The 60,801-nt window shown below is 35.1% G+C and overlaps 6 protein-coding genes across 10 annotated transcripts; 5 read left to right on the forward strand and 1 right to left on the reverse strand.

The window, feature by feature from the left end:
• Positions 1 to 11,774: 11,774 nt before the first annotated feature.
• Positions 11,775 to 18,414, forward strand: LOC108808016 (putative 1-phosphatidylinositol-3-phosphate 5-kinase FAB1D). 3 transcript variants are annotated; one of them, XM_018580223.2, is made up of 13 exons: positions 11,775 to 11,917; positions 12,564 to 12,708; positions 12,784 to 12,817; positions 12,909 to 13,481; positions 13,632 to 13,776; positions 13,870 to 14,211; positions 14,417 to 15,148; positions 15,277 to 15,611; positions 15,740 to 15,866; positions 16,014 to 16,169; positions 16,259 to 17,515; positions 17,598 to 17,867; positions 17,952 to 18,414. In XM_018580223.2, exons 2-13 carry the CDS (start codon positions 12,663 to 12,665, stop codon positions 18,219 to 18,221), a joined length of 4,287 nt encoding a protein of 1,428 aa, XP_018435725.1. In that variant the 5' UTR covers positions 11,775 to 11,917; positions 12,564 to 12,662; the 3' UTR covers positions 18,222 to 18,414. The 3 variants fall into 3 exon arrangements, with proteins under 3 accessions (XP_018435725.1, XP_018435735.1, XP_018435730.1); XM_018580233.2 differs by having other exon boundaries at positions 11,790 to 11,917; positions 12,561 to 12,708; XM_018580228.2 differs by having other exon boundaries at positions 11,794 to 11,982.
• A 2,080-nt stretch (positions 18,415 to 20,494) lies between these two features.
• Positions 20,495 to 22,431, reverse strand: LOC108815329 (probable arabinosyltransferase ARAD2). Its single transcript, XM_018587968.2, has 3 exons — positions 21,676 to 22,431; positions 21,261 to 21,529; positions 20,495 to 21,186 (listed from the first exon to the last, which is right to left on the reverse strand). Exons 1-3 carry the CDS (start codon positions 22,313 to 22,315, stop codon positions 20,635 to 20,637), a joined length of 1,461 nt encoding a protein of 486 aa, XP_018443470.1. The 5' UTR covers positions 22,316 to 22,431; the 3' UTR covers positions 20,495 to 20,634.
• A 4,247-nt stretch (positions 22,432 to 26,678) lies between these two features.
• Positions 26,679 to 28,366, forward strand: LOC108846736 (uncharacterized). The gene is made up of 3 exons (XM_018619941.2): positions 26,679 to 27,140; positions 27,425 to 28,081; positions 28,139 to 28,366. Exons 1-3 carry the CDS (start codon positions 26,679 to 26,681, stop codon positions 28,364 to 28,366), a joined length of 1,347 nt encoding a protein of 448 aa, XP_018475443.2.
• Positions 28,367 to 36,725: 8,359 nt separating this feature from the next.
• LOC108846745 (G-type lectin S-receptor-like serine/threonine-protein kinase At1g34300) lies at positions 36,726 to 38,623 on the forward strand. Its single transcript, XM_056990059.1, is given in 2 exon segments — positions 36,726 to 37,973; positions 37,975 to 38,623. Coding segments are annotated over 2 exon segments (1,515 nt in total). The 3' UTR covers positions 38,242 to 38,623.
• Positions 38,624 to 47,113: 8,490 nt separating this feature from the next.
• On the forward strand, positions 47,114 to 50,995 carry LOC108811164 (protein PSK SIMULATOR 1). Of its 2 annotated transcripts, none has more exons than XM_018583210.2 (13): positions 47,114 to 47,355; positions 47,445 to 47,936; positions 48,007 to 48,332; positions 48,413 to 48,505; positions 48,607 to 48,697; positions 48,782 to 48,875; positions 48,946 to 49,049; positions 49,124 to 49,193; positions 49,328 to 49,431; positions 49,551 to 49,667; positions 49,789 to 49,865; positions 50,046 to 50,090; positions 50,202 to 50,995. In XM_018583210.2, exons 2-13 carry the CDS (start codon positions 47,625 to 47,627, stop codon positions 50,731 to 50,733), a joined length of 1,965 nt encoding a protein of 654 aa, XP_018438712.1. In that variant the 5' UTR covers positions 47,114 to 47,355; positions 47,445 to 47,624; the 3' UTR covers positions 50,734 to 50,995. The 2 variants fall into 2 exon arrangements, with proteins under 2 accessions (XP_018438712.1, XP_018438715.1); XM_018583213.2 differs by having other exon boundaries at positions 47,449 to 47,936.
• Positions 50,996 to 51,556: 561 nt separating this feature from the next.
• Positions 51,557 to 60,080, forward strand: LOC108810632 (uncharacterized). 2 transcript variants are annotated; one of them, XM_056986806.1, is made up of 15 exons: positions 51,557 to 51,923; positions 52,024 to 52,113; positions 52,195 to 52,256; positions 52,357 to 52,436; positions 52,559 to 52,648; positions 52,720 to 52,842; positions 53,089 to 53,166; positions 53,329 to 53,414; positions 53,505 to 53,553; positions 53,671 to 53,727; positions 53,878 to 54,008; positions 54,095 to 54,178; positions 54,269 to 54,335; positions 54,402 to 54,760; positions 59,816 to 60,080. In XM_056986806.1, exons 1-14 carry the CDS (start codon positions 51,679 to 51,681, stop codon positions 54,729 to 54,731), a joined length of 1,572 nt encoding a protein of 523 aa, XP_056842786.1. In that variant the 5' UTR covers positions 51,557 to 51,678; the 3' UTR covers positions 54,732 to 54,760; positions 59,816 to 60,080. The 2 variants fall into 2 exon arrangements, with proteins under 2 accessions (XP_056842786.1, XP_018438557.1); XM_018583055.2 differs by having other exon boundaries at positions 54,402 to 59,906.
• The last annotated feature ends 721 nt before the right edge of the window (positions 60,081 to 60,801 follow it).

Raw genomic sequence — 60,801 nt, forward strand, 5'->3', positions numbered from 1 at the left:
TAGCCTACGCTTCATTAATCTCTTATGCCATTAAAGTTTCTTAAATGATTTCGTACCACTTCCCCTCTTTTTGTCCTTCTATATAAAGCGCTCAATCTGATCTTCAATCAACCCTAATCGAAAACATTAGGTGTTAGATTACTGTATCCAAGATCTCCTCCTTATTGATGAAGAGGTACTGCTTATATTTCCCAATATTTTTATGCGAGGTCCTTTATTCAATCGTAATGTATAAACATTCATTCATGCGATACAAAGAACTGTTTTTGTGTTGTTTCTTATAAACTACTTTGAAGCAGAACTCTGACACAGTAAAATGTTTTGTATTGTCTTCATCTGAGGCAATAGTTTTAATGAGAGGAAAAAGAAAGAAAGATTAACCTACTTAGGAGGTTTGAGAATCCTCAAGCTTTTTTAAGAAATATCGGGACGGTTGAGCTACGCTCTTCGGGTGATCACATCATTGCTTTCACTGCTTGGCTATCCGCCTTCTCTCTCTTTGAATCTGTGAAAAAGCTGCAATCAAAGCAATGATCAGTATCCCCTATTCTCAACTTAACCGATGAGCAGTACTGCATACTTAATCCATCTATTGCAAAAGTCTATGTCCTTGCCAACATAGATATTGTGTGTGATCAGCCTGTGCTTCCTAAAAGTTGACCATTCTTTTTTTTGTGTGTGTGTTTTAGTGTTTGTATGTTCAGGTTGACGCTAGAAGTGCTTGGTCTCAGTTCACCAGTATTGGAAGGATAGTAGGTAAATCTAAGCTTCCATTATCTATGTCTTTATTTCATTGTTTTGAAACATGAAATACTGACTCTTCTTTTGTTTTCTTTCAGACAAATCTTCTACTCTATTACAGATCAGTCAAAACTCCATTTTTGTGGTCAGAAGTTAGGTAGGTTAGATAAAGAAAGATGCTTTACAACGTGGTAATATTCCTACATGTTTTAGTTTCCCCCACACATTTTTGGTTCTGTCCTCCGTTTGGCGTACTTTTGTATGTGGTTGGTCATATACCTTTTGTAACTTTGTTTATTTACTGTTCCATATACTAATTCATGGTCGGTGCTTTGTCTTGGACATGTATGGTTTAAACTGACTGGGGCATAGGTTTCATAGGCGTTCCACTAGACTGATCGACCATGGGGTCAGGTTAAATATTTTTCTCGAAATAGTTTCGTAAATTTGGGGTTTTGGTCGAACCTCTCTGTGAAGAATTTGAGATTTCTATGGCGTATTGATTGAAAATCTCTACTGTTATTTCAAATCGTGAAAAGAGATTAACTTTCTTATCCAATTACAACTCTTTTGACGCAGAGATTTAAAAACCCTCCAAGCTATAAGTATCATACTTCAGTTTCTATATCAGGTATGAATCTCACCTCAATGTAGTAAAGTAATTTCAGGTTTGAGTCTTTCGTAAGTGACACACACACATTTGTTTTTTTGATAGATTGAGTTTCGAGAGAGACAGCAATGGCTGGAGTATTGGGTGGGGAATGTTCATACAACGAGAGTGGTGTTTCATCACATTCCAGAAATGCCAATGAGAACCAGGAAGAGGTTTCCCAATAGTATATGCAGGGGGCTCTCTATTGTAAACAATGGCTAGATTTTGACCTTTGTGGAACTTGAACCTGACCAGATGAAAGGAGGCGAGCTTTCCATCTTAAGATGTTTAATATAACTTATGAGTCTAGATAATAGTGGAAATGAGTTTTTACTATAACATACACACAATATTGCAAAGTTATATATTTTCTATACAATACCAGACTAATATCTGCATATGTCTAATGCACATAAACTATCCAAAGTAGTATCAAAACATGGACTCAATTCATATTGAAACCTCTTACAGATATCACTTTTTTAATAATACTGTAATACTTACAAATAATAATTACAAAAAAGTAATTCTGAATAGAAATTATAGCTTCAAAATTTAAATAATATTGATTCATCTTTATTGATCATCAAAATTTAGGATTTAAATATTCAAAATGATTACATATTTATGAAAAAATATATATGTATATGAAAAATGAAGGTTATTTACCTATTATTTTAAAATTAAATCAGATGATGTATTAAAAATATATGACATACTAAAAATAACAAAATATTAAAATTTAAAAATTATAGAGTATTTTAAATTATAATAAAGATTTAAACATGATTACTTAAATATTTAATAGAAACTTTAACTGTGTTTACATATAAAATATATAATAGGATATAAATTAATGATACTCCAAACAAAAAGTTATAATCTTTCAAAACATGTCACTCTAACTTTTCAAGTATTATATTAGATAAATGATATAAGTATCAACACAAAAGAAGATTAATTTTCAAATATTATATTAAAGATAAATGATATTATTTTTTTGTAATTTAATATTTTTCATAATTTTTAACCTATAAAAAATAAATAAACATAATCAAATTTTTTAAGTTGACAATTTACTATTAAAACCTAATAAGAGTTCATTGACAATGAAAAAAATATTTTGAAACCTTTTTTTCTAAAATATAGAACATTTTAAAAACAGATGAAATGTTTAACATTAAAATCATAAATTAGCAGAAAACAAACCGCGCGTAGCCCGGTAAAACCTCTAGTATATGTAATAGTTACTTGCTTCTTAATTATTCAGTATATATTTATTATTATTTTATATTATAATATGATAAATAAGAAAAATAAATAATAGTATATATTAAAAAATTTGTAAACCGAATGTTCGTCCCGCGCAAGGTGCTGATATTAACCTAGTATTTTTAGTAAATAAATGGTTATCTAGAAGAGGCTGTGAAAAGAGTTGTGGTGTTGACTCCTCAGTATTATACTCAAGTAGATATGTCAGATGGGTCAATCCGCGTCCAAGTAGTCCACTCCATAGCGGGTTCAACTTTTTTCCCAACCCGCGTGGGTTCGCCCACCACAAGTTACAATATATATATATATATATATATATATATATATATATATGTCTAAGCCGCCCCGCATAGCTAAGCAGTTTTGCGGGCTGCGGTTCTTCACTCATGATGGTTAAAATATTATACGTAGTTTTTATGTTATGAATCTCAACTTTTTATTTTGTAAATAATATGCATTAGATTAAAAAACTTTCATTTTCGAAAAACAATAAAATAATCATAGAAAAATGAGAGAACATAAGAAAATGTACATTACATTATTCTTATCGCTAGGTACCTCTATCCACATATTCGCACAGATTAGTTTTATAATCAATTATAAATTTGTAATGTACTATTGTTACTCAATTTGTAATTGTAAATTCCTTGCAAAATTAAATTTAAACATACAATGGCTTTTTAGGTTGGAATCTGTCTAAGCTTTGATGTTAGAACATTAGATTGTTATAATTATAAAAATAGGCACATGGATCGAGCATGATTCACCATTTTGATGTTCAATTGTTTTCATCTCATAGTTCTTCTTAATTTTGTTAGTCATTACTTGGGAGTGAGTCACCCCTCACCAGCGACGTAGTCAACACTATTAGGCAACCATTCTACAGTTGTGCGAGAGTCAGCGAAACACTACTCAGTTACATAACTAAAATGTTCAGTCATGAAAGATCAGTAGTAATTGAAACATTTTTGGATATTTGGTATTTGTTACTTTCCATTTTTTTATTTTTAGTTTAAATTCATGTCCTCTTATTACTTTGGTGACTTCTTGACTACAGTTGTGCCGTAAGATCTAAGTTGTGACATTTCTAAAGTCGGTTGTATATCCTTCCTCTCTTATGAAGAAGCTAACATGTTGATAACAACAAGTCAAAATCTGTTTGCTCTTTTGGGTGTATAATTTTAATTAGCCGATAGATAAAACATGTAACTTTGGTTTGTGTTAGCGTTGGCCTGGAACATGTTAAAAACGTACATGCTACAGCTTTATATGAGAATTATGTTAGCTTATGAACTAGTTAATCAACAAGAGTGATCCTGATTAGAACGAACCTGATAACAAATATTTTCTTCACATAGCTGAAGGTGAGACTATACGACTTTCTGCTTTTACAACATATTTGAACTTAATGCCCTTCTATAGTTCAGTTTAGTGCCTTATATCTGTCTCTTTTTTCAATTAAAATAGCAAATAGTCTAATATCTCAGAAAGAGCAGTTCAAAAAATGCGATACATGAGAGATCTTGTGGAACTGTATGCAATGACTTTTATGTTCTTTATGAAGATCAAATATATATAATATCAATTTCAGTGAATTGATTATAGACTAATATTCAGTCATCAAAGAACAATTCCCTCACAGTAAAGGAAGACTATTGAAAAATAAATGTTCTTTAACTTATTGTGTCTTAAAAATGATTTATGATATTTTTCTTGTTTTATTTTCTCGCAACTTGAGATATCATTGGTACGTAAGAGTAGGTATCTTCATTTTTCATTATAATTTTTAAATAATATAATCCTCAAATCTCTTTGCATTTTCTTAAAAAATACAAGAGTTATAAGTTTATGATAAAGAGAGATATCAGAGAATCATCTTTAGTGAGTAATATACATTTGAATTATATTTATGTTTGCTTAGTCACTATAGATAGAAATTGGGACTGACCGTCATTTCAAATTTTCCCTCACCAAATTATACATACAAAATAGATTTAAATAGTTTTACTTATTGTATCTTGATATTACAAAAATAATTAAATTAGATTTATGTTTGTTTAGTCACTATAGATAGAAACTGGGACTGACCATCATTTCAAATTGTCCCTCACCAAATTATACGTACAAAATAGAGTAAATGAATTCAAAGGAGGAACCTTAGAATACAATAGGCGTAGTGCGGCTGAGATTAATATAAGAAAGAAGAGTATAGAAGCTATGTAATGTATTGCATGCTATTTTTGTTTGATGGCTTTATGTCACTTAAGAAGAACTATAAGATGAAAACAATTGAACATCAAAATGGTGAATCATGCTAGATCTATGTGCCTATTTTTATAATTATAACAATCTAATATTCTAACACCAAAGTTTAGACAGATTCCAACCTAAAAAGCCATTGTATGTTTAAATTTAATTTTGCAAGGAATTTACAATTACAAATTGAGTAACAATAGTACATTACAAATTTATAATTGATTATGTTATGAATGTCACTTTAAAATGAGTTATGAACACAAAATTGGAATTTATTTCTACTATAGATAAACACAAACTGTTAGGAACTAAGTTAGTATACATAAAAAGTCGTGATGTTTACCTATTCATGTGGCATAAATTACAATCATGTGTTTTGCTGAATCATATCTAGTTTCCTTGTCTTCAATTCAGCTCCAAAGCAACAACACAAATAAATCCATCACAGATTTTAGCTATAAGAAATCTAAACTAAGAAAAAATTATAATAGATAGCAAATGTAGAAGTATTTATTGTCAAATAAAAAATTGTAGAAGCGTCTCGATTTGTTAGACATGAGTCTTGTGCAATTCAGATCCCACTTTAACTGCTGCCAACATCTGCTCTATTTGGATTTTACTTTTTGAATATGTACTCTAAAGCTTTAAAAGTTAATCAAAACCAATACAATAGTAAACCACTATATCTCCTCTCCAATTTCAAAACAGTTATCTATCTTTCACTTTGGCACTGATCCACATATGTCCTTCTTTTTTCTTCATGCTCAAATGACCCGAGAAAAAACATTGTAACATTGTAACAAAAACCTAATTCTCAATCTCTAGCAAAAAATACACAAAAGAACAAAAATTAGAAGCTCATACATCTAACTATTCAGTTTATATCCTAAATTTTTGTATACACAATGTATTGTTAAGGGAGAAGATCTTTATATTGTAGAAGTGGAAGAGGCCGAAGATGTTTCGGAAATGTAAGAGTCTTGAAAAGATCACTTAAGGCTGCCGACATGGTTGTCCAAAAATAATGCTGCTAACATGGTGAGAGTTGGAAAAAAATTATGGGATAGAAGGATTACATTATTGTTGAGCTCATAAGAGTAATCTGATGACGTGGACCCTCTCAATGGAGAGAAAAGTCCCTCATTATATATATGATTTGAATTATTTACATATAATATATATTTGTTTTAATTATCATTCAGCACTTGTGTTCAAGATAATGAATTGAGATACAAAAGCCAAAGACCATCGACAAACCTACTATATCAGCTGATACAAAGCAAGTGAAGATTAAAGTGTTGAGATAGTTGATTACAATATTCACTTCTTTGTGTTTGATATAATAGTTAGATTTTATAGTTGCTAAAAGAAACATAAACCTAATTTATATTTATAAATATTAAATGCATTTCTTAGATGTCTTGTTTGTTCTTGCCTTTTCTATTAATTTATATTCATTTGTATTTTAAATATATCAAAGTTTTTTTTATAAATAATAAAATATTTAGGAAATTATACGTGTCTCAAGTTATTCATAATCTTTATAGTCCATCAAAAGTCTTAGTTTTAGAAATGTTATGTGGCTAACAAACGTTCAAGTAGTCCAACCCATAGTGAACTCGATATTATTTTTGTATGTGCGTGTTGACCCACTGTGCATCATGGTTATATATATATATATATATATATGTCTAGATCCATCCCCCTACTGGGCTATTTGGATATAACACGCGAGTTGCGGTCTAGTTTGACATCTCTATACTCAAGGTTCATTTAAAAAAAGCTTCTCAATTAATATATGTGGGATAAATGGTAATTTTGCGGTTTAAAAACTTGTCCAAAACACGGATAACGCTATAAGGGATTTGAAAGTAAAAAGGAAGAAAGGAAAATTATTTATATGACTCACATTTCAAGATGACACAATGAAAGATAAAGAAGGATATGCCAAAGATTTTGAAGAGATTATCTTCATCTTGGGGATGTTTATTGTCTTTCATTTAATTCAATTACAACCCTTAAAACTAAGGACCAAGTTAAATGACAGTAGAAGGATGGAGTTAAAAGCTGAAATATTAATATTATATGATAATGATTGATTTATTTGAAAATATTCACAATGAATAATTTAGATATGATTGGATTAAAAGAAAGATTAGAAGAATGAACAATGCATTGGGATAATTACTTGTTTTATTTTTTTTTCAAAAGCGGTTCATTTGTGGGATGTGGAATTTTTTTTAAGAAATGAAGACTTGTTTCAAAACATGAGAAAATATGTCTAGGAGAGAAGAATTGGATAATGAAGAGATGAGAAGTTTAGTGAAACCGAAGAAAGCATACCCAAGAGAAGTGTGAGGAGAAGAGGAAGCAAAATCTAATTAATGTTATAAAAATATGGCCAATCGAAGGAGTGAGGTTGCGGTGATATTTATAATAAAGAAAAGAAAGGAAAACACCGTAACTTACTATTTTGATAAGTTAACTGAGAATAAATATATTTGGAGTAGTCTAAGTTATAAGTTACAAGGTGAAAAATTATTATTGACGGCAAGAGAAGTATAATTTTTCTACTTGCAACTTTAAAGTAATTAGTGTGGTGACATATTGGAGATTTTTTATGTTTTTATTGAAGAAAAGTACAAGTTCCTATCAGCCGTAAGAGTCTTCGGTACTCACAAGGCAAGTTGAATTGATTGAAAATCATAGCCATTCAAAAATAACGTATATATTATATAAACTGACATACATGTTATGTATGTTAACGTTTCTTTTCACGTGAACTTCTGACTAGTTTTGACTAATTTTTGTCTTTCTTAAAAACGTTTTCCATCATCATGTAGTAAGTGTTTTTGGACACTTTTAGTTTTTGTTCTTTATGTTTTCAGAATTATTTATTAATTTCCAAATAATTTTTAAGGAATAAATAATAATAATAAATTTCTTACAGTAATTTAATATTTGTATATTTTGTTAAATTATTGATTAATATAACAACTAAAAAACCTAAATATTAATAGCTGATTAAAAAGCTTATAAAATCAATAATTACAAAATGAAAAATGATTACTAACTACATGAACGATAGTACGTCATTACATAACTACATGAACGCTAATACGTCACTACATGACCACACATGTAGATAACAATAATATATTTAAAACTACAAAAACTATACGAATAACATAAATCATTCATGAATAGTGCTATGTTCTTAAGACCATTTAAATAATTTTGATAACAATAAAAGTGTATTGGATTTGTAACCAGTGATTTCCCATGATGTTTAATATATTTTAGCATGTTTAGCATGTTATTTAATGTTCAATATTGCATTTTAAATGATTGATATATGTTTGTTATTTTCTTATCACTGGATATGTATTATGTTCCTTTTTTCAAAGTAATTTTCATTGGATGATACCAAATTCCCAACCCGACACATTTTAAGAAAACTTAAAATTATATTTATGTTGACCAAAAGAAAATTATATTTTCGATGTTAACAAAATACACATATTAGTTCATCAACATAACACATATCATAGCATATTAGTTTATGGATGTTGTCATGTGATTATAATAGTTTTGATGTTTTTAATGCATTATTTTTATCTAGATGTGTGACTATTTCGTGGTGTATTGTTAATGTAGATGACTATCATTTTTCTATTACAAACTAAGTTATGTCGACTAAAAATAAATAAATAAATAAACATATAGAACTTAATTAATATATCTAACATTTTTAATATATATAAACATTATTTGTTAATTATTTGTAGTTTTAATATATATACTTACATTTTTAGAAACTATTTCAAATATATAGAATACTAGTTTAAGACTTGGATGAACATTATTATACAAATTATTTTTACGTACTATTATTTACGTTTTTACATAATAATATATGATAAAATAATAAATATAGATTAATTATTAACAAACCATTATTACATATACAATCAAATTGGTGAAATTACATAAATTAAAACAATCATTCTTGTTTATTTACTTACAATTATTTTAAGGTAAGAAATCTAAAAAATCGTTTTTATCTATTTTGTATGGTATATATGACTATCAATTAAGACTTCCTAATAATATATTTTATGATCATTTGTATCTTTTATAATAATTTTTTAAAATTATTATTTTTATAATTAGTTTAATGAGAAGTATAATATATGTTTAGATAGACTTTGGAAAACATTCTGGTGATAAAATATGTCATAGCAAAAATATTATAATGCTTTTCAAATAATATATAAGAGATATCAGTTCATGATATGAATATATATTATTTTATTAAATTTGATATCTAGAATGCTGACAGAAAAAGATATCTACCATAAACAATAGTAAGTATGGTGAAATTATCAGTAGATTTCCACGTGGGGACAATTAACCCCCGTCCATGGGGTTTCTCTCTCTTCTCCGTTCTCTCACATCTATCTTTTACGGAGAGAGATATGAGAAAACCCTTATTTTGATTTCTGATCAATGGATCAGATCTTTGTTTGTAAAATACCTTTCGATCTTCTGATCGATTTTCGGTTTCGCTTTGGCGATCTTTCATTTTCGCATAGGCGACTTTTCACTTTCGCATAGGCGATTTTGATGTGTAAAGTCCAATCAAATCAGAGATGCGTGTGACTCTTATGTTTCTCTGATATAGTTTGGGCATAAATAAACGTCTCCGAGTCAAAATCGGAGTTTTAATCTGCCCTCTTTCTCTTCTAGTTATTTTCATATCCCGTTTGAATTTATGGTTTCTTCCCTTTGCCGGTTATTCTTGATTCTCTATTCAGATTGGTGTCAATCTTTGCTTCCTTAATGGGTTTATGCAAAGTAACCTTGATGAATGTTTGAATTAAGTTTATCGAGATAACTTGGTTGATTACGAACAGGTTCAGTAGAGATGGAACTTTCCAGTTGTGAAAGTGTTCCAACAAAGGATCTGTTTTTAATTATCTCAAGTTCTTCGCTGTGCTTTCACCTCTGGCGATGTGGTTTGGAGTCCATTAGATTCAGCGGTTGAAGGAGAAAGAAGATTATAAGTGAAATTAAGAGAGACCTAATTTTCTACGACGGTGGTGACAGACGGAGGCGGAAATAATCCGGGAAGACTACGACAGTGAAATCCGTCGGACGAAGGAGATGTGCATGAAGGACACGTGGAACGGCGCACAAGTACTTAATGTCTCTGGAAATTAGGCACGTGGAGACACGCAAACTGCAAACATCTCTTTTCTGGGCTTAGTTTAATATTTTAGTATTTACTTGGGTCATGTTTGTAAAAACTGGTTTCACTTGTATCTATTGGGCCTCAGTTATGGATTTAATAAAATCCAAAGTTGACAAAAAAAAAGTATGGTGAAATTAAAAGGAAAAGCGTCAATTTATCAATACAAATATAACTTTATAAATATAAATAACATATAACTGGAAAAAACAATTAAATAGTTGAATAAAAACTAACAAATCATCCACTCTTATTATTTGTATGCCATGTGTGTTTTCCATAGAACGCAAAATACTTATACAAAATATGTTGCAAACTCAAATCCGACTAAACATCCCATATTTTATGTTAATTAAATTAACCATATGTTTGAAAAATGGAAAACAAAATTAGGATTTAACAAACTTATGTTTTATGTATAACTAGAGAATTATTTATACTCCTTTGCAGTTTAAACACCAAATAAATATAGTGAACCTATATAATACACTAGAAATTTAAAATTATGATCACATTCAAAACTCATTTAATTCTAAAACATATAATATGATTACAATCGATATATATATATAATATGATTACAATCGATATATATATATATATATATATATATATATATATATATATATATATATGTAATGTATATGTTATATTTTTGCACGTGAGCTTCTCACAAACTTTTTGTGTTATATAAACCATTTATTTTCTTCAATTATAATTATTTTGTATCGTTTTGAATTTTGTTTACTTTTTTGAATATTAATAATCAATTTCCGATACATTCATAAAATTTCGGTGTTTATTTGTTATTTGTATGACTTATAAAATATTTTTCCCTATCTATTATCTTGTAAATAGCTGTATATACTTTCAGAATTATAACTTATTTCACATAATATGTCATATGATTTGATTACACGCTGGAAATATAAATTATTTTAATATATTAGATATCCACAGAAAAATTAAAATTCATCTGAAAAATTAAATGTTCGTTTGAAACTATATTTTATTAATAATGATATACCACTGACTAAAGTCAGTCAATCAATTAATAAAAAGGAAAAATTGTGCACGCTTGTTGATTTTCATTATTATTAGTAGCAATAAAATTAATTTGTTGTATTCTTACATGTCACATGTTTTTAGTTATAGAATGCAAAATATTCAGAAAATAAAAATGTATAACTTCAAACTCAAAAATCAAATCCGAGTGTTTTGCATTCTATAAAATTGTAGAGTTCACAAGTAATTTAAATAACCATATTAGGATATAATAAGCATGTAATTGATTTAATACGAGTTCTAGATAAAAATAACCGAAAATATCACAAATAATTGCAACCCTCTGAAATTAAAATTATGATTATAATATATGTTTACGGTTCAATATTTTTCTAAATTTGAAGTGTTATGTATATGGAAACAGATTTAAGTGGTGAGACCAGAAATTAAGCAGTAAGAAAATGTCAAAATTAAAAAACAAATATTATTTTCTAGCTGTAAAACGGGTCTAATTATTTTGTTAGGAAATGAAAAAAAAAACACATCGATATAGAAGTGGAGCCCAGTGACTTAAAGTAAGAATATAAAGGAAATATTCTCTCTTTCTTTTCTGCAAGCTTCGTCTCCGTTCCACCGGCTTAAGACAACTCTTCGTGGACTCCTTTCATTTCGGGTAAGAAGAAGAAGAAGAAGAAGAAGACCAACTTGTCTCTCTGTCTCGCTTTGTTTGAATCTGTAAGGTACGAAAAGAATCAGCAATTTCTTCAAAGCCCACATTTTCTGGAAAACTCTTTTTGCTTCAGCGGTGAGTCTTTCTTTTAGATTTGTCTGCCTTTTCTTGTTCTACTTCATCGGCTTCATCTTCGTTGCTTTGGTGAAGAATCTGAAGATCATCGATCCTGTTGAACTGGAACTTGATTTGAGTGTTCGATTTTGACTCGTTCGTTCTCGTTTTCAAAAGAAAAAAAAACGCAAAAATGATTTCACATCCTCTTCTTCGTTATTTCGCCAGGACAGTTTGTTCCCAAAAATTCAAAATCTGAATGGATTATTTTCTTTTAAATGATAATAATAATAATAATAAATCCGTAGATCTTCGCCAAAGTTTTGAAATCTGGTTTGACTGTTGAACCCGGTTTTAGATTCGGGTTGGAGGGGGAGGGGGGAATGATTGTCTTCATTAACTCGGCAGTACAGTTGTTCACAGAAATTCGAAATCTGAAATTGATTTTTATTTTCCTTTTTTGTAAATCTCTAGATCTTCGCGGATTTTTTTTTTTAATTACGGGCATGCTCGATCTCATAAGTCTCCGTCGGTCGATGATTAAAGAGATATCTATCAGATTTTATTATTGACGCTTCTTCTTATTTTTTGAAATCAAGTAGGTGTCTGTAGTATTCAGATCCCCCTTGGTACATCGGAGAATGATAACAAATATCTTCTGAGATCATCATCAAAAGTAGACTTTGTTAGAGACTCCGTTGATGACGACCACTAACTCTTTCTCGGACAGTGAACGCTCTCTCTCTGGTATTTTCATTTATTTTTCTTTTCTCCTAATATCATCCGAAAACCCCTTTTTCTAATCATTATCTCTCTCACCAGGCGAGTGTTCGGTTGATGGAAACTCTTATGAAAGGTTAGAGGCTGAAATGATTTTTATTTTAGACTTGGTTTATGCTGTTAAACAGTCAAAAGATTTATTGATTTACTTTTGCCATATATGCCAGGAGGGGTAATGAAGATGAATGTTCAAGTCAAGATGATGTGGACTCCCCACAAAAGGAGAAGAAGGTAGATCGCCAATGTACCTTAGAGCGCAAGTCCAAGAGCATGCCCAGTGATATTCTAAGGGACATTGATATATTGGGTAAAAAATCAAAAGAAAAGCAGTCCCTTTCTGATTTTGAAGATGATGATGATGATGATAGTGCTGAAATTGATGCCCCCATCTGGGAACCCCCGGAGCCTCAAGACCCGGCAGACGAACTAGAAGACGAAGAACTAGAAGAAAATGATGAATGCTGTGATGGCTCTAAGTTAAACAAATCTGAAGATGAAAGTAGTAGAAAGATAAAGCCTAATGAAGAAAGTCGAAGAGCAATGCTTGAGGTGGCAAAATCAAAGTTTAACTTCGTGGTGAGTCAACTTATTAAGGAAGACGGTGAAAATTGGAGTGAGATTGTTGCTAGGTTATGCTGGGAGGCTGCTTCACTTTTGAAGCCAGTTATTGATGGCAAACCAGTTGATCCCGCTGAGTACATCAAAGTCAAATGCATAGCAACTGGTTCTTGCTATGACAGGTATCACATTGTTTGCTTACACTTTCCATTTTTTTAATTTCGCTAGGAAGATTCTGAAAAGAATATCTCACTGTTGCATTTCATAAAGACTGCAAATGAGTTTTTATCATTCAGTTTCCCTCTAATGTACTCTATTGTTCATCCCTGCAGTGAAGTTTTCAAAGGCCTGGTTTTCAAAAAACATGCCGCTCTTAAACAAATGGCAACTAATTATGAACATCCTAAAATAATGTTAGTCCAAGGAGTACTGGGCCAGCCATTAAGTGGGTTTTCTTCTCTCCAGTCAATGAATGAGGTCAGCAACTTGGCATTGGCAATCACCATTTTGAAAGCTTTCATTTGGTAACTTCTTTATTTTATTTTTTTTGTTTGTTTTTTATGGCAACAGGACAAAGACTACGTGAAGCCTGTTGTTGATATCATAGATGCGTTGGAGCCTAACGTTATGCTGGTGGAAAAATCTGTTTCACGTGAAATCCAATTGGCTATTGTTAAAAAGGTTACACTGGTGCTTGACATGAAGCTCCACCGTCTAGAGAGAATATCTAAATGCATTGGTTCACCTATCATTCCATTGGACTCTCTGTCTAGCCACCAGGAGTTAAAGCACTGTGATTCCTTTCGCATTGAGAAAATCGTGGAGGAGCTTAATGCTGTGGGTGAAGCTGAGAAGAAGCCAACTAAAACGCTTATGTTCTTAGAAGGTTGTCCTACCCGCCTTGGCTGCACGGTGAGTGCTTGATTGATGTCACTAATACTGCTTGGTATCTTTACTTGAGTAACGCATCAATACATCACATAATCGTGTGGTAGTTTCCACTTGATAAAGTTTTATTCCTGTAACATCAACTGATTATGTCTTTCAAAATATGAATTTTTTGATATGCAGTGTACCCCTGATTATCTGATTTCTGACATTATGATAATTTTGACAGATTTTACTTAAAGGAAGCCACAGTGATAGGTTGAAAAAGGTCAAAGAAGTAGTACAACATTCATTTAACTTGGCATATCATCTAATGTTGGAGGCTTTCTTTCTCGCTGATCGGCAGACGATGTTCTCAACCATCTTGACAAAGGAATCTACATCATCATGTGTTGCAGAAACAGAAAAAGTTCCACTATCTCCTTCTCCTGGAAAATCTGCCTTTGAAGCAATTGATATTCCTGGATTCGATGTACGATCTATTCAGATCAATGGGGAATCAGATGGTGAGAAAGCTGAAAACTGGGATGCTGGTGAAGATCATGTCTTCTCTCACGAGCCATATAATCCGGTTATTTTTACTGGCTTTTCCTCTTTACACGCCAAGCTAAGTAAATATTTTGGCAAAGCTGAAAACTCGGAATCAGTTCCAGTTACTGTGGATACAGATGTTTCGAATATCAGCCTTCCTGCGGAAGATACTACAGAAAAGGATGAAACACCTTTGTTACTTGACGACCCTGGGCTCCCGGTAGTAAGCACGAATTCAGATGATGGAGAGAGGTCGCCAACGGAGAATGATATCGAGACCACCTTGGAGTCTCAGAGTATATTGGTTTTAGTGTCAAAGAGGAATGCTTCCAGAGGGATGATGTGTGACCAAAGTCATTTTTCGCACATAAAGTTTTACAAGCACTTTGATGTTCGCTTGGATAGATTCCTGCGAGATATGTTCAGTCAGGTTTTACTCTTGTTCTGTATCAATTTTTAAATGTTTATGTGCTACTTATGTTAAGAAGGTCAAAGTTAGAGATGGCGCTACAACATTTTATGATTAGCTTTTTTCTAAGGCGGCTGTTTATGATGCAGAGAAGCCTGTGCCAGACGTGCGGGGAAGTTCCGGAAGCACATCTTTACTATTATGCTCATCAAAACAAGCAACTAACAATCCAAATCAAGCGAATTTCTGTAGCAAAATGTTTGCCTGGTGAGGCCAAAGGAAAAATCTGGATGTGGAGTCGTTGTGGGAAGTGTAAGACAAAGAATGGGACCCGGAAATCTACCAAACGAGTGCTTATATCAACTGCTGCTCGTAGCTTGTCATTCGGAAAATTCTTGGAGCTCAGCTTTACTCAGCAAACCTTTCTGAACAGATTGTGTAGCTGTGGGCACTCTTTCGACAGGGACTTCCTTCACTTCTTTGGGTATGTTTTTACTCTACCTGAAGCATCACATATGCTTGAGACGTAAAAAAAACATGGATGATGGTTTGAGAGCCATTGTTGTCTCTAGTAATATATGATATACCTTACAACTTGTATACAACCTGCAGGTTAGGCTCCATGGTGGCTATGCTCAGTTACTCCCAAGTCACATCTTACACAGTGTCTCTGCCACCCATGATGCTGGAGCCTAGTATTTTTATAAAAGTGGGTTGGCTTGAAAAAGAATTCCGTGGAGTAAGTTTATTTTCTGAGTGTAACAGTACTGCACCTGTATTTTCGTATGCATGGTGTTAGCAACAAATATTATCTCTTGCTTGGGGCGAGGGCTGACCTTTAATTGCTCAAGTGATTTTTGCTGATTGTTTCTCTTTACCTGTTCAGGTATTCACTAAAGGTATCTCCTTGTTTGAGGAGGCTACTAGTTTTCTGAAGAGACTAAGATCACAGTTCACAAACTCAGATCTCAGCTACCAATGTGCACTAAAATTGTTGTCTAACGTCGACGAGTTGCTGACTCACGAGCGCCGCCTATTTGAGGTTAGCATTGCAACAACTGCATTCAGTATACGATGTCTTTGTACTAATATCCTTTCTTCCATTTCGTGGACATTATTGCCTAAAAATAGGAAAACATCAGGATTTCTTTTGAGAATGCTAAAACCATAGATGATGTTTCCCACAAACTGCTCCGCTTAAACCGCATGAGGTGGGAACTTTTGTTCCAAGCTCTCACCTGGAACTACCGGTTGCAGTCGCTGCGTTCATCTAATCGTTTGCTACCTTCAAGTGGTGAGAAGAATATAAATGAGGAAGGTGTGGAGACCAATCTTGAGGGTGGATTGACAAGATATGAAAATAAGGACAAAGTTTCTGATTCTGGTAGCAATGAAGGCATGGGCGAACCAGTTGTTGAAGGCAAGGAAATTCCAATTGTTGGGGACAATGATCAGATGGAAGAATCTGAAGTGCAAACTCTGTCCAGCCCCGGGCCTGATACAACCTCTCCCACCAATGATCATTTTGACACTCACTTGGCTGTTAATATACTTTCAGCCAATGAAGAAGAATTAATTCCAGATAGTGGAGATCCACCGGATGGGAAGGTTGCTGCCTCTAATGGGTCACACGTTTTAAGCTGCTGGGATGAATGGTTCTGGTTGCCTTTTGAAGATCTACGATCAAAGCCTATTATCGATGTGGAGAAGGAATACTTGTTGAAATTTGAGTATGTCAACGAATTCACCCAAGAAAACCTACATGCGGTGAACCAAATAATCACTGAGGAAGGTTCTCGGCTGCGGATCTCTTTGAGGGACGAAGATTTCATCGTGTCAGACTATGAAGACGAGGTGTCGAGCCTAATAGCTTGCGCGCTTGCCCAACTGAGCAATGCGGATAACAGATTGCCTCTTTCAAGGTGCATACACGGATCTCTTGAAGGGTTCCTGGATAAAGATCAAGATTCTAAGCAGACTGTTGACCGTGAGGTTTCTCGTTATTCGAGTGAGAGTACGAGTCGGTTGGAGATACCACCACCTCCAGAGGTCTTTGTTAATTTTGGATCACTCAAATCAGTTGGGAAACCCAAATACTCTATTGTGTGCCTATATGCTGATGATTTCCGCGACCTCAGAAAGCGTTGTTGCTCCTCAGAGCTTGACTATATTGCCTCGCTTAGCCGTTGTAAGCCGTGGGATGCCAAGGGCGGGAAGAGCAAATCAGTGTTCGCTAAGACTTTGGATGATAGGTTCATTGTAAAAGAGATCAAGAAGACAGAGTACGAATCGTTTGTGACGTTTGCTCCGGAATATTTCAAGTACATGAAGGATTCGTATGATCTAGGCAACCAGACTTGTCTTGCCAAAGTTCTTGGGATCTATCAGGTAATAATGTCTCTAGAATCATCATCTCTTAACCATTTAGTCGTTAGGATAGGAAAGTTGAAGGATCTTTCTTTGATCGCAGGTAACTGTAAGGCAGCCGAAGAGCGGGAAAGAGACAAGGCACGACCTGATGGTAATGGAGAATCTCAGTTTTGGCAGAAACATTACTCGCCAATACGATCTCAAAGGCGCTCTACACGCTCGGTTTACGGCTACTTCTGCTAATGGCGGGGAAGATGTTCTGTTGGATCAGAACTTTGTCAACGACATGAACAAATCCCCGCTTTACGTTAGCAAAACATCAAAGCAAAATCTCCAACGAGCGGTTTACAACGACACAGCCTTCCTAACCGTGAGTTCCTTTTTTTTTCTTCTTCTTTAATAACATGTGTTCAGTTTATATCAACAACCCACTTATTTTATAAATGGTGAACAGAGTATAAACGTGATGGACTACTCGTTGCTGGTTGGAGTAGATGATGAGAGTCATGAGCTAGTGTGTGGGATAATAGACTACTTGAGGCAATACACATGGGACAAGCAGTTAGAGACGTGGGTGAAATCGTCTTTGGTGGTTCCAAAGAATGTGCAGCCGACAGTGATCAGCCCTATTGATTACAAGACGAGGTTCAGGAAATTCATGAAGACTCATTTCTTATGCGTCCCTGACCAATGGTGTGTTCAACCTAAGGAGTGTGACTCTTGAAGAAGGGACAAAGCTTGAAAAAACATTAAAAAGCTATTATTATTTGATTATCATACTCAAAAAAGAAAAAGAAAATCAAATCTCGTATTTATGATTCTTTCATTTGATATTTGTAAATAGAGACAGGTCCAGTTGTTATTCACCCTGTTATTGTGCAGCTTTTTAGCAAAGTTTCTGGGGGTGGATTTTAGCGTTTGGATTGTCTCTGCTCCTTTTTGTTCTCCATTACATTTATCCAATGGGAGATTCAAGCATGTTGAAGTCTGTTACTGAAAAAAACAAGTGTCAGTTATATTTGTATAAGTATTGTTTTTGTTTTTTTTTATAACATCTTATCTTATTATTATCAAAAGAGGTTAAAAAGAATACATGAATCCAAACATACAACAAATACATTTTTAAGCAAAACATAATAGAAAAGTAATAACACGATGCTTCCTAACTCTTTTGCAGGATAGACTGATTCGCTAACTTTATCTATTTTTGTTCTCGGTCTTATATGATCTTGTGTTCGGCTGTCATTTATTGTGATCCAACGCCTTTTATCATTTAATAGATCAAGAGGCACGATCCATCTGTTACATCGTTGCCCATTCCATACACTCCCGCTCCAGGAGATAACATGATTTGTTGTAGTCTCTATCCATATCATAAATAATCCCTCAAACTGACAATGATGATAAGCACTTAACTCCATTGTCTCCCACTTCACGTCTTCACATGAACATGCTGTATCCCCTTTTGTTGTCAAATAGAGATGAAACGCATCTCTTTGAATTAATGGAGCCACCATCCTCCATTTGTCAAAATAACATGACGTACACAATCTTCTCCATGGCCATGGTGGTTTAAGATTCCTTTTTTTGTTCCATAGAACTAGTAATCCTTTCAAAGAATTTTTTGGATGGAATAAACCACCATGACTAACAAGCCATGGAAATACACCGACAATACAAAACCACCATGTTTTGTTTGTTGGGAGATTGCACTCAACAATAATGGAGATAATAGACTCACCTATTAGGGAGGAAACGGACTCGTCAAAACGTCTCAAATCTCTTAACTGCCCAACGAACCAATGGAGAAACAGAAAACTGTTTGCCCATGACGAAGACATTACGCGACGGCAACAGGAAGACGAGAGATGGTGTGACGATAGATCACGTCGCTTGATTTGATAACTACGCGACGACAATTAATTTGTTTAAACTAAAAGCTTTAGATAGAATAAAAACAAAAATATAACAAGAGTACGGACCGACGCCGGAGCCGGCGCCGGCCGGAGATTGTTGCAGAGAAACGGTTGTGTTTTTCGCCTTCGGTGTCGCTTGCGAGAGAGAAACGGTTAGTTTTATTGTTTTAATGACACTTATTTTTATTAAGTATTGTTTTTGTTATAAGAAAGAAAGAAACACAGTGAATATTTTGGAAGTTTAAAATTGGTTAATTGTTACCTTATAAAAAAATACTCAGGCCCTGTTCGTTTGTACATCTGAAAGATGCATCCAGATGGTCCATCTAGATGTCTTATCCAGATTCTCCACCTAGATGTTGTTCGTCTCTGCATTTCGTTTATCCATCCAGATGAATCATCTGAATGCAACTATGTTTGTTTGTTTTTTTCAACTTACATTTACATCAAGATGAACTTGTTACTAAAATAATTAAAATAGACTTGTTTCTAAATTTTTGGCGGGAAATTGTATTTTCTCGGTTTTGACGAGAAATTGTGTTTTTCGAGTTTTGACGGGAAATTGCATTTTCGGTTTGCCGGAAATTACGTTTTTCGGCGAGAAATTGCGTTTTACCGGTTTTAGCGGGACATTGCGTTTTCGCGGCTTTGGCCAGAAATTGCGTTTTTCCGGTTTTCACGAGAAATTTCGTCTTTCGGTTTTGGCGGGAAATTACGTTTTTACGGTTTTGGCGGGAAATTGTTTATTTCCGGTTTTGACGAAAAATTGTGTGTTTTCCAGTTTTGACGGGAAATTGCGATTTTAGTTTTGCTGAGAAATTGCATTTTTCGGCGAGAAATTGCGTTTTTGGGTTTGGCGAGAATTTTTTTTGTTTTGACAAAAAAAATATCAAATTTTTGGTGAAGACTCACCTTCACCCAGATGCTCCGTGAAGACTCATCCTCATTTGAATGAGAATTTGAGATGAGTTTTCATAAATGCAGTTGGGTGATCCATCTGGATGTAGCATTTTAATGTACAAAACGAACATCAACTTGCATCTTCACCCAGATGGATCACCCAGGTGAGCAAACGAACAGCACCTCAAAGAAATTATAACTGTTACATTTGTTTGTCAAATCATTATGGTATTGTATTTTACACTGAATAGGACAAAACAATGTTCGTGAACCAAAAAAAACCAAAAAAGAAAACAAAAAAATTGGGTTTGGTTGGACAATTCAGATACATTGACAGCGAAGAGGGACAGAAGTACCAACTGGTTTTCTCCTCTCCCTAATCACTGCTTCCTTAACCATTGGCACCTTCTGCTGAACCTTCTTCCATATGTGATTCACCGCACCATCAGGTTGAATCGGTCCAATCCCATCCGCTTGGCCATTATCATAGGCAAAAACCGACTGCACCTTTGCCATTCTACTTCTAAATGTTTCCTTGTCTCTTTGGGAGAAGCTTCTGAGATGATTAGCCAACCATTTAGGTGTTAACGCATCACTTACAGAGACAAAGACCGAGAATTCTGCATAATCTAGGATTCCTTCAAAGGGGAGCTCAATGTTGTCGCTGACAATCACAGGGATGCATAGGCTTTGTATGGCGTCAAAGAGACGGCATGAAGTGGGAGTGTCACCTGCTGGATGCAGGCAGAACTCTGAGTTTCTCATCCCTCTTATCGACTGTTCTCTTCCCGTTGCGTTAGGGAAACCTTCTTCCATGACAATGTCGTGTTCATCCACCAGCAAGTCCCATAGCTTTTCTCTAATCAACCCTCCCTGTCAATTAAAACATATACAGATTGCTAAAGAGGACTGACCATTTGCTATGAAGACATGAATAAAACATATACCCGATGTCGGTGCTTAGCGCCTTTGAAATAAAGAAGAGTGTGACGTTGTCTCTGGTTGCGAGACAAATCAAGGCGAGGAAGAAGATGGGTGTATGGAACAATGACATCCTTAATGACAGAGACTTGGGTATGCTCAATCCTCTCAGGGAAGCCGCTACTAGTAGTACGGTTGAAAGACTTGGAATCTTGCCTGAACCATCCTCCGAAATCCACCACAAGTAGGATAGAGAGAGCAATCTCCTCACGAACATGCCACATTGCAACAGGGTCTGCCAAAGAACGCTTCAACATTTAAACTAACCTGAACCAAAATACATCCAACAGAAAGATCTAGAGATACCCCACGTGGCAAGATTCAAATCTTATAGTTTTCTTTTTTTTTTTTTTTTGTAATGAGATCAAGATTTGTTGGTACCGGTAAGAACAAAAACGTGATCACGCCCACCGGATCGCTTCCAAGCTTGGGTGTTGTTCAAAAAGTCGAGAACTTGTCTCTGCCTCTGATAATCTTCGTTTCCAGATCTCTTCCTAAAGGAGGAACCTTTGCCATTACCAAGCTCCATCTCCGCGCTTAGCGTGGCGAAGAAGGGCACGAAGACCACATCAGCTTCGGATTCGCTGAAGACCCGTTTCGCGAAAGATCCGATTCGTTTCTCCGGTGGGGTCTCGAGGTCTCCCATGATCCAGTACTCAGCGCTGTACTGCTTGATCAGAGGGTTCTCAGGGTACGGCGGGTATTTACCGGGTTTGGGTTGATTGGGTTTCCGGGTCGGGTGATCCGGGTCGCTGGGTATGCGTGAATCTGGAGAAGAGGAGGACCAGTACTTGTCGAGGAGACCGTAATTTAGGGATCTCGGAAGCTCGGCTACGAAGACATTGATCCCGGTTTGGAAGGTATCCTGTGACTGTGAGATTCTTAGGTCTGGGGTGAATAGTAAGGAGTTTGAGAAGAAGAAGTAGAAGAAGAGAAGCGAGACGAGGGAGAAGGAGAGGAATAAGCAAGAGATTGAGCAGAGAGGTCTAGCCACCGCCATTGATGTGATCTTAGGAACCATTCGAGCTCTTTAGATCTCTGATTCGCTTCACCATAGAACTCTTAATTTATTGGGTACCTTTCAGTCGTCTGGGCGAACAAGTGTGGTATACAATAATTACACTGAACACATTTTAGCTCATTATTTTCCTATGAGAATTATATAAATCACAAATTATGATTTCGTTTTACATTTTCTGAACTACATATTGTGAATGTCTTTTCTTCAGGTTAAAAGTTACATAAAATCTCAAGTCTCAAGTCTAAGTAATATAATAGATATTTGATGTTAAAAAGAAAAAAGTTATAATTTTATTTCTTTTTAAATTGAAAGTTTGAAATTTAATTGTAGTTTTAATCGATTTATTATTTATCTAACAATAGAATGACAAACAAAAAAAATTATTATATTTATAAAATAAATATATTTTTATTTTATTATAGAATGAAAAAAATAAAATATCATTAAAACATATTTACTAAAAACTCAATTAAAATGAAAAATAAAATATCATCAAAAATAGTTTAAAAAGGCCACTATTAGCGCTAAGTCTGGGCGTATTATACTGAAACAAAAGTCCAAAGTGCATACCGAACCGAACTAACGGTTTTGGATCGGTAACAGACCCAAGAAACATACCCATTGGACTTTATAGCCCAAACATTTCATTTATGGGCCGGATCGGTTTCAAACCGCAGTCCAACCGAATGAACCGAAATATCGAGCCTATTAAGTCCTATCTCATGTATACATACATTTATTTACATATACACACATTTTACAAAGTAGAAACAGTCTCTTCGTTTTTTTTCACGCCTGAGCCGACGAACCCTAGTTTCCAAAATCAATCTCTCTGGATTACTGATCATCATAATTAGAAAACCCAAACTGGCTACTATAAATCCTTAGCCTCTCCATCTTCTTCTTCACCCGATCATTCGAGAATCCAATCTGAGGTATTCTCTCTGTTTCTGACTCGTGCTCTTCTTCTTCCTAAGTTCCTTGTTGAATTAAGTAAAATCAGTTATTATTTTGGTTCGTAATCGTTATGGGATATATGATTTTGTGTTTGCTTTATTGATTATTTGTTTTCTGGTTTGATCTCTACTCGAATTGATTTTGCTTTCTTTCTTTTTGCAGATGGATTCAACATCATCTGTTGTCCGAGAAACCCAAACAATGATGATGCAGGAAACATTCAATCACAAGATACCGGGAAGAGGAAAGAAACTGAGAGAGCTAGTGGAGCGACACGCAAAATGAAGTTTATTCTCCCAACAAGATCCGAAGTTTGGCAGCATTACACAAGGACAAAAAGATCGAGACAAGTGTGTATGCAACTACAGTCATAACACATTTTCGTGTTTCACAAGCTTAGGGATCTCAAATCTGAAGAGCCATCTTGAGAAATGCAAGAACCATCTTGCTTGGTCGGCTGGACAGAAAGATCAGCACCCAGACATTGATGCGGAAGGAAAACTGAAGAAGGCAAAGTTGAGTGAAAGTCAGTTGAGGGAAGCGACAAATAAGATGGTCATCTTAGGACAACTACCATTATCATTTGTTGAAAATGTAGCATGGAGACATTTTTGTATCAAGGTTAGTTGAGTGTAACAAAAGTCTTCTCTTACTTTATGTTTAATTGTAACTAATGTCTTATATTTTCTATGTTTGTAGGCAAACTTGGGATACATTCCTCATTCAAGAAGAACTGCGAGGAAAGATATTATCAAGATGTGTGTCGAAAGGAAAGCTTCACTCAAGAAATGGTTCTTGTGTAGCAATCAACGTGTTTCTCTGACAACAGATATATGGGTCTCTCCAACTACATGTAATCTCAGACATAATTTGATTCTTTTATACATATTAGAAAGCTGATCACGGGGTTCTTACTGTTCAATGAATACAGGTGCAAGTTATATGGTCATTACAGTGCACTACATTGATTCTTTTTGGCGGTTAAAGAAGCTGATCATAGGGTTCAAACACATCACATATCACAAAGGTCAGACTATAGAAAATGTTCTACTAGAGTGCTTGTCTGACTGGAGAATAATAAATGTGTTTTGCATAACCGTTGATAATGCCACTGCCAATAGTTCAGCTTTGAGTAAGTTTCAGAGTAACTTTCAATTAGGTTCTGATCAGGTGTTTGTGTTAGATGGGGAGTTTTTACACGTTAGATGTAATGCTCATATCATTAACTTGATAGTTAGAGATGGAATGGCTGAAATAGATCAGAATGTGGTTGCTATCCGTAATGCTATCTCTTATGTTAGATCACATACTAACAAGTTGAGGTCTTTTGAGCTAAAAGTTGACTCCGGTAAGATTACAAGGGGAAGTTTACCATTGGATGTCAATACAAGATGTAATTCAACCTATCTGATGTTGACAACAGCTCAAAAGTTCAAGGTGGCTTTCGATAAAATGGAGGCAGAAGACAAGCTCTACAATGATCACTTCTCTGAGCTTGAAAATGGAGTCAAAAGGATAGGACCTCCTCAACTAAGGGATTGGAATGCGGTTGATAAGCTGTGTCAGTTTCTTGTGATCTTCTACAACTTGACATTGGTGGTTTCAGCTTCAACTTCACCAATTCGCATAGGTGTTATGGTGAGATAGTGACTATCGCCACCAATCTAAGAGGTCTCTTTAGCAGTTATGATCCTGAGCTGAAGTTAAAGGCGACAGAGATGCTGAAGAAGTTTGAGAAATACTGGGGTGGTGTGAAGAACATTAACATGATGTTAATTGTGGCTACTGTGTCCGATCCTAGCAATAAAATGGAGCTTACTAAGATGTGCTTTGAGGAGTTATATGGGCTAGATAGCATCGAGTATAAGGAGATGTTGGAGTCGTTGATCACTTTCTTGAGAAGTTTGTTCAAGGAGTACAGTGTAAGACATGGAGACAGTTTAGATCCGGTAGATCAGGCATCTCAGTCATCCGAGCAAGCTCAGAGTCAGTCGATTGAGAGGATGGAGCTTGTTGACAATTATGTGGGTTACAAGAGGATGGATGTTAGGTACAAGCAGAAACTAAGCGAAATAGGGGTTAAGGAAAAGAAGGATGAGTTGGAAACTTACCTTAGAGAATCTGTGAAAACCCCTGAGCTGATGCTTGGAACGGAGTACGATGTACTCACATGGTGGAGAAAGAACACATCTAAGTTTCCTATCTTGTCTGCCATTGCTCGAGATGTGTTAGCCTTACAGGTTTCTTCAGTTGCCTCGGAGAGTGCATTTAGCACTAGTGAAAGGCTTCTTGAACCACATAGGCGTTGTCTTACACATTACATGGTTGAGGTTCTAATGTGTACCGAGCAGTGGCTGAAGCAAGATATCAAGATGGAGTCAAGAGTGCTTTCAAATGCGCAAATACTTACTGATATTGAAGAAGTGGACAGGCTTAAAAGAGGTAAATCGTTTATACTTTATATCTTCTTTTCTTATAATATGAATGTTAAGTTTTTAGTAATTGTTTTGAACTTTGTGTTTTTAGAGTATGGAGACACAATAGTTCCAGAAGAAGATCATGAAGATTAAGGCTTTGTTGTTGCTTAAGAAGATCATGTACACTTTCTTTCCTTATCTCGGTTTGAACTTTAAAGTTATGTTTTTTTTTTTGGAAATTTGAACTTCTTTTCGGCTTCAATGTTGTTTTTAAGTTTAGACACAAGATATCTTGTTTTGCTGTGTCTAAAACTTGTGTTTTATTTGGATTTTGATGTGTTTGAACTTATGTTTACTCTAATTAAAGTTTCGGATGTTTGGTTATATATGATTTTCTTTGGTTTATTTCGGTTCTTTTGGTTATATATGATTGTTTTTGGTTGTTAAAAACTGAAACCGGACTGACTCGAAAGTGTATACGGACTTCGTCGGAATTTATTTGCTATACCGGAACTGATCCGAAACCGGTTGATTCCGAACCTATACCAAACCAGAATTATAGAAAAACCGAATGGTACTTGTACTCTTAGATCCGAAAGTCCAAACAACCGATATAACCGAACCGAAACCGATCGGTGGACCGAACGCCCATGCCTAATTAGCACCTCAATGTTGTGTGATCCAAACATCTCATTCTGATCTTTAGGCGATCATTGCTAGCTCCAAAACTGATTCTCCCCTCTTTAATTGTTCCTAATCAGACTGCCTTTGTGAAAGAGAGGCTCTTTGTGGAAAATACGATCCTGGCAGGAGAATTAGTCACTGGTTATCACAATAAACAAGGACCTGAGAGCATCACTATAAAAGTAGACATAGCAAAGGCATTTGATACCTTGTCCTGGGAGTTTCTGTTTAATTGCTTAGAGGGTTTGCGCTTGCCAGATTTGCTGTTAAAAAGGCTAAGAGCATGCATCTGTACAATCAACTTCATGATCGGCTACAATGGCAGTGTCCATGGATACTTCAAAGGCAAGTGTGGGTTGAGGCAGGATGACCCTCTTTCTCCCTATTTGTTCGTAATTGCGATGAATTTACTATCCATAATGTTGAACAATGCAGCAGCAGACTTGAAGATAAAGTATCACTCCAAATGTGCTTCCTCGAAACTCACCCACTTGTGCTTTGCTGATGATCTTTTGATTTTCATAGATGGCTCACTCTCTTCCGTTCAGAATGTGCTTCAGGTCATGCGGGAATTCGAGCTTCGCTCTGGTTTGGCTGTCAGTGTCCAGAAATCTTCATTCTTTGCTTTTGGCCTGTCACAACAAGAGCTAGACACAATTAAAGCCTCTACGGGAATGCCACAACCCTCACTCCCTGTGAGATATTTGGGTGTTCCTTTAAATACTAAGAAGCTAACAATTCATAATTGTGAGGTCTGGATTCAACAGGTAAAGGGTCGCCTAACTTCTTAGAGTGTCAAATCTTTAAGCTTTTCGGGGAGGCTATTACTAATCAAGACGGTCATAGCAGGGATAAATACTTTCTGATGTTCTTCTTTCATTCTACCTAAAGAGTGTGTTAAAAAGATAAATAGTCTATGTGGAGAGGTTGTAACTAAACCTAAGGTTATTGGTGGATTGGGGATCAAAGACTTAGAAACTTGGAATAAGGCTTGTTGCCTAAGGTTGATTTGGCTGCTATTTTTCAAGCGGATTCAGTATGGGTGATATAGTTTAGGAATGAAGTTTTAGATGGATGCCTAAGTAACTACTGGACGGTGAAGATAAATCCCAAGTACTCATGGCTAACAAACAAACTGATTAAGATGAGAGATGTGGTCTATATATGGATCAAATTGCGAGTGGAGAATGGAAGAAGCTGTAGATTTTGGACAGATAACTGGTCACCTTATGGATCGCTGGATAACTACTTGATGAGAGTTACAAACTCCGGATTTGCAATCCCAAAAACTGCAACACTCTATGATCTTCTGGTAGATGGGCAGTGGGTGCTTCCTCCTGCACGTTCTAATGAGTTTCTTCAAGTTCAAATATACTTAACTACTCTCTCATTAACCGAAGAAGAAGATACCTATGAGTGGGCTATCTCTGATTTACCTTCAACTCGCTATAGCACTGGTGAGGTCTACGATCAATTAAGGCATGAAGGAGAGGTGGTGTCGTGGTCGAAAGTTGTCTGGATTAGTGGAGGGATACCGAAGCACAGCTTTCTCACTTGGCTATTCATCCTAAACCATTGTCCAACAAGGGACCGTATGCTTCGATGTGGGATTCAAACTGACTCTTCTTGCCTTCTCTGCAACGCCCACCAGGAATCGAGAGATAATCTCTTCTTCCTCTGCCCTTATGCTTGGGATTTGTGGCTATCTGTATCCAACTGATGTGGAATATCTCCGGTAAGAAATTGGAATGATTCGGTTGTGCAGATGCAAAACTTAGGGGGAAACAAACTTCGGAAGCGTCTCACTTTCATCGCCTGGCAAGCGACAATCTATTGGCTTTGGCAAGAGAGGAACAATAGGCTTCACCGCCAACAGTTCTGCTCCAATGATGCTCTTTTCCGACTTCTAGATAGGCAGATAAGAGACAGGATACTATTTTTCCGCCAGCAATCACCGATCAACTCTTCCTCAGTCATGCAAATGTGGCTTTGATTCTGTCGCCGAGTCTCTTCCTCTTCTTCTTCAGTTTTTGGGCCTTAGACAAGGGTTCCTGTTGATCTTTAATTATGGTTTTTTTTGGGCTTTTGTCTAATGTATGGGCAATTAAAACTTGGGCATGGTAGGACTATAGCTCATTGAACTTGTAACTCTTTTTATTTCTTCTGCATTTTAATATATGAAAGCTTTTAGTCAAAAAAAAATATGTCTCCTTTAGGATCGATTTAGGTCTTGTCTTATGTAACTATGTGGTTTAATTACGTTGTTAAAGTGACTGGATGTTGTGGAATGGTAGTATGGAAACCAAATGAGTATTTATAAGTGGTACTTGTATCTTCGTCCATATGTCACATTAAAGCTTCTTATGAGGCATTGTGGTTGCAATCTGACTTTATTAAATTCATTTGGTGAATAGAAAGTTGATGTTTGAGCAAAAAAAAAAGCTCACTATTAAGTATTAACCAAAATAAAAGCTTTCACTAATGAGTTGAAATTATGGATATCATCAGTTTTATGAGTTATGCACTAGTTACTGCCAACAAAGATTTTGATTGGAGAATGAGTTACATTTAATTAAGTTTGAGTTGGAACCATAACTCAAAAATATTACCAATCATGAGTTAATTTTTTTTTAGTTAATGTTTGAGTTATGATGTGTTAAAATTGATTTATAACTGGGAGATTTGCCAAAAATGACTCAAAACTAAAAATGAATACAAAAGTGTACTCCAAATTCAATCAAATTCAAAAGGAACATAAAACCCTAGTGAAGTTACAACAGTCCCCTTATGAACAAACAAAAAACATGTATTCAGTTTTACTATTATAACCCTCCGTTACAGAAAACATACAAAGAAGTCTTCTTTATGAAAAGAAGACTTCAGGCGTGTTCTTTTCCCGGACGCAAGGCGTCAGCGGCTGCGACACAAAATTAACAAACAAGAAAAGGAAATATCAGTGCAGCGTCGTTATAAAGTTCCCTCCGGCGGCTGACGCTACTTGCCCTTTCCGTGTTTTCGTCACCGCTGTATTTATCAGCGTCTTCTACCACGTGTTGACTTGTAGCTGGCGTCAATTATTATTATCATTTAACTCTCCGTTTTAATCTATTGCTAACGTGGCATTTTTAATCCTTTGTATTTTTGTGTCGCAGCCGCTGACGCCTCGCGTCCGGGAAAAGAACACGCCTTTCTTTGTAAGTCTTTCGTTCAGTATATCTTAAAAATAATTTAAAATTTTTACAAAAAAAATATTTTGATGGGTACAAAATTGAAATAGTGTAATAATAAACATTTCTCAACAATGTAAATTCAGTTTATTTAAAATTGAATTATTTTCAACATAGATAAGTGAATGTAGATTGGTTCATGAGTCATTGGTTTAGGGTTTGGTAACATATGTTATAGTATTGTTGGTATCTTTAGGGTTAGATTCTGAAATATTATCTTTATTTTTTCTTCCAAATTGACCTATATATGTTTAGTAACTATCAAATAACTTGATTTAAACACTTTCTAGTTTTATTTTAAGTTTAGGAATTTTTGTTTTTTTTTGCATAGTTATTTGACTTTAGGGTCTGGAAGAATTTAGTAAAAGTTAGAATATCCGCCTAAAAGTTTTAGAAGAATTTAGGTTTTCCGCCTAAATCAAAGTCTTCCATAAGTCTTTCATAAGTATTCCAGAGGAAGTTTTCACATGTATTAGATCTTAAGGATGGGAACCATTATAATCCTCCGCGTGAAAAAAATTACAAAGAAGTCTTAAGTCTTCTCATACAGGAGATCTTTAATATAAGGAAAGTTTACTCAACTAATACATATTTTATAAGAAATGACTAGAACCATACAAATCTTTTTTTTATTATTGGCTTTTTTGAAATTCCAAGCGTGCCCTTTTTCACCTTAGGAGAAAAAACGTATTTACAATAATGCCATTACTTTTTAGTGCCACATAAGCCAAAAACCCGCGCCACGTAGGAATTCGCTTCCGTGTTTTCATTAAGTCAGCCGTAAAGCGTAACATGCGTCGTTACCGCTGAGTTAGTGTTACGTTGCGGCTGAATTAAAGAATGCGGCTGAGTAAAGGGAATATGACTGAGTTACGTAGATAAGTCAGCCGCTTATTGCGGCTGATTTATGCGATAACGACTGAGTTAAGTACACGCGTTACGGCTGAGTTAAGTACACGCGTTACGGCTGAGTTATACATCGACGATGTGATTTCTGAAAAATTCGGCTGAGTTGTAGTTAATACACAGCTGAGTTAAGTATCTCCGGCTGAGTTAACAAACATCGACTGGCTGAGTTATTAAATATGCTGATTTTTGGGAGGATGTTACGGCTGAGTTATATTTAATCAGCCGTAATTGGTTGGATTAACACTAAACTCAGCTTAGTTACGGCTGGCTTATTAGCGAAAGATTAATTACTAGAATAGTACTCACGTTACGGCTGATTTATTTGACGATACGGCTGATTTATGATTTTTCATCCTAATTACGGCTGATTTATTAAAAAAATTTAATTACTAGAATAGTACTCACGTTGCGGCTGGTTTATATTTTACATGATGACTGAATTGTCGTGGCTGAGTTATATATTCGTTTGATGGCTGAGTAACCCATTTTTCCATGTCAGCAGCCATGTCATCTACTCGGATTTGCCATGTCATCACCAATGTTACAACAGTAAAATAAGGGTTTATGTTATTCTTCATCTTCTTTATCTATCTTCTTCATCTTATTCTTCATTTTTCTCTGAGATCTAAAAGATCTGGTAATTATTGTTTTCGCAATTGGGTCAAAAAATATAGAATTAAAAATTGAAAATTCGGTTAAATCTCCTCTAATGTCATGTATGGCGGACCGACATCCCCTTGCTTCCTCTTTCATTGGATTCGTTCCTCCGGCGCCTGGCGGCGGAGAAAGACTCAGAGCTTTGGATAAGTGTCCCTAGAAGCTAGGAGCATGCCCTAGACAGGTCGGCCGGGTCTTTCTCTGTTGTTCTGTTCCTCGTCTTGTAGAAGAAGAAAGACTCAAAAAGAGAGATGAAGAAGTTAAGAGATGAAGGAATGATTTTGTTCCTGCCCAAAATATTTTTTTCCTCAACCAAAATACGAACATCGCGAAACAAATTACATTCGATGGCTGAGTTATAAGAACGTTACAGCTGGCTTATACCATTCAGATACATTACGGCTGAGTTATGCATATTTTATAGTTGAATTATGCATACGTTACGGCTGAGTTATGCAAACGTTACAACCGAGTTTATAATTTTTATAATTTTATAGTTCTATAGTTTAGAGTTTGAGGTTCAAATTTAAGAAAAGATTAAAGTTTTAATATTGTGTTCAAAAAATAAACTTTATAATTTTTATAACTTTATAATTCCATAGTTTAGGTTTGAGATTCAAATCTAAGAAGATATTAAATTTTTAATTGTGCTCAGAGTTAAAGGAATGATTTTTTCCCGTCCAAAATATTTTTTTCCCGCTCAAAATATTTTTTCCCGCCCAAAATATTTTTTCCCCGCCCAGAATACGAAAAGTCGCAAAACAAATTACACTCGACGGCTGAGTTATAGAAACGTTACGACTTGCTTATACCATTCAGATACATTACGGCTGAGTTATGCATAATTTACGGTTGAGTTTTTGCATACTTTACGGCTGCGTTATGCATACGTTACGACTGAGTTTATAATTTTTATAATTTTATAGTTCTATAGTTTAGGGTTTGAGGTTCAAATTTTAAAAAAATATTAAAGTTTTAATATTGTGTTCAAAGATAAACTTTATAACTTTATAATTCTATAGTTTAGGGTTTGAGTTTAAATCTAAGAAGATATTAAACTTTTAATATTGTGCTCAGAGTTAAAAGAATTACTTTTTTCCCGCCCAGAATACGAAACGTCGCGAAACAAATTACATTTGACGGCTGAGGAATAGGAACATCACGGTTGAGTTATGCATACTTTATGGCTGAGTTATGCATACGTTACGGCTGAGTTATAATCAAATTACGGTTGAGTTATGCATACGTTATGGCTGAGTTATGGTTACAAAGCAGCTTTGTTATAATTAAATACTGAGTTATGGTTGCAATGCGGCTTTGTTATAAACAATTCGACCAAAAAAATTTTAGCAGGCTCAAGATTCATCATCCAAACTTAAATTGAATATAGAAACCAAAAGAGAAATCAAGAGACAATAAACAACATAGATTTAAATAATAAAAAATCTGAGACTGATTTATCGCTGTGGTTGTCGTCTTTGATCGTGGTCGGTTAAAGAAGAAGATTTCTCTTCTCCAGTGTCATGTATGGAGATCTGATATACTGCTGCTCCCTTTCTCACCGGATTTGTCGTTTTTTAGAAGAAGAAAGAGTTAAAGAGAGAGAGATGAAGTGGATAAGTCCCTTCAATTGTAAGAAAATGAGAGAGTGATTTATGGCCTTTGGATTTCATTTAATCAATGACCATCAATTGTGATCTTTGTAAAAGAAAGATTAACCAATGAGAGAAAAGGACGAGGATAGGCAAAAAGATAACTCTGAACCATTAGATTAAAATCAATCAATGGTAATGAAAAAACAATATAAATTGTAATTTTAGTTCTTTTTAATTTGTTTTAAAAATTGCATAAATTTAAAGAATGTAGTTACGTGTTTAAATAAAAAAATTAAATGAAATTTAAAAAGTAAAGATTTTTTTTTAAATGATTAATATTTGAGTTTAATCCCTAAACCCTAAACCCTAAACTATAAACCTAAACTATAGACCTAAACCTTAAACTTTAAATAATAAAAATATCAAATTTAATGTTTAAAGATAAACTTTATAACTTTATGATTCTATAGTTTATGATTTAAGGTTTAGATATAAGAAAAGATTAAAGTTAGAGTCTTGTAAGCAAGAATTGTATAAGTGATTATAAGAGAACATATATCTCATGATCAAGTTAAAGTCTCATCTTGAAAATTCAAGAAACTATACACATTCATGATTCTATAGTTTATGATTTAAGGTTTAGATATAAGAAAAGATTAAAGTTAGAGTCTTGTAAGTAAGAATTGTATAAGTGATTATAAGAGAACATATATCTCATGATCAAGTTAAAGTCTCATCTTGAAAATTCAAGAAACTATACACATTCAGTTGATTTATATTCACTTGATATTGAAAAGATGATCTTCAATATAACTTTGCAAAGTACTTGAATTCAATTTTCCGATTTAGGGTATGTTTGAGGTATAGCTGAGTTATATAAACATACAGCTGAGTTATATAAACATTTTCTGATTTTAGGGTATGTTTGTGGTATGGCTGAGTTTTATAAACGATATGGCTGAGTTATCTAAACGACACGGCTGAGATATAAACATTTTCTGATTTTAGGGTATGTTTGAGGTATGGCTGAGTTATATAAACGATACAGCTGAGTTATCTAAACAACACGGCTGAGTTACATAAACAAAACATAAGTCAAATACAAAATACATGGGTGAATTACGTTTCTTACATATATAGAAAACCCAAAATACAAATTTTCTGTACCATTCCGATGATAACTCCTCCATGTCTCCAAACTTCATTGAACTTCTTTATATCGTCTCTGCTGAATCCGTCTCTCCATGGGTGAATTATGTTTCTTCACATGTATATAAACAGATTCACGTATGTAATTAATTTCAGTCCTGCATACCACCATATATTGTTTCCTCTGCTCACAACCAGCAGATCTGCCCATGAACAAAAAAAAAGATTCAAAACAGACATATAGACAGGCAAATAGAGAAGTGACCGTGATGGTGGTGAAAGACTGCGACAGAATCGAAGGGAGTGCGACGGGATCGACGAGCCTCTTCCCATGTCTTCTCCGACACATCTCTATCAGATCTGTTTACCTACTTTGATGCCTAAAGATATTTAACAAGAGTGTGAGAAAGGATAGTGGTGGTGACCTGCCGTCGCATCTGCTCGTCTCTCGACCATCTCCATCTCTTCTCTATTCTCACTGTTTCCTCTCTCTCTCTCTCGTCTCAAGAACGAGATCTGTTCAGATCTCAGAAAATAATTAAAAAACAAATGAAAAAGAAAAGTTGTTAATTACTAATGTAAATTTTCTTAATAATCTTTTAGTTAATGATGTGGATAATTAGTTAATGATGTGGATTTGATGTTTAAAAATAATCTCAATTTAAAAAAAAACTAACTAAGGGCTTTAATTGTAATTTACTATAGACATGTATAATAGTCTAACCATTTTAAAAAGATGTATAATAGCCTAGTAATAAACTAACTTTTTCATAACATTCTAATAATTTTCTCTTAGTATAATTTAAAAATATTAAAGATCTGCTGTGAAAACTTAGGCGGGAGGGTTAAGACTTAAGACTTGCTGATTAAATATTTTAAATTGAAATAATGTAATAATAAATATTTCTAAATGATGTAAATTTATTTATACTAAAATTGAATTATTTTTAATATAGATAAGTGAATGTAGATTAAGTCATGATAGTATTTGGTTTAGGGTTTGGTAATATGTGTTGTAGTACTTTTTGTGTTTTTAGGGTAAGATTTTGAAATCTTGTCAATTTTTTAAAAAAATTTAACATATTGTGTTTAGTTACTATCTAATAACTTAATTTAAACACTTTATAAGTATATTTTAAGTTTAGTGACGTATTTTTCTCTTAGTTATTTGATTATAGGATCTGGAAGACTCACGGAAGACTTCCAAAAGAAGACTTCTGGAAGACTTCTGACATATCCCAACTAAATTTTAGTAGAATTTAAGGTGCCCGTCTAAATTTTAGAAGAATTTGGGTTTCCCGCCTAAGTCGAAGTCTTCTGGAAGTCTTCTCTTTCGAAATATTTAACATGATTAAATCTTTTTGTTATATTCTAAAAAACTATAGATTCAACCTAATGTAACTGTTTTGTATATTTGTACCATAACATTTTCACTTTTGAAGTTTTTCTCTGTTTTGAAGCCATTTTAAATATTTTTGAATTTGCAGATTTTTTTTCAGATATGAGACAGACTTTGAAAGACTTCTCAGAAGACTCTCGGAAGACCTCTTGGGAAGTCTTCTAATGCATTTTGTTCTAGAATAAGAAGTCTTCTGCCCAAAATGGTACAAATTTTGGATATGTATTTTGTGTTTTATATATTAGATTCTAAGAAGTTATAGATCCAACCTAATGTGAGTGTCTTGTTTATTATTTAAGAATAAAAATTTATATTTACATATTAAATTCTAAAAAGTTATAGATCCAACCTAGTGTGAGTGTCTTGTTTATTATTTAAGAATAAAAATTTATATTTGAAGTATTCTATATCTTGAAACCATTTGAATGCTTTTGAATATGGCGTCATGGAGAAGATAATTACAGGCCGACTTTTTCAAGCAAGGAAACATGGGAACAACTTTGAACCCATCACCCAAGACTTAATTAGTGTGGAGTTGTCTGGTTCAGACAGAGCATTCCGCGTTTTTCTTTTATAACCTGGCTGGCTTTTCAGGACAGACTGGCGACAGAAGCAAGAAGTATAGCTTGGGGATGTATCCAACCGTGCATCCTCTGTGTTGAGGCGGACGAGACTCGCGGCCACCTGTTTTTCTCTTGTCCCTACTCCTTTACGGTGTGGCATGACTTAACAAGATTTATACTGGGCTTTCGAGTGAATTCAGACTGGTCTATCAGTATTGCATCTCTCCGCTCCCCGCGCAGGAAGGAGATAGATACATGCCTTCTCAAGCTTGCGCTTCAGGCTACAATTCATAGTGTCTGGCGAGAGAGGAACAGCAGACGCCACCAAGGTGATCCTCTTAGCCCATTTCAGATGGTCCGATTCATTGATAAGACCATAAGAAACAGGATATCCTCTCTTCGCTACCGGAAGCCAGCTTTCTATAGCGACATGATGCAGCGATGGCTTGCAAGACAACTGCTCCTCCATAAGTTCTATCCTCTGTTTCCTAAAAATTGTGTTCAATTTCTGAAAACATAAATTTCAGTGGCCTGTATTTTTCTTTCTTTGTTGATAATCAATACAAAATTTTCAGCAAAAAAAAATGTCAGATCCGAGACAAACTTTGGAAGACCTGTGAGACAATTCTTGGAAAACTCTCGGAAGACTGTTGGAGGACTCTCGTAAAACTCTCGGAAGACTTCTTGGAAAGTCTTCTAATGTATATTATTCTAGAAGAATTCCAACAAAGTTTTCAGGAAGTCTTCTGAATTCTTCAAGAAGTCTTCCGAAGTATAATGTCCAAAGTAGTACAAAAAGATGATGTCAAGTGGAGTCCAAGCTTATCTATGTAGAAGAATAATATCTAGCTCAATGTGTAATAATTTTGTTTATGGTTTGACGTTTCAGCTAGAGAGAAGAGGGAACCTCACGCTTACGGGGAACAACATCACGGTTTACTGGAGCCAAGGCCTTAATTCCTCATTTACCTCCAACTTGTCTTCCCCTAGCTTAGCTTTACAGACCAACGGTGTTGTCTTGATCTTCGATTCTACTCTCACTGCTGGTGCTGAAACCATTTACAGTGACGATTACGGTGAAGGTAGCAATACGTTTCGGTTCTTGAAACTAGATGATGATGGGAACCTCAGAATCTACAGCTCCACGTCTAGAAACACCCTTCCTGTCTCGCCTCATTGGTATGCTGTAGCTGATCAGTGTCTATTTTTTGGGTACTGTGGTAGCTTTGAGATTTGTCGTTACAATGATACAAAACCCATTTTCTTCTGTCCTTCTCGTAACTTTGATTCTATTGATGTGTATAATAGAAGAAAAGGTTGCAAGAGAAAATTTGAGTTGAGAGATTGCACTAGCAACGCAGCCATGCTTGATTTGGGTAACACCAGGTTGATTACAGACCCAAGTGACCCCAACTCGGAGAGTTTCTTTGCTGGAAGTTTGCCTTGTAGAGCAAATTGTCTTGTTAGTGGTGTTTATCTTGCTTCTGTCTCCATGTCTGATGGGTCTGGAAACTGTTGGCAGAAGCAACCTGGTTCCTTCATTACCGGCTACCAGAGCTCATCGGTTCCGAGTACTTCTTATGTCAAAGTGTGTGGTCCGGTGTTGCTTAACGAACTTTTGGCTGGATCAAAAAAAGGTGATGGTAATAACTCGAAAGTGCACTTGTGGATTGTTGCAGTTGTTGTAGTAGCTGGGCTTCTCGGTTTGGCTGCGGTGGAGGTAGGTCTATGGTGGTGCTGCTGCAGAAACAACCCTCGGTTTGGTACTTTATCGTCTCACTACACGTTGCTTGAGTATACTTCTGGTGCACCCGTGCAGTTTACATACAGGGAGCTTCAACGTTGCACAAAAAATTTCAAAGAGAAGCTTCGAGCTGGAGGGTTTGGTACAGTGTATACAGGCGTGCTAGTCTCGAATAAAACCGTGGTTGCAGTGAAGCAACTAGAAGGAATAGAGCAAGGAGAGAATCAGTTTAGGATGGAGGTTGCAACCATTAGCAGCACACACCATCTGAACCTAGTCAGACTGATCGGGTTCTGCTCTGAGGGACGACACAGGCTTCTCGTCTATGAGTTCATGAGAAACGCATCTCTGGATAGCCTTCTTAATTAGTACTGATTCAGGTAAGTTATTGACTTGGGAGTATCGATTCAACATTGCGCTTGGGACGTCAAAGGGAATAACTTACCTCCACGAAGAGTGCCGCGACTGCATTGTTCACTGCGACATTAAGCCAGAGAACATTCTGGTGGAGTTTGATAAGGGCAACACCGAGGCTATTCTAGACATGCGTTTAGGGGAAGATCAGACGGTTAATATGGAACAAGTGAGGAGAATGGTTCAGACAAGCTTCTGGGGCATACAATAGCAGCCATTGTAGAGGCCGACAATGGGGAAAGTTGTTCAGATGCTAGAAGGAATCACAGCCATAAACAAGCCGCCACGTCCAAAGACCTTAAGTGAAGTCTCGTTTTCAAGGAACAGTGGGAGCGCAAGCCACGCATCTATCTTGATTGCTTCGGGTTGACTCGATCATCTTCTTCGTCCGCTGCTACACGGTCGTTTCAGACAATGAGTATCACATCGTCCGGACCGGCTTCCACAAGAATCAGTAAAGGTTCGATGCTTGGATCTTAAACTAGTTGTACTGTGAGATTCCTACAAATATGTGTAGGTTTTGTCTTACTTTACTTGTTGGATACATTCTAGTTGTATAGGAACACAATAAATAATATGCATATTCAAAGTCAGGGAATGGTTTCTAAGTAGATCCAAAGTTCAATGTGATAAATTATCATCACACTGTAATTAAATTTCAACTCATTGTTATATGATTAAAAATGTCAAGGGGTTTGAAAACAAATATATGATCTCAATTTCTTCCAGTATTGTTGCGTGTACGTTGTCTCGTGCGAGCATCACTAACTCGTCGGAAGGGGGGAAATAAAGCAAAAGCTCCACTTTTTAACTCAATAAATAAGTTAATTAGCTATACAGAAAATCTATATCTCATAGGAACCTAAAAATGTATTATAGATTTAAGCTTTCGGTTAAAAAAAATGTAAGTTCATATAATTATTTTGTTGTCAATGCGAAGAGAATGATTTTTTTGGGATCGGTTACAACTTTCATTATTCAATAAATGATTTCAACCTCGAAAGATTTTCAATTCCACATACAACGACGTGATCTAGTTTCACCCAGGAACACTTAGAAGAATACTACGTTATCCGAATCCATACATCGATATATTTTTCATCACAACAAGACGAGTTCATTCCACGATTAGAAATGATCCACCTCTTACACCACCTAATTGTACTACTAAAAAGCAAAGTTACAAAACAATTATTAAGTCGTCGAAAATAGCCTAACTAAGAAGAGTTGTTGGTGCCAAATGATTGGATTTCAGTTCATGATTAACCGTCTCACCATCAAATTGATGCATTCTTCCGATCAGGAGATTTTGAATGACGAGGAACCACAGTTTTGAAACCTTACAGGGGACATCGGTATCATCACCACCATCGTTCCGTTACAGAAACAATCCAACAGCTTGATGACTACATAACCCCCCCCTCCCCCCAAAAAAAAAACGAGTTGAGAGATCAGCAACACCCACATTCCGATACAGCCTACAAACAGAAGAAAAGGTCAATCTACCAGATCAGGCAATCAAGCGGGGGAGACTTTCACGCTGGTGACGAGGTTTTATATGTCCAACTGAAGTAGTTACCTTCCATCCTTCAAACAAGGCCATAGACAACCTAACCACGACTAAGAGAAGATCCAACACATGAATAAAAAGCACTTGACGAGTGACGAGATTTGGAGCCACCCAAGCACCAAGTCGCTCACCACTCCCACAAGCACCCCTCTCCTTTTGAATCTGAAACACAAGCCGTCACATCCAAGCTAGCTACCAGATCTGTAGGAGAAATGGCGAGACACAAGCGGAGAGGACCTTCATGGTGACGAGGCTTTATATATCCAACTTAAGCAGCTACCTTCCATCCTTCAAACAAGGCCATAGACGACCTAACCACGACTGAGAGAAGATCCAACACATGAATCAAAAGCACTCCGGCCGACACACATCAGTAGTTCATGCTCTGTTCATGTCATCAAAGGAGAAACCTTCGATATCCATTTGACGAGTGACAATATTTGGAGCCACCCAAGCACCAAGTCCCTCACCGCCCCCACAAGCACCCCTCTCCTTTCAAATCTGAAACACAAGCCGTAACATCCAAGCTAGCTACCATATCTGTAGGAGAGATGGCGAGACACAAATCCACGTGCCTCCTTTACAGTGGTGAGAGCCGTCGAGCAACCGAAAAAATAAATCGACGAAACTCAACCACACAACTCTAAAAGCTGACCCAACCCAGACCGTCCTCTTCACTCAACTCGCAGAGGCTCCAGAGATTTATCTTCCACCACCAAGCTCAGCTTCGCCACGGTCAAAACTGAAAACATAACTTCTATCTCACGCCAGAGCCGCTTTGTATATCACCGAGAGAGAAGAAGCTCACAAGGAGAGCAACACAAAAACGAGAAAGGGAAAAGAAAAAGCTTCCGGTATCGAGAAGAGACACATATATCGAAAATGGGCGTCGCGTATTAGAGTTTTTTTGTTTTTCTAAATAATTTTTTTTTTAGTTGGAGAAAAAAACGGTTTTGGAATTAAAATATGAGTGACTTAGAAAAAACCTTATTACAGTTAGTATATGAATATCATATTTCAAATATGCATGTAGGATAAAGCAATGATCACTTTATCTAATAAAAATTAGCACTAATATAAAGGTCTACAAAATTTGTATTGATTCATTCATAAATTTAATAAAGAAACCTACACAATATGTATTCTATGTATGGACTATGGAGGTTTAGATTCTTTGGTAACACAGCCATAGGTTTCTTCATATAAACCTTTTTTCCAGCCTGTTTAATTGTCTTCAGTTAAAGAAAACTCCTAAAATATAAACGAAATTGGTCTAATCAAAATAAGAAGATTCTTGAGACATCAAAATCCAGAAAAGGTTAAAATAAGAACGAGGATTGCTTTGGAATGGCAAAGCAGCAATCGTATTCAACGAAGTGAATCCAATCACCATCATTAGCCCGAAAATAAATGTCCATCCTTTATAAACAAACTTTTGGTCAAGGATGGTTTACCGCATTTTTTGTTTGATCATCAAACTCCCAACACCCATTTTATATCTATTTGTTCTTAGATTATTAATTATATCACCAGTTTATTTTCAGCAAATATGTAATCAAATATCATTTTCAACGCGTTTTTTTGGATGAACTGTCAGGTACCCTTTTTATAAAGAGCGTGGGGGCGGGGCTGAATTATTTACAACAATATATAGATACACTATACATTGAGATGTGGAATCAAATACATATATGATAGAAATGCGATGGAGACACTTATAAATATGTAAAAGTTTGACCAATGTGAAACTTTTTGAAACCCACGACAGGCAATTTTCCAACCAACACACATAGCTTCGTAGATTAATGCTTCGTCTTACGTCCTCCGAGGGGCGGTCATTTTATCCGTTAAATTTGATTGGATTCATTATTCGTTTTAATTCGACTCGAATTTTTTTTAAATATTAGTAAATCTTCGAACCAAAACAAATAGTAAAAATCAATATCCGTTAAAAATAAGTCAAATCACAAATATCAAAAATTTCAATATTAGATACCCGTTCTGCTCCGTATTTTTACAAATAGAAATATATTTACAATTAGATAGCGATTTGCAAATGTATAATTTTATATAATTATTATTTTAACATATAATTTTAATAATTTTATTTCCAAAATTACTTATAAACGTATTAAATTAAGAAAGAAATATAAAATCTTTATAAAACTACAATTTTTCTATTTTATAAAAATATTTAATTAATTTCTAAAATTTATGGAACATATAGTTTCACTAATTTTTACCTTTTGTTTTATATTACATAAACATTATTTTTAATTAAAATTCTATTATTTTTTTGAGATTTGCTTATATTAAACAAAAGTGACGAGATATTCGTAGATATCCGCATAAATATTTGTAAATACCTGTAAACTTTTCGGACATCCGTATTTTTCAGAATCAAAGAAAATCAGAAAATCAGATGTCCATAAATTATGAGATAAATCACAAATACCGAGATTTACAGTACTATCCGCTTTGTGCCCATTCCTACTCCTTTCAGTCTAGTTATTAGATTAGCAACTATGTATTTTATTTAACTCAAAATTGAAATGGTTTGATGAACTATAATAAAATAGAAAAAATTAATGTAATATAATTTCCTACGAAAAGCTCTTGTTATTTTAGATAAAGAATCTAACAAAACATGTTCATAACAAAGATGAAACAGTGAACAAAAAAATAACAAAGTTGAAACACAATAAAAATCAGTATAGCTACTCTTCAATCTTGATTAGCAATTATGTAAAACCTGAACGTAAATGGCCAACATTTTATATAAATAATATGATTTTGGTAGTTTTAAACATGTATGGATGATCGTTGCTAGACTTGTATGAAATTACTAAGGGGATGTATTTAACTGGGAGTTTTAGATGATTTGTGTTAATAAATCTACTGTTATTCAAACATGAATTTTAAAATTAATTTAAAATATATTGTTATTAAATTTGATATTTCGTAATATTTTAAGTTGTGTAGTTTTAAAGTTTTCATGTGATTTTAGGGTGTTTGAGTGGAGTTTCTTAGTTAAAAAATGTTAAAACTCAAATTTCATGGTTTTAGATGATATTCTAGAGTAGTTTAACAAAAATCGCGTAAATCTCTGCAATTTATTAAAATCATCTAAAACTATATTAAAATTTTATTAAAAGTATTTGAAAGTATTTGAAAAAACTAAATTATTACAAAGTATTCAAACTACCCAAAATATACAAAAGTATCAGAAAGTTTCAAAATATGTTTATTGAAATATCAAAGTAATTTAAAATATCCACAATAGCCGAATATTCTAATTATTTAATATTTTATCCAAAATACCCAACATGTAACCCGAATTACCCGAAGAAACCAAACCATAACCAAATGAAAACCGATTTTTCGAGTATTTTCCGGTTTATAGTTTTACTATCTAAATGAACCGAATCCGAAACAACCCAAACCGAACCGAAAAAGTTAAAAAGTCTCTACCCAAACTACACGATACCGAAACACTAGAGCCGAACCGAAATGATATCCAAAATGCCAAGACCTAGTTTAAACTAAACTAATTCAGCTATAAAACGTTCTACCTCAACATTTTTCCAACACACTATCGGTCGCAGTTTCGATCAGAACTAGATATGGAATATGGATACATATGTAAGACGGCTAAATTTTCACGTTTCTATGATCAGTATAGAGTTATTCTTGGGTTCACCCCTACAGTGAACCTTTAGGTTCACTAACCAATAGAAATCGAGTATTTTATAATCGATATCTTTTAAAAAATGAAACAAAATATTGTCAAGTTATATTATGTTTTTAAAATAAGTAAAATAAAAACAAATAAAAATAACAGTAGTTATAAAAATATTTTTTTAAAAAAATATTTTTAACATCGTAAAAAAACACTAAACTCTAAACCCTAAACCCTAAACCCTTGCGTATATCCTAAATCTTTGGATATCCCTAAACCCTTGCGTAAATCCTAAACACTTGGATAATCCTAAATTTAAAATCAAAAACATTAAACACTAAAACACTAAATCTCAAAAACACTAAACCCTTAATCCTAATCCCTAAACTCTTTTTAGGATTAAGGATTTAGTATTTTCAGATTTTTTGTTTGATGTTTTTAGTTTATAGTTTATTATTTATCCAAAGGTTTATGATAGTTGAGGGTTTAGTGTTTTGATGACGGAGTTAAAATATTTTTAAAATTCTTTTTATTTTGCATATATTACTATTTTTATTTATTTTTAAACATTTTTATTTAAAAAATATAATATAACTCGACAATATTTTGTTTTTTTTTTTAAAAGATATCAATTGTAAAATGACTGATTTCTATTGGTTGAATAAACTTAGAGGTTTACCCTAGAGATGAACCCAAGAATAAGTCATCAGTGTATAGTATGAGCAAGATTTTTTTTTAGAAAACTTCAGCTACATTTACTTGACTGAACTATGAAATATAAAATGGATAAAATATCTTTACAATGAATATTTTACTATTTGAAAACTATTTAGCAACTTGTTTATCGAAAAAAATATTACGTTGTTGACTAATCATGGGAATGCTTAACCCAAAGTCCCTAACCAAAGCCGTAATGTTTATGGTAAAAACGTGTATGGGTGACCGACCACATCCACGGTTGAATCATAGCAGGAAAACTCAAACCCTGACCTACATTGACAAACCAAATCCTGACAATCACTGGATCACTATGAGATAGTCTGAAGTTTTATGTTAAAATAGTTTCACACAAGTTGTGACCAACAATGCCACTATAACATATTTTCTTTGATAAACTATAGTTTTTGTAATAACTTCTGATTGAAAATAGTTTTTTTTTATGAGCCATTTGGTTAGTTACCGCTTCCATTATAAAACTTTAATTATAAGTTTTTCTGATAAAATAATCATATCAAATTATTTCAAATAATAATATCAAATTGTATCAAGTTATAGGTTACGATGGAGAACCCATAACGATAATTATAGGTTTCTTGCTCTATCTTACAATGAAATTTTAAACCAGTAAAATGTTTTTTTATAGAAAACTGTAAAAATGCAACACATCTAAAATCTAAAAAGGGACATTTGGGTTTAAATAGAATTAAAGGAAAATCTCCCAAAACTCTAAAAATTTAATTTTAACAAAAAACACACACTAAAATAATCAAAAGAAATTTCATTAAAGCGGTAAGAGATCATTATACCTTTACTCTATAACTATATCAATATAAATAAATATCTAAATAAAAAAAATATTTTCTAATTGAACCATTTTTCTTTTCAATTCTAAAAAAATAATCTATTTTCGTTTTTTTTAATTTAAATTATTTTGAAATCTAAAAGTTCTTTTGAAACTAGTTTTAAATTATTATTTAAATTTTAATCTTAACTATTTTATTTTCTAAAAGATAAGACTCTCAAAAAGCAGGAAAATAATTTTTTTTACCAAAAGAAGAGGTAAATAAGAAAACGACTAAACTATGTTTTATTAAAGAAGTAAAAGATTCTTACACCATTAGTCTATAGATATATAAATATGAATAAACAAAAAATATTTTTTTTGAAAAAAAGAAATTCAGTTCAAAACTTTTTTCTAATGTTTTTTATTTTGATTTGAAATTTATTTTGAAATATAAAGTTCTTTTTTAAACTATTTTAAAATTAATAATTATTGTCTTTAAATCCTAAACCCAAATCCCCCCCCCCCCCAACATACTTCACATTATACTCTTAATCTAATTTAATCAATTCTAGGTATATAAGTGTCTTTGACTTCATAAATATAATATATTTGGTTATCTTAACCGTTACATGTTATATTTATAATAAATAGAGCCATATTCTAGGATATACTTTTTTTAAAAAATCATGAACCATCCCTACCGAAACTTATATTAGTTAATCTTAGAGGCATGAGTATCTGTTATCTTTCTAGTGAATTTTCTTTTCATTAACATAAATAAATTCGATTAAGACTCTGCTAACAAAAATGGAAACTTTGTGCCCATATGGATAAAATGAGATGATTGATTCTTTGTATTACTTGCTAGGTTATCAGCTTTTATGTTTTGAGTTATAGATAGGTGCTTTATCTCTGAAGTTCTACATTGCAAAAACAGATTATTTTTCAGATTTCAAATCATTCTTCAGGTTCAGAAACCATCTTCACCATCTGAAAAAAATTGTTGCAAAACTAACATGAAATTGTCTAAAATTTTTATATTTCCATCACTCCAAATGAAAGTTTCTATTTCCACGTGTGAAAGGTACAAACAGCATCTTATATTTTTTTCCATCTTCAATCCTTCGATTCCCCTAAATTACTATATCAACCCAATTTTGAAAATAAATTATGTTCTTTCCACGATCCATCTGTAAAACACCATCGCCTTATTCTGTGAGTTGTACTATATATGTCCTCCTCCATGCTTTGTGTGAAAGTTGGTTGGGTTCCTTGTTATTTTTTTTGTCTTCATAACATCACCTTTGTTTATTCTAGCTATAAAGTATTCCTATGATTTATTAAAAACTTTTTTACTATGTCTCTTTCAAATATACCATAAAATTCAAGTAAATTGACAATCTATGATATTATCTTCTAAATAAATAATCTATATTCTCATAAAATGATTGCATTAGGAAGCGACCTTGTTTCGTAGGAATCCTTGTGGCTAAAGACATTTAAAAATACGTGATTAATCGTTTCCTTTTCTACTCCACTTCATTCACAACGACTCATATTTTATTTTTTTCCTAACCGATAAACAACATAAAATAACTTGCCAAAAATGTTTCAATTTTAGAGAACATTTTAATGTTTAATTGCCGAATAATGGTGATGGTCTCGTTCTATCTAGATATCAATGTTTTATATCATATCCAAACTTAACCGTGTACTTTTTAGATTAAGTAATCATCCAATGTAGTTAATAAACGACTCAAGTGAATACTTTCAATGAATTTCGCATCATCATGCATGTGTAACCAAATTTCTAATTATCTGCATATTCCATGTACATGATATAAAATTGATGTAGGATCTATCTTAAGTCAAAGATCAAAATGAAATTTGTTTTAATCATTTTAATATTTATGTTCTATGTTTATAATAATTTTTAGAAACTATCCTAAAATAATTTTCTAGAAGAAAACCAAACAATATTGTAAAATAGTAGCTAAAAACAACAAAAATACTTTATCAAAAAAAACAACAAAAATACAATAATTAGACTACAAAAATATAATACTAAACACAAAATTGTTAAAATTTGGAAAATATAATAATTTAAAAGATGAAAATAATTTTTTACAGTACATATCTTACTATATGAAAAATCTTAATATGATTCATTTACATAATAGCAGAACTATACTTAAAACCAAAATAGAATAAACTAAAAAGTTTTACTTTTTGTAGTAATCCATATTTGATATTAAAATAATATAAATAATGCAACTTGTTAATATAAAAAACAGACAAAAATAAAAAGAGATGTGCATCGAAGACTTTGAATTGAGCGAGAAAGCCCATTCGGGTTAATCTTGGCAGCTTCACCATTCTCACACTCTCCAATTCTCTCTCTCTCTCTCTCTCTCTCTCTCTCTCTCTCTCTTTCTGGGGTCGGGCTTCTACAGCTGGACTTTGGTTACTTTGGGTCATGGTTGGTGAGCAAGAAGGAAGGAAGCTGAACTTGCGTAGAGCCTGTTTGATTTGACTCCCAGATCCGAGTCTTCTCCTGCCTGCTGCCTCTTAGGTCTGATTTGCTAGGGTTTTCAATTTTGTAGCTTTTTCTCGAGATATTATTATTATTATTATTATTATTGACTTTTGTGTTCATGGCAGGTAGTGTTCATTGCTGGTGAGGAATTGATCCATGGTGGAGTGTTGCTTTCATACGACGACGGATCAGGATTTGCTGCTATTCCAGTGTTTCGCTACTTACATTGTTCATCCTTTTCAAGTCTCCTAGACACACTCTTTTTCTTTTCTCGATCTTGAGCTTTAATTTTGATTAAAAAGAAGATGGGTGGGCTTTGCTCTAGGAGTTCCTCTGTAAATAACGCTCCTGCTGGAACCTTTCCACATGCTAATAGTAATAATGGTCATCATCTCAACAATGGCTCTGCTGCTGAACTCAGACCCAAAGATGGTGATCCTTCTCCCACTGTTGCTGACAAGCCCTCATCAGAATCAGAATCCTTTTCATTTCCCACTCTCAACATATCTTCTATTGGGACTCACCCTCAAAATATTGAGGACGGTATTCCCCGTTTATCAAGAGACTTATCTCAGAAATCAAGATCCACCAAGTCTAGGCAAGCTGCCGTCGCAAAGGTATTTATATAAAAAAAATGTTACCTGAGTTTTTTCTTGGGACTTAACTTGAGGTGTTTGTGTTTTATAGGTTTCGGAAGTGAGTTCACTGTTAGGCAGGGCTGGCACTATGGGACTTGGTAAAGCTGTGGATGTATTGGACACACTCGGGAGTAGCATGACGAACCTTAATCTTAATGCTGGATTTTCTTCTGCCACCACCATTAAAGGGAATAAGATCTCCATCTTGTCCTTCGAAGTTGCTAACACCATTGTTAAAGGCGCCAATCTTATGCATTCTCTCTCTAATGATAGCATCACACATTTGAAAGACTCTGTGTTGCCTTCCGAAGGTGTACAAAACTTAATATCAAAGGATATGGATCAACTGTTGAGGATAGCTGCTGCTGATAAAAGGTGACACTACTGTTCCCTCTGTATACTCCTTTACACTGGTTTCTTTTTGTTGCTCATAGTTGTGTATTATTATTGAACAGAGAGGAGTTGAAGATTTTTTCTGGAGAGGTGGTGCGTTTTGGGAACCGTTGCAAGGACCCTCAGTACCACAACCTGGATCGCTTCTTTAACAGGTTCCAATATGATCCTCTCGCTTTGGTCACACAATGGATGGGTCTATTCTCTCTTTTCGGAAAGTATCTGACTTTCAATTAGTTCTGTGTTATGATATTAGGTTGGCCTCTGAATTTACACCCCAGAATCAATTGAAACATGAAGCAGAAACTATAATGCACCAGCTCATGACTTTTGTTCATTTCACAGCTGTACGTATTTTTCGTGATATTTGGTCCTGCTTGACTCTTCCTGGATGGCAATTTTACTCTTTTTTTTATCTGCTATGCGTTCAGGACTTGTATCATGAACTCCATGCGCTGGATAGGTTTGAACAAGACTACCAACGTAAGATCCAGGAAGAAGAGAACCCAAGCACAGTACAGCGAGGTAGATATGGATGATATTGTCATTCTGTTTTGTTGGTTACCTTTCTAATTTCTGTTCCATTTGTGTTAAGGTGTGGGAGATACCCTCGCTATCTTGAGAACTGAATTAAAGAGTCAGAAGAAGCATGTAAGAAACCTAAAGAAAAAATCACTTTGGTCTCGGATCTTAGAAGAGGTAAGGGCTGCAAACTGATAAACCAATTATATGTTGAGAGAGTTTCTCGGCTCATCTATGATTATTGAACATAGGTGATGGAGAAACTAGTAGACGTTGTCCATTTCTTACATTTGGAGATTCACGAAGCCTTTGGTGGTGCAGGTGAGGCTCAGTTATGGGATAAAGGGTTTTAGTCTTACTGTAGCTTCGGGAGGATTGGTGATTTAGTTTTTTTTTTTTATTGTATATAAAATGAAATGTGCTTTACATTCATGACCGTTTTACCTGATATGCAGATGCTGATAAACCTGCAAATGACCCGCCAAACAATCATAAAAAATTGGGCTCTGCTGGTCTTGCCTTACATTATGCAAACATCATAACTCAAATTGATACTCTTGTGAGTTATTATTCTTCTTTTCTCTATGTTTTACTTCCCGTGTTTGGACCCATATCGACTGTCTGTCAGTTTGTGGAATTTATTTCAAATTAAGTTATTTTCTACATTTCTATGAGTAGGTGTCCCGGTCTAGCACTATGCCTTCGAGCACAAGAGATGCTTTGTACCAAGGTTTACCCCCAAGTATAAAATCTGCTTTACGCTCCAGAATACAGTCCTTCCAGGTTAAGGAAGAGGTATTATTTCTACTCAATGCTCTTCTGCTAACAGAATGGATTTAGAGTGTGCAATAATGTTACTTTAAAATGTTATATGCATGCCTGCTCATTACACAGTATCTTGTTTGTTTTAAACCAGCTCACTGTTCCTCAAATAAAAGCCGAAATGGAAAAAACGTTGCAGTGGCTTGTTCCTGTTGCTACAAACACAACCAAGTAAAAGCTTCTACGCTATTTTCTTTCTCATTATCTTTGGTTTGTTTCATCAATAAAACTCTGTATCTGTCTTCATTAACTTAAGCTTGTAACACGTGACAATAAAAACCCCCCTTTGGTTTCTGTAACTGAAGGAAGTCAGGCTTATTCTTCTGTCTTTTCTTGTTTTTTTTCTATCAGAGCGCATCACGGGTTTGGATGGGTTGGGGAATGGGCAAGTTCCGGGTAAGCCATGAGGGCAAGCTTGATTCTTAGGCTATTCCCTCTTTGTGCTGTATATATATATATATATTTGCGTTGCTTGCTGAATGATAGAAGATTGGGAAATAATTTCAGGTCAGATGGGAACCAGAGACCAGCAGGTCAGACGATTCTAAGGATAGATACACTTCACCATGCAGATAAAGAAAAAACCGAGGCTTACATATTAGACCTGGTGGTATGGCTTCATCATCTGGTTACCCAAGTCAGGGCAACAACTGGTTTTGGGCTAAGATCTCCGGTAAAGTCTCCAATCAGATCACCTAACCAGAAAACGATCCAGCTCTCGAGCGGCAACCCAAGTATGGGGTCACCGTTGCTGACGATGGAGGATCAAGAGATGCTCAGAGACGTGAGCAAGAGAAGAAAAACGCCAGGAATTAGCAAGAGCCAAGAGTTTCAAACGGTGGCTAAAGCAAGACTGTGTAAGCATCACAGGCTGAGCAAAAGCAGTAGCCACTCGCCGATGATGGGGGAGATGATGAAGAGTAAGAAGGATGCTTTCGCAATGAGAAGACCTTCATCTGTGCCAATCATTGACTTTGAGATAGATCGCATGAAAGCCCTGGATGTGATTGATCGTGTGGACACCATTAGGAGCTTGTAGCTAAAAAAAATGAACAAGCATCCTCTCTTATCCCCCCCTCCTCTTCAGAAATAATGCAATTGATCCCCATGGGAAAATCCTTAATAGCTGAAGATCAGAAGAGAGAGGTTAGTAAACTTTGTACCACTACTAATACATTATGTTTTTGGGGTTTGTGGGTGTAATTTGGCTTTGGTTTCCTTTGTATCGTGGGTTCTATTTTCTTGTTGTATCGTGTTCGTGTACATACAATAAATAATAATGATATAAAATGTTTTCTTTATATTGTGCAAGTTAGTAGCTTGAAGATGCATATTTGTTTGATAAGGTATGTATGGTGGATAAGATTCACACTTCTCTGCAACTACTACTTAAAGAGAAAAAAAAGGTGAGCTATTGAAAACCATTGTTCTCGCACGTTAGCCAAAGTTGGAGAAGAAAATCAAAGATTGCGAGGAAAAGATTGTAGTTCCCTTTCAAATTGGGATACAATAAATAATAATAATAATAATAATAATGATATTAAATGTTTCTTGACTGCCCAGTTTTTGGTCTATGTATAAGTAGCTAGAGAAATGCATATTTCGTTTGATAAGGTGTTGGTTCTCTGAATCTACATTTAACAAAAAAAAAAGTGAGCTATTCAAAAGAATTGTTCTAACACGTTGAAGAAGAACATAGTTCCCCTTCAAATTGGGAATTGCATTTCAATCTCGAAACGCGATGAAATTGTCGTGTTACTAGGAAAAGAAAAGGTTTACACGTGAAAGCGAAAGCGTCGATGGGCGTGTAAATAATAAAAAAAAATGAATTTCAAAAATGAATTAAATAATGTGGTAATAAACACTGCACCCGCCAGTTTGTCGTTCTGACCAAACATGAAGAAGAGGATCGATCCCCCTCTCTCTAATTAGAATATTCCTCCTATCGCCGGATCTCTCTTTCTTGGGGGAAGCGCAAAAATCAATGGAGGAAGATCTGATACCATCTCCGTACGATCTTCTCTTTGAAGCTCTCTGGCTAATCCCAATTCGTCACTATCTCTACGCTCTCTTCATTATCTGGACCGTCTTCTTCTACAATTACGTGGAGTTCCATTTCCTTGGTGATGTGGCTCTTCAGTATTTCAGATGTCGAGTCAATCTCATCTACAACCCTGATTCTCCTATTTACCACGGTGTTGTCTCTCGCTGCCCGACTCTCCACGGCCGGTGACTTACCTATTTATACGATTAATTGTTTTTTTTTTAATTCGGATTTATGGTTTATTTATTTATATTTTTTATTTTTTTGGGGGGTATGGATAAAAAGATATGTGGCGACGCCATGGTTAGCGAGTCCTCATCTTCAGACTTGTTTCCTTAATTTCCATGGATTGCCTCCCGTTTTCACCTACACAAGGTTGATTCCCCTTTTCTTTATTTTTTTTGTGCTAAAGACGCATTCCTTTTGAGCTTCCTTCCTTCCTTTGTACTGTGTCAGAAAGCTCTTTCGTCCTTCTGATGGTGGAACCATTGCTTTGGATTGGCTTACCAACTCTCATGGTATATTACTATTTACTTCACTCTTTTAACATTATTTTATTCCTTCCATTTTTATTTCAATCTGCTTGGTTGTTTTTTTTGTTTTTTTTTTGTTTTGCAGTTCTTGATGAAATCAGTAAAGAAGACACAACTCCCATTGCTGTTGTTATTCCAGGCCTAACTAGTGATTCTTCTTCTGCAGTAAGTCTACTTCTCTAGTAGGACTGTGCTTTCTACAGTGCATATTATGATGACCCATTAAATTATAAAAAGAGAAAAATGTACACCTGACTTGTGTTGATGAATGATTCCCCTATCTGCAGTATCTTAAGCACCTTGCCTACAACACTGCAAAGTCCGGTTGGAATGTTGTTATTAGTAACCATAGAGGATTGGGTGGTGTTTCTGTTACTGTAAGCTCCCTATTTTTGTTTTCAAACTTTATACATATGTTCTTCTATAATCTTTTGCCCCTATGTTGCAGTCCGATTGCTTCTATAATGCTGGATGGACAGAGGATGTACGGGTAGTTCTTCGTCATCTTCAACACGAGTTCCCTATGGCTCCTCTCTTTGCTATTGGAACTAGCATTGGAGCTAATATTCTGGTAGGAATACTCTTTTTAAGAAAGCAAATTTTAGTTACTAATTCGATCCAGTTGAGCAACTTTGCTTAGCTTTGAATTTCGTTAAGTTTGAATGATGATTTGCTTGTCTTCCATGGACATATTTATATTGTTCACTTGGCTGCAACGTAGGCACCGTAGCTTTTTAATATTTCTCAATACAAATGATATGCATGAGGAGGTTCATCAAACAGATAAAACAAACTTGAACACATATCCAATGCTTAGGTGAAATACCTTGGGGAAGAGGGTGAGAAAACTCCTCTGAGGGGCGCTGTAGCTATTTGCTCTCCATGGGACCTCTTGGTGAGTTGTTTTTTTCATAACTATTTTCTTACTTCTACGTTCCAAAATTTGCTGTGTCAAGTTCTCTCTCTAGTTATCTGATTAGAAATGACATAACTTTCTTTGATATAAGTGGACGCTTGATAGACTATGCTTTCTCTTCCGTTGTCTCCTCCCAACAAGATTGGTGACAGGTTTATCAGCCGAAAATTCAAACAAAGGTTGTACGACAGAGCTCTAACCATCGGACTTCAAGGTTATGCCCAATTGTATGTCCACACTTCATTCCTTGCCTTTATTTTGAGTTTGATAAGTTCAGATAAATCAGGTTACAGTTATAACTCTAGTTTCATTTGCAGACATGAACCTCAATATACACGGCTTGCTAATTGGGAAGGCATAAAAAAGGTTAGCAGTGTAGGCTACATTGTGTAACCACATATCCATAAACTAAACAGTCTATTTGGTACATTTTATTTTGCTACTAACATTGTTTGTTGTTACCCAACTTTATTGCTTTTTCAGTCACGTTCCATCCGAGATTTTGACAATCATGCTACATGTCACGTCGGGAAATTTGAGGTACTTGGTCCTTTCCCATATTATTTCAACTTCTGATGTTAGTTTTCCTCCAGGATTGGCCTTATCTCTACATCTTTGGGATGATGCTCTTCATAATCAGAGCTAAGTTAACTTCTCTGTTGGTTTAACAAAGTGACAACGATATCGCAGACTGTGGATACGTTTTACCGAAAATCTAGTAGTACCCAATACGTAGGAAATGTGGCGGTGCCGCTACTCTGTATCAGTGCTCTAGATGATCCCTTATGCACAAAGGAAGCTATTCCTTGGGAAGAATGCCGGTAATACCCCCCGTGATCTCTTTTAAAGTATTTGAATCCTCTATTAAAGATACAGTATATTTACATTGAAGTTTCTTTGGAAAAAGGGCAAACAAAAACATTGTCTTGGCGACAACAAATCACGGAGGACATCTAGCGTTTTTCGAAGGACTAACTGCATCTAGCTTGTGGTGTGTTTCTCTCTCTCTATATATTCTTTCTCACGAAGCATGAAAACAGATAAGTACGTACAACGGTTATATACATATATGCTGCAACAGGTGGGTTCGGGCCACTAACGAGTTTCTTGGCGCCCTTAGCTGCAGTCGTCATATGCATATACAGAAAGTAAGTTTTCTGTCTGTTATCTTCAACTGTTTTTGTCTATTGTTTCACCAGTTCAATCCTGTGCAGATTCAAGAGAGTGGAAGCTCAGGATCAGGAAAGCTGGAGGAGCCTTCGATAAACCAAGGCCCGTACCTTAACATTGCAGAAGACGGGTTGGTGGCAGCAGTCAACTTGGAGGAAAACACCACACGGTCAAAAGAAGCAACACAAGTATTGAACCAGAGAGGACCAAAGGTTAAAGATAAGAGAAGCTTTAACGTGTTGTGCCGCCAGACAAAACGGTCCATTTGGTTGCTTGGTTACATAGGCATGGTAACAGGTTTCCCTTTAGTTGGGATGCTCATGAACTACCTCTTTCGTAAGAAGCAACGACCCATAACAGCCTCCAAATCCTGAAGATGCTTTATTTTTTCCTCCCTCAGTAACTTCATTATAGAGATCAAAGATTATATAAAGACTAACTCTCTTTATTAAAGCTTAAGAAACTTACTCAAAACTTAAGCTCAAACACAAAACCCTTAAGTTATGCAACACTCTTGCATATCCTTATATACTCATTGTAAAGTCCTAAAACACAATAGATAAGGATGTTTAGATAACTCCTAAACACAAATGACTTTACTATTTCCTATTCTATAACTCAGTAGGAAATATATAACTTTATCTCTAAGTTATTTCAAGCTTATCACAACATTCTCCCCCTTAAGCTTGAAATCCTTTTTGCCAAATCATGAACTCCAATGAGACTTCGCATTTCCGTGAACTTGATCCTTCCCAAAGACTTAGTCAAAATATCAGCTTTTTGTTTATCTCCTGAAACGTGCATCACACTTACTTGACCCTTCTCTACACATTCTCTTATAAAATGGTACCTTGCATGTATGTGTTTGCTTCTTCCATGAAAGACTGGATTCTTAGAGAGAGAGATAGCTGACTGATTGTCGATTTTAATGATCACCTTCTCGCATGGCTTCTCTGTGATTTCACTCAACAACTCTTGCAGCCAAATAGCTTGTTTAGCTGCTTCTGTCCCAGCCATGAACTCTGCCTCGCATGACGACAACGCGACCGTTTCCTGTTTTGAGGAACACCAAGTGATCAAGTTTTCTCCTAAGTAAAAGATATGCCCTGTAGTACTCTTGCCGTCGTCGGAATCAACATTATGACTGCTATCAGAGTATCCGACAAGTCTTGGTATGTCTCGTGTTGCACGAGTAAACGTCAGACCGTACGAAGTTGTTCCTTGAAGGTACCTTAAGCAATGCTTTATCGCTATACCATGTGATTCCTTTGGTTGATGCATATAACGACTCAATACTCCCACTGCAAACGACATGTCTGGCCTAGTATGTAGAAGATACCTTAAGCATCCAATAGTTCTTCTATAACTTGTGGCATCAATGCTTCTCTCGTCCTCTGCTTTTGAAAGCTTCATCCCCGGTTCCATCGGTATATGTGACATGTTGCAGTCTTTCATGCCACTATCTTCAAGTATCCTCAACGCGTACCGTCTTTGATTTAGAGTAATACCTCCTTCATACTGTCTGACCTCAATTCCTAGGTAGTATGTTAGTATACCTAGGTCACTCATGTCAAATTTTGACGCCATTTCCTTTTTGAACTCTCCAATTATCTCCGCGTTTGCTCCTGTGACGAACAAGTCGTCTACATACACCGCACTTACTAGCAGGCTGTTGTTCACAAACTTTCTGTACACCGTTGGCTCCTTGGAACATTTTATAAACTTCATGTCGAGAAGTATACTGTTGAGTTTTGTATTCCATGCTCTTGGAGCCTGTCGAAGTCCATATAACGCTTTATGAAGTTTGTAGACTTTTCTTTCACTTCCTTTTACTTCAAACCCCTTTGGCTGCGTTACATATACTGTCTCGTTTAACTCTCCGTGCAAGAACGCAGTCTTAACGTCTAAATGATGAACCTCCCATCCATTCGTTGCAGCAATACTAATGAGTAGTCGTATAGTTTCTAGTCTAGCAACTGGTGCGAATACTTCCTCATAGTCTATACCTTGTTGTTGCACGTATCCCTTAGCGACTAAGCGGGCCTTGTATTTATTGATAGTACCATCCGAGTTTCTCTTAATCTTGAAGATCCATCTTAGACCTATAGGTTTCACACCACTCGGAAGGTCCACTAAGCTCCATACCTCGTTCTTTATGATTGAGTGTATCTCTTCTTCACAAGCGTTGATTCACTCTCTCAGCTCTGCTGCCTCTGCAAACGTTCTTGGTTCATTGTTCAAACATAACAGCACCAATTCTCCTTCCTCCTCTGCAAGCATAATATACTCTTCGTCTCCTTCCAGAACATAATCATTAAGATAGCTCGGCTTGTTGCTCTGTCTTTCACTTCTTCTAAGTGGTAACACTTCACTTTCTTCTTCCATCTCTTGGGGTTCTACTACCGCTACGGCTTCTTTTCCAATATTTTCTTCAATGCGCTTAACTCCTTTATCTTCCTCCTCCTCGTCTTTCTGGATACCATGATTACCAAATTCTCCCAATGCAACCATAAACTCTTTCTCTGTTTCTGTTGTTGGTGATTTCCAGTTCCAACTTTTAGACTCGTCGAATATAACATCTCTACTCACCACGATCTTCCTAGTTTCAGGGTCCAGCATTCGATAGGCTTTAGACCCTGGCTCAGTTCCCAGATGAACCAGTGTACGAGATCGATCATCCAGCTTCTTTAAATGTCCCTTATTTGTTCTTGTATAGCCGATGCAACCGAAGACTTTTAGGTGTGTTATGTTCGGTTTCCTTCCTCTGTACACTTCATATGGTGTTTTGTTATCAAGCGAACGTGTAGCTATCCTGTTGATAAGGTATGTCGCGTGACGAACAGCCTCTCCCCAAAAAGAATTCAGCATGTGCATATGCTTTAGCAAGCTCCTCGTCATCTCCATCAAGGTCCTATTTCTTCTCTCCACTACTCCGTTTTGCTGTGGGGTATATGGAGCAGTAAGGTGTCTTTTAATTCCCGATTCTTCACAAAAGGAATTGAACTCTCGTGATACAAATTCACCACCTCTATCTGTCCTGAAGGTGATGATTCTTTCTGCAGTTTCCATCTCTATTACTCCCTTTAACTTCTTGAACTTCTCGAATGCATCCCCTTCTCTTTCAAGTAAAATGCTCCACATATATCTAGAATGATCATCTATGATCACAAAGACATACTGACTTCCACCAAAAGTACTTGGTGTTATTGGACCACACAAATCGCCATGTAGGAGTTCAAGTTTCTTTGTCGCTCTATACATAGTCGTCTGAGGAAATGATTTTCTTGTTTGCTTCCCACGCAAGCAGGATGCACAGATTTCTTTTGAAACTTCTATACTCGGGACGCCAGTGACCAATTCCTTTTGGATCATCGCCTTCATTGTAGGAAGATTGACATGTCCCAATCTTGCATGCCAACGAATAGACTCACTTATCTCTGCAAGACACAACACCTTTGCTTCTTTAAGTCCCATCCGGACTTTGTATAACCGGTTCTTTCCTCTGTTTGCTTCAACTAGAAGTTTACCATCTCTATCATGCATTGTTAGTTGATTTCCTCTCATTCTCACATCACACCCAGCCTCAGTCGCCTGTCCTAGACTAATAATGTTACTTCTCAAGTCGGGAATGAAGTAGACATCATTCATCTTTCTCGGCTCTCCCTTCATGTCAATGAATGATATAGTACCCTTCCCTTTGATATCAATTCTGGAGTCATCTCCAAATTTTACCTTTCCTGTGATTAATTCATCAAGACTAGAGAAGTATCTCTTATCTCCGGTCATGTGGTTGCTAGCCCCATTATCTAGATACCATATGTCCTCTGCTTCCTTGTTTGTTTCATACTTATCTGGGACACAATTCTTCTCGTTTAAATACACCACCTCATGCATCATTAGTTCATCTGCGCCTTGTGTCTCGCTGCCATCGTTTTCTTGTATCTCTTGTAGTTTAAGTAAGCGGTCAGGACAGTCAGACGCATAATGTCCTAGTTTATCACAGCGGTAGCACATAATTCGTGAAGTATCACGAGGTTGGTAGTAAGACTCTCGAGGTTGATAGTTTCTTCCTCTTCCGCGTCCTCTATAGTTAAATCGTCCTCTTCCTCTGTTCCTCGTATCTCTGTTATATTCTCGGTTTGCTTGGCTCGTCTGCTGCTCGGAGTTTGAGTACATTAATTTACTCTGTTCTTCTTGCGATTCCTCTTCGTCACGAACTCTCTCTTCAAATGCTTTGAGTCTACCCATGATTTCTTCAAAAGTGGTGGTTTTGAGGTCCAGAAGTTGCTCTAGTGACCCTACAAGAAAGATATATTTCTTTCTTGGAAGAGAATCCAAAAACTTTCTCACTAGTTTTGTTTCCTCCATAGTCACGCCTAGAGCAGCTGATTTTGAGGCAAATTCAGTCAACTTTCCACCAAACTCATCAATAGTGTCTGTTTCTTTCATCCTTAGACGGTTAAACTCACTGTTCAATGTAGCCAAACGAGCTTCTTTCACTCTATCCGCACCAACATATCTAGCTTTGATAGCTTCCCATATTTTCTTAGCAGACCTCATCTCACCGATTTGTAGTACAACAGCTTCTGGTATTGATTGAAACAATAAGCCTTTTGCCATCACGTTCTTCTTCCCTTCATCTGTTTCTTCTTCTATAACTTCCCAAACATCATGTACTTCAAGTGCTATCTTCATCTTTATTGCCCATACTGTATAGTTTGTCGCAGTTAACATAGGACACTTAATAGATGATGTTCCACCTTCTTTGAGCTTCTCGCTCATTGTAGCTAACTCGCCACTCATCTTAGCCAACTCGCCACTCATCTTTTTCCTCAAGCTCTGATACCAAATATAGAGATCAAAGATTATATAAAGACTAACTCTCTTTATTAAAGCTTAAGAAACTTACTCAAAACTTAAGCTCAAACACAAAACCCTTAAGTTATGCAACACTCTTGCATATCATTATATACTCATTGTAAAATCCTAAAACACAATAGATAAGGATGTTTAGATAACTCCTAATTTATTGATAGTACCATCCGAGTTTCTCTTAATCTTGAAGATCCATCTTAGACCTATAGGTTTCACACCACTCGGAAGGTCCACTAAGCTCCATACCTCGTTCTTTATGATTGAGTGTATCTCTTCTTCACAAGCGTTGATCCACTCTCTCAGCTCTGCTGCCTCTGCAAAATATAGAGATCAAAGATTATATAAAGACTAACTCTCTTTATTAAAGCTTAAAAAACTTACTCAAAACTTAAGCTCAAACACAAAACCCTTAAGTTATGCAACACTCTTGCATATCCTTATATACTCATTGTAAAGTCCTAAAACACAATAGATAAGAATGTTTAGATAACTCCTAAACACTAATGACTTTACTATTTCCTATTCTATAACTCAGTAGGAAATATATAATTTTATCTCTAAGTTATTTCAAACTTATCACAACATTCATTCGCAGATTCTTAATTTAATAACTGTCTTCTGATTTGTTAGTTATGCGTATGTTAATAACATTATCCTATACACCTTTAATCCTATTCCTCTACGCGTACACAGACGAAAGAAGATAATTTATGTAGAGGACGACTCCTACCTTTTTGGTAGTACTGTAGAAATAAGTTATCCTCTCTAACTATACATCATTATCACGGAGATTATGTAGTTTTGCACATGTATTCTTAATTTCTTGTAATCAAACTCGTTTAGTGTGATTTGCCAGCCGTTGCAATTGTTATATCTTTCTCTTAACTTAATCTAAGCTTCTAATAACAATGTGAGATTGATCTATTCTATTAATTTTGCTGTTTGACCGGTTGATAAAGGTTCTGTCCATTTTTAAAAATTTTATACTCGTCCCTCATTATTAATTACTTACAACCGTCCCTTATTATCAATCAAAACAATAACTACTTTACACTTATATTAACTGCCCTATCACCTTTATATCTCGGCCCTCTTGATTCTATTAAATCAGGCCTATTACTCTAATTTAACCGTACAATAATAATAAGGAGTAAACTATAAATCAGACCCATCATTGATCACGTCATATAACTCTGGATAGCAATTTAAAATAGTACTTAACTAATGGTATTTCTAACAATTTGAATATTAATTTTTGAATATTAATTTAAAAAAATTAATTCTTCAAATATCTACACAAACAATCTAACAAATTTTTGAAAATTGATTCATTTTCTTTCAAATATGTATCTAAACAAACTATATCTATACTATTAAAATGAAATCATTACAAAAAAATCTACTTAAAAAAATTGTTAGACCCTTTCACTAACTAATTATTTTTGGTCCGACTATTTTAAAATACAGAAATTGAAAAATAATAATTTAAATTTAAATCATGTGTAATTTTTTATTATATATATATAGTAATTAAATAAAATAATGATTTTTAAAATATGTATATAACCC

The sequence above is a fragment of the Raphanus sativus genome, chromosome 1 (genome assembly GCF_000801105.2).
Source record: "Raphanus sativus cultivar WK10039 chromosome 1, ASM80110v3, whole genome shotgun sequence".
Classification (NCBI taxonomy): Eukaryota; Viridiplantae; Streptophyta; class Magnoliopsida; order Brassicales; family Brassicaceae; genus Raphanus; species Raphanus sativus.

Bases quoted from the DNA above. Each gene is read 5' to 3' on its own strand.
- LOC108811164 (XM_018583210.2), top strand. From the start codon at position 47,625: ATGGGTGGGCTTTGCTCTAGGAGTTCCTCTGTAAATAACGCTCCTGCT. The intron at 48,333-48,412 runs GTGACACTACTG...ATTATTGAACAG, and splicing joins ATAGCTGCTGCTGATAAAAG to AGAGGAGTTGAAGATTTTTT. The intron at 48,876-48,945 runs GTAGATATGGAT...ATTTGTGTTAAG, and splicing joins CCCAAGCACAGTACAGCGAG to GTGTGGGAGATACCCTCGCT.
- LOC108846736 (XM_018619941.2), top strand. From the start codon at position 26,679: ATGATCGGCTACAATGGCAGTGTCCATGGATACTTCAAAGGCAAGTGT. The intron at 27,141-27,424 runs GTAAAGGGTCGC...TGGGTGATATAG, and splicing joins GTGAGGTCTGGATTCAACAG to TTTAGGAATGAAGTTTTAGA. The intron at 28,082-28,138 runs GTATCCAACTGA...TCGGTTGTGCAG, and splicing joins CTTGGGATTTGTGGCTATCT to ATGCAAAACTTAGGGGGAAA.
- LOC108808016 (XM_018580223.2), top strand. From the start codon at position 12,663: ATGACGACCACTAACTCTTTCTCGGACAGTGAACGCTCTCTCTCTG. The intron at 15,149-15,276 runs GTTTTACTCTTG...TTTATGATGCAG, and splicing joins TGCGAGATATGTTCAGTCAG to AGAAGCCTGTGCCAGACGTG. The intron at 17,868-17,951 runs GTGAGTTCCTTT...AATGGTGAACAG, and splicing joins ACGACACAGCCTTCCTAACC to AGTATAAACGTGATGGACTA.
- LOC108815329 (XM_018587968.2), bottom strand. From the start codon at position 22,315: ATGGTTCCTAAGATCACATCAATGGCGGTGGCTAGACCTCTCTGCTCA. The intron at 21,530-21,675 runs GTACCAACAAAT...GTTCTTTGGCAG, and splicing joins TCACGTTTTTGTTCTTACCG to ACCCTGTTGCAATGTGGCAT. The intron at 21,187-21,260 runs GTATATGTTTTA...TTTAATTGACAG, and splicing joins GCGCTAAGCACCGACATCGG to GGAGGGTTGATTAGAGAAAA.
- LOC108810632 (XM_056986806.1), top strand. From the start codon at position 51,679: ATGGAGGAAGATCTGATACCATCTCCGTACGATCTTCTCTTTGAAGCT. The intron at 53,167-53,328 runs GTGAGTTGTTTT...CCTCCCAACAAG, and splicing joins GCTCTCCATGGGACCTCTTG to ATTGGTGACAGGTTTATCAG. The intron at 54,179-54,268 runs GTGTGTTTCTCT...ATGCTGCAACAG, and splicing joins CTAACTGCATCTAGCTTGTG to GTGGGTTCGGGCCACTAACG.